This window comes from Mustelus asterias, chromosome 6 (assembly GCF_964213995.1).
Source record: "Mustelus asterias chromosome 6, sMusAst1.hap1.1, whole genome shotgun sequence".
Lineage (NCBI taxonomy): Eukaryota > Metazoa > Chordata > Chondrichthyes > Carcharhiniformes > Triakidae > Mustelus > Mustelus asterias.
In genome coordinates this window covers 115,753,197-115,825,285 of record NC_135806.1, presented here as the reverse complement: position 1 = coordinate 115,825,285, position 72,089 = coordinate 115,753,197, and the positions used below count along the sequence as shown (strand labels likewise).

The window sequence follows — 72,089 nt, the reverse complement described above, 5'->3', positions numbered from 1 at the left end:
TTTCTTTACCTTGACTGACTGTTCTTTGATTTTGATTTGGTTTATTATTGTCACATGTATTAGTACACAGTGAAAAGTATTGTTTCGTGCATACTGAACAGACAAAGTATAGCGTTCATAGGGAAGGAAACGAGTGTGTGGAGAATGTAGCATTGATAGAGAGTTTAAAAGAGTTAGAATGAAGTTTTAGAGGCATCGAACGAGAGTAAAGGATAGAATTAGAAGGTAGGCTGGGCACAGCTTGCAAGAAGTCGCCTCACTCCAGCGCCATCTTGAGAAATGTTTTTGTAGTTATTCCCATTACCAGCCACCACACCCAAGACACAGGACACCAGGACCTTCCCTCTTCCATGCCCCCATGATCCCAACCCCAATTCACAAACCCCCCACCTCCACCAACCCCCACACCACTGACTCACCCTCATTGATCCCAAGCCTCCATGCAAGCTGCCATTCAGTGGCTCCTTTCCCTTGCGCCGCAGAGTTCAACAAGGAAAACCACTGACCTCCAACATAACCACACAAAGCTCACTGCCGTATGCCACCTTTAAACAAATGTGAATCAGGTACTACCCGTATCTCATGTGCCACTGACTTTATCTTTAAAGTTTATTTATTAGTCACAAGTAGGCTCACATTCACACTGCAACGAAGTAACTGTGAAAATCCCCTAGTCGCCACACTCTGGCACCTGTTCGGGTACACTGAGGGAGAATTTAGCATGGCCAAAGCACCTAACCAGCACATCTTTCGGACAGTGGGAGAAAACTGGAGCACCCGGAGGAAACCACGCAGCCACAAAGAGAACGTGCAGATTCCACACAGACAGTGACCCAAGCCAGGAATCGAACCCAGGTGACTGGTGCTGTGAGACAGCAGTGCTAAACACTGTGCCACCGTGCTGCCCAATGCCACCGCGCCTCCCAATCAGGAAGGTAAGGGATAATTTTAAAAAGATCTTATGCTAATAGGTATTCTTAGTATGCAAATTCATTACTTGTGGGAACTCCTCACCGGGTGGCATGAGACACGTGTCATATGTGCCACTGACTTAACCTCAGCCTCTCAACCTAATGTTAGGAAATTGAAATTTTGGCTATGGCCTAATTCAGTCACCCTGCGTGCCATGTTTCACGCTCTTGAAGGCTCTATAAAATCCACCAGCCACCCCCTGCACCGAACAAGAGTGTGGTTCCATTTGTCAGGAAGAGCAAAATTTGAGACCGTCAATATAAGATCATCACCAAGAAATCAAACAGGAAATTAAACTTTTCTACCAGAAAATGGTGAGAATGTGGGACTCGCTACCACAAGAAGTAGCAGAGATGAATAGTATTGATGCATTTAAGGGGAAGTTAGATAAGTGTATGAGGGAGAAGAGAATGGGGGTTAGGAAGGGTGGGAGGAAGCTCGAGAGGAGCATAAACATCAGGATGGACTGGTTGGGGCGGATGGCCAGTTGATGTGATGCAAGGTAATTCTGTGCAATGATCAATAGAGGAAATTGATTCCTGGATAGATTTGTGGAGGTAAAAAGCCTTGAATTATTGAAAAACTGATGAGGGCTGCAATAAGCAACTTTAACATCTTTCTGAATGGATGAGCTAAGATGAGCCAATCGTCTTCTTTGTGCATAATTTTCTCGTGACCTTTGTACAGGATAAGGTCCAACAGAGACACATGTCTTTGTGTCAACACAGCGAAAACACCAGGAGCAGGGAGCTTTGATGCATTTGCAGTTTCGTTTAGGTAGACTCAGCAAAAGTTAGAGATTTTATTTCCCCACTTCTTCACCCCCCCCCATGAGAAAACTCCTCATCAACGTGTAGAACATGAGCTAATAGCCCTGGTTAAGAACTGACACAAATCAAGCCACTTCGCTAAGCATGTCAAAATGAAGACAAATCACAGCATTAGCACGAGATGTCTTCTGTGCAGAACTCAGTCAACCACTCACGACATCAGGCCGTTTCCCCATCCCCCGCCCACCCTCCACAACAACAACTTATATTTATATAGCACCTTTACAAAAGGGTGGCACGGTGACACAATGGTTAGCACTGCTGCCTCACAGCGTCAGGGACCCAGGTTCAATTCCAGCCTCGAGTGACTGTCTGTGTGGAGTTTGCACATTCACCCCGTGTCTGCGTGGGTTTCCTTCAGATGCTCCGGTTTCCTCTCTCAGTCCAAAAATGTGCGGGTCAGGTTGATTGGCCATGCTGAACTGCCCCTTAGTGTCAGGGGGATTAGCAGGGTAAATACATGGGGTTATGGGGATAGGGCCTGGGTGGGATTGTTGTTGGTGCCGGCTCGATGGGCCAAACGGCCTCCTTCTGCACTGTAGGATTCTATGAAACATGAAAACAACATATCACACTCAGCCACAAAAGGAAATTCAAAATCCTTAAATTCAATTTGAATTCGGGGCACCCTTTAAAAACAGCGCCCTGATTTCTGTAAACAGGGCTTGCTGGCATCTTTACCCTCTGTCACTCACAATGACAATGCAAAATGCAGCCTCTTCAAAAGAATGGCAAAGAGAGGGACGATCTTGTTGGAAAACCTGCCCGTTTTTCTGGGGAGAAACATGTCGGTTTCTGACTGAACTTGACACTTTCCCATTTATCGTGAAAATTCCATCCATTGTGTCTCTTTTGTAGGGATCAAAATTGCATTTTCGCAGCACTTTGTTAGCGCCAGCGACCCAGGTTCGATTCCCGGCTTGTTAGTATTCTGGGGAAATTTTGCCCCCACGAAGTGCATTCATTCAGTTGTCTCTTTTCGCTTTCACAATGCCTCCAAGAATCCTTTTGTTCTTTTTTCTTGTTCTTTCAAAGGATATGGGCATCACTGGCAGGGTCAGGATTCATTACCCATCCCTAATTGCCCTGGGAGTGGCTTGCCCCAACATTTCAGAGTCAACCACATTGTGGGTATGGAGTCACTTGTAGGCCAGACCAGGTAATGATGGCAGATTTCCTTCCCTAAAAGACATGATTTTCCTGAATGACCTTCCAGAAGGCTTGCCAAGTAATTTTTTTCTCCACCATTCTCCTTCCTATATTTTGAGAAGGGAAAAGGCAGAAGAAAGATAGAATCGGACGAAAAGCCCATGACCGCTTTCTCCCAGTCACACTCACCTGTTTACACACATCCACGTTTCTTTTCCAAAAATTACTACGATGAAGAAAATATAACTCTTAACTTTTCCATGGAAGGTGTTCTTGTTTCTATAGGTAAAAATTTTAGAACACCATGAAAATTAGATAAAGTTATAAAATGTCTGTGGGGATCATGAGGCTCGATTAACCTGCGTCTGTTGCATTGCAGGCAGCATGTGCACTTTGTGCACCTTATGATGATAGTCATGTGCAGCCCAGTACTTTGACTATGGTTGTAGGCCTCAGTGGGGAACCCAAGTCCATGTGAGGCTAGCATTGCTTAAAGCTACCCTGCACGATTTAATACCAACCCATACCTCTTAAAAGGACACTGTGTTCAGCCTGCAGCAGGTGATACAATTGGTTACAGAAGAGTCCTTGAGCGGGAAGAAGGATGGGAATGGTGCACCATGGGGTGACGCGGTGGCACGGTGGTTAGCACTGCTGCCTCACAGTTCCGAGAACCCAGCTTTAATTCTGGCCTTGGATGAGAGTGTGTGGATGGAGTTTGCACGTTCCACCCTTGTCTGTGTGGGGTTTCTTCCTACTGTCCAAAGGTGTGCAGGCTAGGTAGATTGGCCATGCTAAATTGCCCCTTAGTGTCCCAAGATGTATAGGATAGAGGGATTTGCCATGGTAAATGTGTGGGATTATAGGGATAGTTTGGGGGAGAGAGCCTGGGTAAGATATTCTGCCTAATTGGAATTTAATCATGGTGGGGTTGCGACTGGCTGGTGGACTGGCCCACCGTCATAACCATGAAATTCCTGTTCAGCCTGGGGCAGGGGAAAGAATAGTGCAGGTGCCCAACTCCCCAATGAGGGAGGTCACACCCGAGTCCTGCTGTCGAGCACTCAGATAAGGACATTGATGGGCTGTGTCCTGACACTCTTGGGCATGCACAAGGAAATGCTTGGCGCAATGACAACTCTGCCAAAAAGCCTGACATCTTTACTAGGGAGGGGTCTGGCTCTGACATGGCACAGGACATTGCACAGAGCATGGAGTCCATCCTTTCCAGTGTGGGAGTGGTGGGCAATTCTGTGAGAACAATTGTGACAATGCCTTCTTTTCCATTGCACAGTGGAAGCTCAGACTGAACTCATGATCTCAGCTTGTTCCCATTCAAGTCCAGGTCAGTCCCTTGCAGGTTCAGGCTGCTGTCCTCATGGCTGCGGATACCTGTGCTCATAGGGACTTTCAGGGGAACCTTGTACAATGTGATCTTTCACCCTTTAGGGTGGCACAGTGGTGCAGTGGTTACCACTGCTGCCTCATATCGACAGGGACCCGGGTTCGATTCCCAACTCGGGTCACTGTCTGTGTGGCGTTTGCACATTCTCCCCGTGTCTGCGTGGGTTTCCTCCGGGTGCTCCGGTTTCCTCCCACAGTCCAAAGATGATGCAGGTTAGGTGGATTGGCCATGCTAAATTGTCCCATAGTGTCAGGGGGACTAACTAGGATAAATGCATGGGGTTATGGGGATAGGGCGTGGGTGAGATTGTGGTCGGTGCAGACCCGATAAGCTGAATGGTCTCCTTCTGCACTGTAAGGATTCTATGAAATTATTTAAACACCAATTTCAGGCCAGAACAACTGCTTTCAGGTTGGACACTTGATTTACACCCTTCCCAATTTTATAATCAATTGACTTCAGTTCGTAGGTCATAGAATGATACAGCATAAAGGAGGCCATTCAGCCCATCATGCCTGAGCCAGGTCTTTGAAATAACTATCCAATTACTCCGACTCCCCAGTTAAGATGAAGATGAGGACTGGCCAAAAACTGATTCAGATTCCACAGTATGTCTGCCAGCCCCCAATCACTGTAAATACTTCTGATTTCAAATCGTTAGTAAAACTGCATCCTTATGCGTAGAGATTAGCCCCTCGGAAGATGACATTATGATTAATGTATCAATGCTGCACTCAATATATTCCACAAATATTTACAGCTGTGTGTAAAAACTTATGGTTTGGTCTAGAGGCACATGATTCGGAAACCGACGTTAAGGTTGAAGACCTAGTTTGAATTGCTGGCAGACAGGTTCACTGTGACATTTGGCTGGCATCTACATCTGTAAATACTCTTGGGTCTTTATGTTGGAGTGCTAGGATGGAAAAAAGAGCTGTCTAGCCAAATTTCCTCCGCTTACCATCTGAATCTGCAATTCCCTAATATCTTTGATTCCAATAATTGTGATGGGAAAGAGGGTGTCTAATATCTGCTGATTGACAGGCACCCATTTTGCACCACTGGCCAAGACCAATTTTACCCCAGGAGTGGCTGGAATTTCACATAGCACACCAAGTGAGATCGGGCTGGGTCTTCTCACATCTCATTTGTTTTTCTACATTGCCTCCAAGTAATTTAAGTGGCTCAGACACTTTACAAACTCTCCTGCACTATTTCTAAGCCCTACCTTGCTGATGCTTATGGAAGGCAATGGCGTAGTGGTGTTGTCACTGGGCTAGTATTCAAGACCCTGGGTAATGCTCTAGGACACAGGTTCAAATCCCACCATGGCAAATGTTAAAATGTGAATTCAATAAAAAAAAACCTTGAATTAAAAGTCCAATGATAACCATGAAACCAGGTCTTTGAAAGAACTGTCCAATTACTCCCATTTCCCAGTCACTCCCAGTCAAGATAATGAAAATGAAGCCCGTAAAGATTGTCATAAAGATTTAATGCCCTTTAGGGAAGGAAATCTGCCATCCTTGTCTGGTGTGGCCTACATGTGACTCCAGATCCACAGCAATGTGGTTGACTCTTAAATGGCCTAGCAAACCACTCAGTTCAAGGGCAATTAGGGATGGGCAATAAATGCTGGCCAAGCCAGTGATGCCCACATCCCATGAGCATGAATGAATATATTTTAAAAGATTCTTCATTGTAAAATTTTTCATCTGTTACCACCAAAATTAATTTGATATTATCTTGATTGATCTAAAATAGTTAACGACATGTTCTGTCTCCCCTTCGCACCCCCATCCCCGCCATTCACCCAATGTCGGAAGACATTGATCTGCTCAACCACACCCTGTTCCCAGAAGAAAACCTTCACTCTTTCCCATTGCTGCCAATCCTCTTGGTTTGTCCCCACACCCTCAACCTTGGTCCACCAAGGATCACCCAGCAACAGGAGTATATCCTGCGTGCAATCATCTAACACCAAACCTAACTGGATCACATGGGCACTATCTTATTTTTATTCATTCAAGGGATGTGGGCTTTGATGGCTAGGCCAACATTTATTGCCCATCCCTAATTACCCTTGAAAAGGACAAGCCTCGCACTCTTTTTAAAAAACCACCGGCTACTATAATATCACCCTGGAGGTTAAAGAAGGCACTCCTAACATTCTCCTTAAACTCTTTCCCCATGCCCTGTCCGAACTTATCTCTAACTACAACTGCACAAGACCTCATGGCCTTCTTTGTTACAAAAGTTGAGACCATTTGTTCATCCCCCCCATCCCTTTGTTTAATAAGAGTTGCTCACTTACCCAAAGCTCAGAAGGTGAGTTAGTGGATGGGCTTTAAACCATCAAACAGGCAGTTTAAACAAATAGTTGACTTGAAGTTTGGGTTAATGCATAAACTGTTAGAATCAGAAGAACTTTGATCAGCAGGAGTGAGGATTTAGAGGGGAAAGAAGAACAATGGATGGCAGCAGATGGTCACAGATAGATGGTCATAGTGAGGAGCTCCCTATAAAATGAGTGCACAGGAGGCATAGGGACAGCAGTAGACAATATGGCCCATCAAACCTGCTCCACCATTCAGTACAATAGTGCCTGATCTTGCGTTTTATCTTCATTTTCCCATCTAGTCCCAATATCCCTAATTCCCTGACAAACCAAAATCTCATCTTGCTCCCACTCACACTGTTAAGATCAGGTACAATTGTACAATTTGACCCTCCTGTCAATAGGAACAGTTTCCCTTAGCTACTCTAACGACACCCCTCATCCTGATAATTTTAAACACCTTTCTTAAATCTTCCCTTAACTTTCTCTGTTCTTCTCAAACAATGCCCCATGTGCAGAATCACAGGGGATGGACTGGCGATTATTGAGATGGAGCCTAGAAAGGTATTATTTGCAATGATGTAGCAATGGAGAGAGCAGGGCAGTCATTACGGCAGTAACCAGGCCTGGGCAGGAGAGGCTCAGCCTTCAACCTGTCCTGTGTCTTGGCCGATGAAATTTAGGACAAACTCACAATCACCCCTCATCAGCAAACAACACCAGGCAGACACTGAACTCAAAACCACTGTAAGATTCTCCCTTCCAGACATATCAACCCCTCTATTCCTCTGACTGTATCCTGCCTCTCCCGTTTTGCCTCCTATTGATGGCTGTGCCTTCAGCTGCCTAATCCGCAAGCTGTGGAATTTTCTCGCTAACCTCACCCCCCCCCCCCCCGCCTTTTCCACCACCCCCACTTACTTTAAGACCTTCCTCAAAAGCCACCTCATCGCGTCTCCCATCCCCTGATCTCCCATCTGCTTCTTTGACTTGCAATACATTTTTGCCTGGTTTTGAAAGGTGTCCTACATTCTGGGTGCTATACAAGTGTAAGTTGTTGTTAATGATATTCTGTACCATTGGTTTCAACATGCATTTTTTTTCAAATTAAGAAGTCTCTGGCATGAGGAAGAAAAAAACCTTTCAGGAACGTAGGACAAAGCAGGTTAGAAACATAGAAGATAGGAACAGGAGGAGGCCATTTGGCCCTTCGAGTCTGCTCCGCCATTCATTACGATCATGGCTGATCATCCAACTCAATAGCCTAATCCTGCTTTTTCCCCATAACCTTTGATCCCATTCACCCCAAGTGCTATATCCAGCCGCCTCTTGAATACATTCAATGTTTTTGCATCAACTACTTTCTGTGGTAATGAATTCCACACGCTCACCACTCTTTGGGTGAAGAAATATCTCCTCACCTCTGTCCTAAATGATTAGAGTCATAGAGTCATAGAGGTTTACAGCATGGAAACAGGCCCTTTGGCCCAACTTGTCCATGCTGCCCTTTTTTTTAAACCCCTAAGCTAATCCTGTATTCAGTGTTCTGACCGATGAAACTAAGCATGCTGAATGCCTTCTTCATCACTCTGTCCACCTGTGACCCCACTTTCAAGGAACTATGAACATGTACCCCGAGATCTCTTTGTTCTGTAACTCTCCCCAACGCCCTACCATTAACTGAGTAAGTCCTGCCCTGGTTCAATCTACCAAAATGCGTCACCTGTATTGATCTACCCTGTATCCTCAGACTGTGATCCTTGGTTCTGGACTCGCCCACCATCGGGAATATCCTCCCAGTATCTATCCTGTCTAATCCTGTTAAATTCCATGGTGTTGAAATATATCTGTTGGCTGGCCACAAAACAGGAACAGAGCGTTGCAGAGTTGGCATATCTGTTATATAATTATTGTGTTGATGCTTTGCACAGTTCGGTTCTTTCAATCCGTTGAAGCATCACTAATAAACTTGCAAAATGTCCATTTATCTCCAAAGACAATTATCTATAAAATTTATGTCAGTGCCCATGGATATCACAGTTTCACATCAATCCAGTTTTATCCTCATGGGCTTCTGTTGCAGAAATTGTTTTTGACAAGAAATGTAAAAACTGTTGGGCCGTTTCAATTTTGTCTACTCAAAGATTAATCCATTTTATATCTAAAGCATGGACACCACAGGCCTCTGTGGCACTCTTGTCCTCAGGGTGGTAGTAATGTGTTTATTTTTGGTGGTTTCTCTCCAGGTAAATCCAATTCTAGCCAATAACAGCACCCGTAGCTTGTGGGCGGAAAGATAAATATTTCAAGCTACATTTTATATTGAACTGCCCACTGACTGGGCTCATGTGTTGTGAAGGGCACTTTTGTTTTGGGAAGGACCTGAGGGAATAGTGTTTGACACACCATCTTCGCAGTAACTCTGTCTACACGGTAAGCTCATCGATTGTTGAAGATTTTTTTTAAAAATCCATTAATATCTCGCTTCAGTCACAGCTGGAGCCTCAAACCACAAGCTGCTGAATGTCAAATCTATCGCAAGAGCTTCAGAAACTCATAAGTCCAACATTCAGAACGAGTGAGATGTGTACGGTTAGCCTACAAATGAGAAAGAAATCCATGTCCAATGGCTTACCATCAAGTGTTTAGTTGTAAAGCAGTGGTACAAAGCCCTCCTCCTTCAGGTACATAAGAACATTAGAACTAGGAGCAGGAGTGGGCCATCCGGCCCCTCGAACCTGCTCTGCTATTCAATAAGATCATGGCTGATATTTTTGTGGACTCAGCTTCACTTACCCACCTGCTCACCATAACCCTTAATTCCTTTACTGTTCAAAAATCTATCTATCCTTGCCTTAAAAACATTCAATGAGGTAGCTTCAACTTCTTCACTGGGCAGGGAATTCCACAGATTCTCAACCCTTTGCATGAAGAAGTTTCTCCTCAACTCAGTCCTAAATCTGCTTCCCCTTATTGTTTATTACACGCTATACAGACAAAGCATACTGTTCATAGAAAAGGAAACGAGAGAGTGCAGAATGTAGTGTTACAGCCATAGCTACGGTGTAGAGAAAGATCAACTTAATGCAAGGTAAGTACATTCAAACGTCTGACAGCAGCAGGGAAGAAGCTGTTCTTGAGTTGGTTGGTACGTGACCTCAGACCTTTGTATCATTTTCCTGACGGAAGAAGGTGGAAGAGAGAATGTCTGGGATGCGTGGAGTCGTTGGTTATGCTGACTGCTTTTCCGAGACAGTGGGAAGTGTAGACAGAGTCAATGGATGGGAGGTTGGCTTGAATGATAGACTGGGCTACATTCATGACCTTTTGTAGTTCCCTGCAGACTTGGGGAGAGCAGAAGCCATACCAAGCTGTGATACAACCAGAAAGAATGCTTTCTATGGTGCATCTGTAAAAGTTGGTGAGAGTTGTAGCTGACATACCGAATTTCCTTAATAGCACAAAGTGCACTATTAAAACTAACATATGGAGGAGCAACATTAGATCATTTCTCTTTTCAACTTGTGCACATGTCCACTCTTTGGTCCTCATTGTAAAGCATGATGCACGACAATCGAGCACGAGACACAAGGCTTCTGTAATTGAAGGCTTTTATTGTCTAACAATGGAACTATTTAAACACGAGTACACCATTCCAGACTGGAGGGGTCCCGCCCGAGCAGAGGGTCTTATACCTCTCCCAGGGGGCGGGGCCCGACTGGGATGTGCCACAACAGCAACCACCACAGGTATATTAATCCCACAGTGTAAACACCCTAGCCCAACAACAACATTAGAACAATCCCACAGTGTGAACACCCTAGCCCAACAGCAACATTAGAATAACCCCACAGTGGTAACCAACGATGGTTCACCACATTCACCCCTCCTTTGAGAACAAAGGCCGGCGGGGTGCGAAAACAGACTATATATACAAAAAAATCTACAAGTCCAGACGGTCTGGAGGACCGCACCGTCGTTGTGACCTCCTCAATACCGGCTGTGACACCGGAGCAGGTGCTTGCGGTGGCGTTCTCTCCAAAACAGCGTCCGGCTGTCCCCTCGAGGACTCACGGGCCGGTTGACCCTGATGAAGCGGTAGTGCAGGGGATCCCGGTACCTTCTGCAATGGCGCCGATCTCCGAGTCTCAGGCAAGCTGTACAGTGGAGTATAACTGTTATGCACTGGTCCCGGTGCTGACCGCGCCACGTCCGGGGGAGAAATAAGTGATAGGGGATTCGTGACTGGGGGTATGGGAGCGACAGGAGTTGCTACGTCCCCTGCGGGCACCAGGTCTCGGATCGAGACTGTGTCCTCTCGCCCGTCAGGATATGCCACATAGGCATACTGAGGGTTGGCGTGGAGGAGGTGGACCGGTTCGACCAAGGGGTCGGACTTGCGGGCCCTTACATGTCGCCGCAGAAGGACGGGTCCTGGGTACGTCAACCAGGCTGGTAAAGACATCCCCGAGGACGACTTCCGAGGGAATGAGAACATCCTCTCGTGGGGAGTAGCATTGGTTGCCGTACACAGGAGGGAGTGAATGGAGTGAAGCACATTTGGGAGGACCTCCTGCCAATGGGAGACTGGAAGGCCTTTGGACTTCAGCGCCAATAGGACAGCCTTCCAGACTGTAGCATTCTCTCTCTCCACCTGTCCGTTGCCCCTAGGGTTGTAACTCGTGGTTCTACTAGAGGCAATCCCGTATGAGAGCAGGAATTGCCTCAAGTCGTTACTCATGAACGACGAGCCCCTGTCGCTATGTATATAGCAGGGGTACCCGAACAGGGTAAAAAGATCACGGAATGCCTTGATCACCGTGGCAGTCGACGTGTCCACACAGGGGACAACAAACGGGAACCGGGAGTACTCGTCTATGATGTTAAGAAAGTACACGTTCCGGTCTGTTGAGGGAAGGGGGCCCTTAAAATCCACACTCAGCCTCTCGAAGGGGCGAGTGGCCTTGACCAAATGTGCCCGGTCAGGTCGGTAAAAGTGAGGTTTGCATTCCGCGCAAATCCGACAGCTCCTTGTCACTGACCTGACATCCTCCACCGAGTAGGGCAGGTTGCGGGCTTTGATGAAGTGGTAGAGCCGAGTGACCCCAGGAGGGCACAGGTCATTATGGAGGGCGTTCAAGCGGTCCTCCTGCATAATAGCGCATGTTCCGCGCGAGAGGGCATCCGAGGGCTCATTGAGTTTCCCTGGACGATACATAATATCGTAATTATAGGTGGAGAGCTCAATTCTCCACCGCAAGATCTTGTCATTCTTGATCTTGCCCTTCTGCGTATTATTGAACATAAACGCCACGGACCGCTGGTCCGTGATCAGGGTAAACCGCTTCCCTGCCAGGTAATGGCGCCAGTGTCTGACGGCCTCCACAATAGCCTGGGCCTCCTTTTCCACCGCTGAATGCCGAATTTCGGGACCTTGAAGGGTGCGGGAAAAAAACGCGACGGGCCTGCCTGCCTGGTTTAGTGTGGCGGCCAGGGCGAAATCAGATGCATCACTTTCCACCTGAAAAGGGATGGATTCATCCACCGCGTGCATCGTGGCTTTTGCAATGTCGCTTTTCAATGCCTTGAAGGCCAATTGGGCCTCTGGCGTGAGTGGAAAAGTCGTGGACTTAATAAGCGGACGGGCTTTGTCCGCGTAGTTGGGGACCCACTGCGCATAATAGGAGAAGAAGCCTAGGCATCTCCTCAGTGCTTTTGCGCTAGCGGGCAAGGGAAGTTCAGCAAGGGGGCGCATACGGTCGGGATCGGGGCCAATGACCCCGTTTTCCACTACGTATCCCAGGATGGCTAACCGGCACGTACGGAATACACACTTCTCCCTGTTGTAGGTCAGATTCAGGCGAGATGCAGTGCGTAAAAAGTTCTGGAGATTTGTGTCATGGTCCTGCTGGTCATGGCCGCAGATGGTGACATTATCCAGGTACGGGAAGGTAGCCCGCAGCCCGTTCTGGTCCACCATTCGGTCCATAGCACGCTGGAAGACCGAGACCCCATTGGTGACACCAAATGGAACCCTAAGAAACTGATACAGACGACCATCCGCCTCAAAAGCCGTGTAATGTCGGTCCTCTGGGCGGATGGGGAGTTGGTGGTAGGCGGACTTAAGGTCTATGGTGGAGAACACCCGGTACTGCGCAATCTGATTGACCATATCAGATATGCGCGGGAGAGGATACGCATCCAGCTGCGTATAACGATTAATGGTCTGACTGTAGTCGATGACCATCCGGGGTTTGTTCCCGCTCTTAACCACCACGACCTGTGCTCTCCACGGACTAACGCTGGACTGTATGATCCCTTCTTTGAGGAGTCGCTGAACCTCAGATCTGATGAAGATCCGGTCTTCAGCACTGTAACGCCTACTTTTAGTAGCGATGGGCTTGCAGCCTGGTACCAGATTCTTAAATAAAGAGGGTGTGGTGATCTTTAGTGTGGAAAGATTGCATGCGGGGTGCTTTGGACAATTTGGAGGCTGCGGCTGATCCCCTACTGTCAGCGAAGGGAGTGGCCCACCGTACTGTAGGATCACACTCTTCATGTGGACCATAAAGTTTAGTCCGAGGAGAATTGGCGCGCAAAGATGCGGCAACACAAGGAGCCTGTATCGCTCGTAAATTGTGCCCTGCACTTTCAGAGTTACCACACAACGTCCTTGGATCGGTACAGACCGGGACCGTGATGCCATAGAAATTGTCTGTTTGGCAGGTAGAACCCGGAGTCCACACCTCTTTGCAGTGTCAGGGTGAATAAAACTCTCGGTGCTCCCGCTGTCAAACAGACAATAAACAGTATGACCATTTACCTTAATGTTCATCATTGAACAGTCAAGCCTGTGGTGCTTAGCCTGGTCCAGGGTGATCGACGCCACCGTTGGCCCTTGGACGTCACTGCAGGCAGCCGAGGTTGATGCTGAGGACCCCTGCTGGTCGCTCCTGGTCATCGTCGACCAAGATGGCCGCCCCCATGAATCGCACATGGTTGAGGGCGCCAAGCGTAGCGACTCCTGGTGGTCATCCTCCTCCGACTCCGCCAGCCACAATGGCGTCGTCCTGGGCTCGCACGTGGACGGACCTCGTGGGTACTGCGACGCCGATGGAGATGATCTCCGTTCTGGAGGGTCACAGGCTGCACTGCCGTTCTTGGGCTTCGATCTGCAGACTTTCGCGTAGTGCCCCTTTTTACCGCATTGATTGCAGACCACCGTTTTAGCAGGACACTGTTGCCGTGGATGCTTGGCTCCTCCGCAGAAGTAGCACCGCGGGCCACCTGGGGCTGCCGCCGTCATCGGGTCGATATGGGAGCGCGAGCCCGTGGGGCGAGGAGGGATTTGTGCCTGCTCCTGCCACGTTGTCTCCACGTGGTCCTCCGGATACAGGGCCAAGCTCTTCGACGCCGCCTCCAGCATTTCAGCCATCTCCATAGCTTGGGTCAGGTTGAGATTCCCCTTCTCCAACAGCTTGAGCTGGATGTACGAAGACCCTACCCCTGCCACAAACGCATCTCGGGCGAGGTCGTACATGTACTGCTCAGCCAACACAGCTTTGCAGTCGCAGCCCCTGGCAAGCTGCAAGAGCTCATTGGCGTAATTCTCCATGGTTTCGCCCGACTGCCGACGTCGTGTAGCGAGGAGGTAACGAGCGTGGATCTCGTTGGGAGGTCTCGTGTATCGCTTTTTCAAAAGCTCGAGGGCCCTCGGGTAAGTGGTGGCCGCACGAATCGCGAGGTAGACAGTGTCGCTTACCCTCGCATGGGGGACCTGGAGTCTGTCGTTATCCGTGGTGACTGCTGCAGAGGCTGCCAGGTAGTCCTCAAAACACTTCAGCCAGTGGTCGAAGGTGTTAGAGGCGCCGACCGCACGTGGATCCAGCGTCAGACGCTCTGGCTTTAGCATTTGTTCCATACTCTCCTTTCTGTCGAGAGTTTCGTGTTAGACAATAAAATTGATGCACGACAATCGAGCACGAGACACAAGGCTTCTGTAATTGAAGGCTTTTATTGTCTAACAATGGAACTATTTAAACACGAGTACACCATTCCAGACTGGAGGGGTCCCGCCCGAGCAGAGGGTCTTATACCTCTCCCAGGAGGCGGGGCCCGACCGGGATGTGCCACAACAGCAACCACCACAGGTATATTAATCCCACAGTGTAAACACCCTAGCCCAACAACAACATTATAACAACCCCACAGTGTGAACACCCTAGCCCAACAGCAACATTAGAATAACCCCACAGTGGTAACCAACGACGGTTCACCACAAAGCACTTTGAAAATTTCAGATCAGCCATGATCTTGTTGAATGGCGGGGCAGGCTCGAAGGGCCAGATGGCCTACTCCTGCTCCTATTTCTTATGAAAACAACATCCTGTACCTGAGGAGAATGGTAGAAGTGCCAAATGCTTACTTAAATTAACTTAAATAATATTCACTTTTATACAACTTATCACATTGAAGTTTTATTATGCTTATACTCCAATTACGTTTTCATGAAACAGGTAGATGTGGACTCATCCCTGCAAGTTCTCTCCTTCCCATCTCCATCTTCTGGATGATTGGAGGGATGCTGAGTGGAACTTTTCCCCACAGGGAATGAGAAAAAGCCAGAAGCCTAGGTTACTCCAATCTTGCATAATACATCTTTCAGTAGCAAGAAAAGCGTGAGCAGAAGCTTGAGTGTAGGTCAGAGGTGGATCGTTATAACAGGGTAATAGTGTTCTCTGCAAAGGTGACCAACAATGAGTGGAGAGGGTAAGCTCAGTGATAAATATCTGACAGTGACTATAAAGTAATAGTCCAATCCCAAGACTCTACTGACGTTCATAAGCCTCACTGTTTACAGAACCATCAGAGCCTTAAATTGGACTATTTTATCCTGAGGTGAGATGTGGTAAGAGTGACTGCTCTTGACATTAGGAAAACTTTTGGCTGAGTGTGGCATCAAGGAGCCCTAGCAACATTAAAATCAATGGGAATCAGGGGAAATCTCTCCACTGGTTGGAGTCATACCCGGCATAAAGGAAGGTTGTGGTTGTTGGGGGTCTCATCCCGGTACATCACTGCAGGAATTCTGCAGGGTTGTGTTCTAGGTCCAGACAATTTGGGCTACTTCGTCAATAACTTTCCCTCCATCATTAGGGCAGAAGTGACGATGTTCTCTGATGATTGTGTCGGTTAGCTCAGTTGGCTGGATGGCTGGTTAGTGATGCAGAGTGATGCCAACAGCACAGGTTCAATTCCCATACCGGATTAAGTTATTCATGAAGGCCTGCCTTCTCAACCTTGTCCCTCGTCTGAGGTGTGCAGGCCCTCAGATTAAATCAACACCAGTCAGCTCTTTCGCTCAAAGGGGAGTCTATGGTCATCTGGGACTATGGCAACTTTACCTTACAATGTTCAGTACTAGTTGAGACTCCATGGATACTGAAGCAGTCCATGTCTATATGCGGTAAGGCCTGAACAACATTCAGGCTTGGGCTAATAAGAGACAACTTACATTTGCTCCAGACAAATCCCATGCAATGACTGTCTCCAACAAGACAAACCATCGCCCCTTGACATTCAATGGCTGAATACCTCACTATCAACATCCTAGAGCTACCATTGACCAGAAACTGAATTAGGTTAGCAGGTCAGAACCTGGGAATTCTGTGGCAAGTAACACACCTCTTGACTCCTCAAAGCTTGTCCAGCAACTATAAGGCACAGATCTGGAGTGCGATGGAATACTGTCTCCTTGCTTGAATGAGTGCATCTCCAACAATACCCGCAGTTGACATCCTCCAGGACAAAGGAGCCCACTTGATTGGCCTTCAACATCCACTCCATCCACCATCAATGCACAGTGGCAGCAACATGTACCATCCGGAAGATGCACTGCAACAACTCATCGAGGCCTATTCAACAGTATCTTCTAAACCCACAATTTCTACCATCTAGAAGGACAAAGGCAGCAGATGCATGGAAACACCACCATCTTCAAGTTGCCATCAAAGTCATACACCATCCTGACTTGGAACTATATTGTGGTTGCTACAGTGTCATTGTGTCAAAATCCTGGAACTCACTGCCGAACAGCTGTCCGTACACCACAGGTTCAAAAAGGCAGCTCACCACCACCTTTCAAGGGCAAATAAGAATGGGCAACAAAAGCTGGCCTATACAGCGGCATCCACATCCTATGAGAGAATAATAAAAATTATAATATCTTTATCTTCAAAATGTTCCCTATTCAAAGGGCGCAAGTAATTGAGAGTCGAAGTAAATGCTAAATCAAAATAATGTTATAGAACATAGGACATAGAAAAACTACAGCTCAAACAGGCCCTTCGGCCCACAAGTTGCGCCAGTCATGTCCCTACCTACCTAGGCCTATATATAGGCTTACCTATAACCCTCAATCCTATTAAGTCCCATGTACTCATCCAGAAGTCTCTTAAAAGACCCTATCGAGTTTGCCTCCACCACCATTGACGGCAGCCGATTCCACTCACCCACCACCCTCTGAGTGAAAAACTTATCCCTGACATCTCCTCTGTACCTACTCCCCAGCACCTTTAACCTGTGTCCTCTCGTAGCAGCCATTTCCACCCTGGGAAAAAGCCTCTGAGAATCCACCCGATCTATACCTCTCAACATCTTGTACACCTCTATCAGGTCACCTCTCATCCTTCGTCTCTCCAAGGAGAAAAGACCGAGCTCGCTCAACCTATCCTCATAAGGCATGCCACCCAATCCAGGCAACATCCTTGTAAATCTTCTCTGCACCCTTTCAATAATTTCTACATCCTTCCTGTAATGAGGCGACCAGAACTGAGCACAGTACTCTAAGTGGGGTCTGACAAGGGTCTTATAAAGCTGCATCATTATCTCCCGACTCCTAAACTCAATCCCTCGATTGATGAAGACCAGCACACCATATGCCTTCTTAACCACCTCCTCTACCTGCGAGGCCGATTTAAGAGTCCTATGGACCCGGACCCCAAGGTCCTTCTGATTCTCTACAGTGCTAAGAGTCTTACCCTTGATATTATACTCCTTCATCCTATTTGACCTGCCAAAATGGACCACTACACATTTATCCGGGTTGAAGTCCATCTACCACTTCTCCGCCCAGTCTTGCATCCTATTTATGTCACGCTGCAGCTTCTGACATCCCTCCAAACTATCCACAACACCACCAACCTTTGTGTCGTCGGCAAACTTACCAACCCATCCCTCCACTTCCTCATCCAGGTCATTTATGAAAATGACAAACAGCAAGGGTCCCAGAACAGATCCCTGGGGCACTCCACTGGTGACCGACCTCCATTCAGAAAAAGACCCATCTACAACCACTCTCTGCCTTCTGCAGGCAAGCCAGTTCTGGATCCACAAGGCAACAGCCTCTTGGATCCCATGCCCTCTCACTTTCTCGAGAAGTCTTGCATGGGGGACCTTATCGAACGCCTTGCTGAAGTCCATGTAAACCACATCTACCTTCGTCAACGTGTTTAGTCACATTTTCAAAGAACTCCACCAGGCTCGTAAGGCACAATTTGCCTTTGACAAAGCTGTGCTGACTACTTTTGAGCATCAGTTATGCTGACGGTTAAATCATTGACATTCCGCTATCAGTCATCTACTAAATAAAAGTATATAATTTTAATATTTTTAATCTCTCATGCTTTGTCAAATGTTTGGGGTAGAGAATGAGCAAACATGTGAAAAGACTGACACTGAGTTCATATAGAAAGCATTTCTATTAAAACAGGAACATGTTTTCTGTTCTAGAATGTTGATCCAACACTATCAGTCATTCAGTAATTAAGCAGCTGTACAAAATTGATAGACAACCTCTCGAGCAATCTTTGTAAACCAAAATATTGGATTGCCATGAAAGTGCAAAAGGAATTAAAATGAGAACAAGATTTCTCCTAATGCGTTCGTACAATTTCCTAGACAGGTGATTTGTACCAAAATATCTTCCTTCCTCACATATTTGAGTTGGGAACTTAGGCAAGCATCTTGTCTATAAGAAACACAGGAGAGTTAGTTGCATGCAAGCAAAGTTTAAAGTTTAATTATTAGTGTCACAAGTAGGCCTTACATTAACACTGCAATGAAGTTACTGTGAAAATCCCCGAGTCGCCACATTCCGGCACCTGTTTGGGAGGGAGAATTTAGCATGGCTGATGCACCTAACCAGCACATCTTTGGGACTGTGGGAGGAAACCGGAGCATCCGGAGGAAACCCACGCAGGTGAGAATGTGCAGACTCCACACAGTGACCCAAACTGGGAAGTGAACCCAGGTCCCTGGCGCTGTGAGGCAGCAGTGCTAACCACTGTGCTACCCACAGCAGTCTGAGGATATAATTACTCCAGATGGGAGAAAGTAAAAGCCAAGTTTCCTTACTTTTCTTCCTGTCCGTCTTATTCCCCTTATTCCGACATATTTATATATGCTCTAAATCTCTTCAATCTTTCTAATTCCCTTGATTTCTTTAATTTAAAAAAAACATTATTAGATGCTGGCATGGCCAACATTTATTGCCAAAGCAAATTGCCTTGACTGAGTTGCTTGCTGTAGGTCACATCAGAGGGCTATTAAAAAATACAACTACTCTTTCATCCGTTATGCTTCTTATAGTGTTCTATTAATATAATTTCTGCCATTTAGCCAACTTGCTGTTTTCTGCTTTAATATTTTACAGGTCATCATTGTATTTATTTTCCAATGTGTGTATTTTTCCACATCTTTCCTGTTTCTTTTTAAATGTTACTCATTTACATGCTGCCCACTAGGGGGCGGAATGCGGGGAGGTCCCGGTCACTAGGGGGCGGAATGCGGGGAGGTCCCGGTCACTAGGGGGCGGAATGCGGGGAGGTCCCGGTCACTAGGGGGCGGAATGCGGGGAGGTCCCGGTCACTAGGGGGCGGAATGCGGGGAGGTCCCGGTCACTAGGGGGCGGAATGCGGGGAGGTCCCGGTCCCGGTCACTAGGGGGCGGAATGCGGGGAGGTCCCGGTCAGTAGGGGGCGGAATGCGGGGAGGTCCCGGTCACGAGGGGGCGGAATGCGGGGAGGTCCCGGTCCCGGTCCCGGTCACTAGGGGGCGGAATGCGGGGAGGTCCCGGTCAGTAGGGGGCGGAATGCGGGGAGGTCCCTGTCACGAGGGGGCGGAATGCGGGGAGGTCCCGGTCAGTAGGGGGCGGAATGCGGGGAGGTCCCGGTCCCGGTCAGTAGGGGGCGGAATGCGGGGAGGTCCCGGTCCCGGTCAGTAGGGGGCGGAATGCGGGGAGGTCCCGGTCCCGGTCAGTAGGGGGCGGAATGCGGGGAGGTCCCGGTCCCGGTCAGTAGGGGGCGGAATGCGGGGAGGTCCCGGTCCCGGTCACTAGGGGGCGGAATGCGGGGAGGTCCCGGTCGGCAGTGGGTTGGCGGCGGCTCTGGGTTGCTCGGTGGCATTTTCTGTGGCTGCTCCAAGCCAGCACCGGCTCCCTGGGAGGCTGATGCGCGGCCTCTGGATGCTCTTCCCTTGACAAGGCTCAAACACTCGAGCCGCAGGCTTCGGGCCTGTGACTGATGGCGGATCGGTGAGGCAGCGAGAAGCGGCTCAGCTGGGGCGGCGGCAGAAAGTGTGAAGGATGGAGGAGAAATACAGCAACAACATCATCTCCAGCGCCAGGCTGGGCCCTGTGGATGTGCCCAGCTCCAGGTACAAGTCTCCTGGGACAGTCACTCAGCTCACATTATGAGGGGCCCAGAATGAAGACCAGTTTTTCTTCGCAAAGAGGCTCAATAACCAGGGCCATAGGTTTACACTTTAAAGTAATTGTAGGATTAGAGAGATCTGGGTGTTTGGGTCTCACAGTCAGAAAAGCTGGTACAGGCACAAAGTTTATTCATTAGTGTCACAAGTAGGCTGACATTAACACTGCAATGAAGTTACTGTGAAAATCCCCTAGTCGCCACATTCCAGTGCCTGCTCGGGTACACTGAGGGAGAATTTAACATGGCCAATCTACCTGATCAGCACATCTTTGGGACTGTGGGAGGAACCTGGAGCACCCGGAGGAAACCCATGCAGACTCGGGGAGAATGTGCAGGCTCCGCACAGCCAGTGACCCAAACCGCGAATTGAACCCGGGTCTCTGGTGCTGTGAGGCAGCAGCGCTAACCACTGTGCCACCGTGCCAAACTCCCATTGCATTAAAAATGTGGATCTGCAATCCTAGATCTCTCTGTATGCTAATATTTCTAAGAGCTCTACCTTTACCGTATACTTTCCTTCCGCAGTAGATCTTCCAAATCGCATCACCTCACATTTCTCCAGGTTAAATTGCATCTGCCGTCTTTCGGCCCAGGTCTCCAGCCGATTTATATCCTGGTGTATCCTCTGACAATCCTCCTCACTATCCGCTACTCCCCCAATTTTTGTATCATCTGCAAATTTACTAATCAGACCACCTACATTTTCCTCCAAATCATTTATTTATATTATGAACAGTAGAGGCCCCAGCACTGATTCTTGTAGAATACTGCTTGTCATAGGCCTCTAGTTAGAAGAGTACTCTTCCACTGCTACCCTCTGCTTTCTATGCCCAATAAGAAGTCTCACAACACCAGTTTAAAGTCCAACAGGTTTATTTGGTAGCACAAGCCACTAGCTTTCGGAGCGCTGCCCCTTCATCAGGTGAGTGGGAGTTCTGTTCACAAACAGGGCATATAAAGACACAAACTCAATTTACAAAATAATGGCTGGAATGCGAGTCTTTACAGGTAATCAAGTCTTTAAGGTACAGACAATGTGAGTGGAGAGAGGGTTAAGCACAGGTTAAAGAGATGTGTATTGTCTCCAGCCAGGACAGTTAGTGAGATCTTGCAAGCCCAGGCAAGTCGTGGGGGTTACAGATAGTGTGACATGAACCCAAGATCCCGGTTGAGGCCATCCTCATGTGTGCGGAACTTGGCTATCAGTCTCTGCTCAGCGACTTTGCGCTATCGTGTGTCGTGAAGGCCGCCTTGGAGAACGCTTACCCAAAGATCAGACGCCGAATGCCCGTGACCGCTGAAGTGTTCCCCAACAGGAAGAGAACAGTCTTGCCTGGTGATTGTCGAGCGGTGTTCATTCATGCGTTGTCGTAGCGTCTGCATGGTCTCCCCAATGTACCATGCTTCAGGACATCCTTTCCTGCAGCGTATCAGATAGACAACATTGGCCGAGTTGCAAGTGTATGTACCGTGTACCTGGTGGATGGTGTTCTCACGTGAGATGATGGCATCTGTGTCAATGATCGGCACGTCTTGCAGAGGTTGCTGTGGCAGGGTTGTGTGGTGTCGTGATCACTGTTATCCTGAAGGCTGGGTAGTTTGCTGCGGACAATGGTCTGTTTGAGGTTGTGCGGTTGTTTGAAGGCAAGAAGTGGGGGTGTGGGGATGGCCTTGGCGAGATGTTCGTCTTCATCAGTGACATGTTGAAGGCTCTGGAGAAGATGTAGTAGCTCCGGAGCCTGCTGAGAGACATTCTTGACCCTAGCAGCAGGGAGGCAACAGGCCATCCTGGAGTCTCGATCGCGGTCACAGAAGCACCTGACTGTGCCCCTTGCTATTCTATTGGAACTTGACAGAAAATCTCAGCGATTACAAAACCCAGGGTGCCCCTGAGCTTCAGTATCTCTGGGTTCAGGGGAGGTGGTGCAGGGTAGGAAACTGAGCATGAAAAATGACAGCAAAGGACCTATTGGTGCATTCAGCCTGCCTCACACAAAGGTGGTATCTTCTGCACCAGATGTAGTGTTGATAGATGTATGAACACTACATCAGCCCTGGAAGCCATGTAATTACATGGGACGTGACATGAAACCCAGACTGATTAAGCAGAAAAACTTGGAAAACTCCCTTCTGGCCCCACTTGTGTGACAAAGAACAACTTGCATTTATATAATGTATTGCTGAGGTGTAAGTGTTTCACAGAACTAGTCCAGAAGATCACTCGGTCACTGATTAATGTTATATGCCACCTATCTGTTCTATGAAGTAGGATTCTTCTTCGCTGCCGGATGTGTGTGGACGTGTTGTGCGGTTATTGGATGAGAGCAGGATCAGAAACAACTCTTATTACCCTACAGTTGTCTAACTTGCTAACACTCACTGTCAGGGCCTCACTTGAAGAATGACACTTGAATATGATATTGTAGGGTGTCACAGCTGCAAACCAGTAAGGCCTCTACCTTCAAAGGAGAGAAGAGGGGAAGTGGTGTGCAAAATAAAGTCAGTAGAATAAAATCAAAGTCATAGAGTACTGCAGTTTGATCAGCATCTGAAGAAAATCATAAATTTCAAACGAAGAAAAAATATATGAGAATAAGCAAAATACTGCAGTTGCTGGAATCTGAAACAAGAGCAGAAAATGTTGGGAAAACTCAGCACGTCTTGCAGCATCTGTAGGGAGAGAAAACAGATTGAGTCTATTTAGTTCTTCATCAGAACTAAAGAGAAGGAGAATGTGTTAGATACTAAATTGTAGCTTATGAGGCATATCCCAGGAGGCTAGGGGGGAAATTGTGGGTCCCCTAGCAGAGATATTTGCATCATTGACGGCCACAGGTAAGGTGCCTGAAGATTGGAGAGTGGCAAATGTTGTGCTTGTTTAAGAAGGGCTGCAGGGAAAAGCCTGGGAACTACAGGCCGTGAGCCTAACATCTGTAGTGGGTAAGTTGTTAGAAGGTATTCTGAGAGACAGGATCTACAAGCATTTAGCGAGGCAAGGACTGATTAGGGACAGTCAACATGGCTTTGTGAGTGGAAAATCATGTCTTACGAATTTGATTGAGTTTTTTGAAGGGGTAACAAAGAAGGTAGATGAGGGCAGTGCAGTCGACGTTGTCTACATGGACTTTAGCAAGGTCTTTGACAAGGTACCACGTGGTAGGTTGTTGCATAAGGTTAAATCTCACAGGATCCAGGGTGAGGTAGCCAATTGGATACAAGATTGGCTTGATGACAGAAGAAAGGGTGGTGGTAGAGAGTTGTTTTTCAAACTGGAGGCCTGTAACCAGCGGTGTGCCTCAGGGATCAGTGCTGGGTCCACTGTGCACTGGAGGCCCGGTTAGTAAGTTTGCAGATGACACCAAGATTGGTGGCATAGTGGACAGTGAAGAAGGTTATCTAGGATTGCAACAGGATCTTGATCAATTGGGCCAGTGGGCTGACGAATGGCAGATTGCGTTTAATTTAGACAAATGCAAGGTGATGCATTTTGGAAGATCAAACCAGGGCAGGACTTACTCAGTTAATGACAGAGCGTTGGGGAAAGTTATAGAACAAATAAATCTAGGGCTACAGGTTCATAGCTCCTTGAAGGTGGAGTCACAGGTGAACAGAGTGATGAAGAAGGCATTCGGCATGCTTGGTTTCATTGGTCTGGGCATTGAATACAGAAGTCTTGTTGAAATTGTACAAGACATTAATAAAGCCACACTTGGAATACTGTGTACAGTTCTGGTCACTATTATAGAAAGGATATTATTAAACTAGAAAGAGTGCAGAAAAGATTTACCATGGTGCTGCTGGGACTTGATGGTTTGAGTTATAAGGAGAGGCTGGACAGACTGGGACTTTTTTTCCCTAGAGTGTAGGAAGCTTAGAAGTGATCTTATAGAGGTCTATAAAATAATGAGGGGCACAGATAAGATAGATAGTCAATATCTTTTCCCAAAGGTAGGGGAGTCTAAAACTAGAGGGCATAGGTTTAAGGTGAGAGGGGAGAGATACAAAAGGGTCCAGAGGGGCAATTTTTTCTCTCACAGGGTGGTGAGTGTCTGGAACAAGCTGCCAGAGGTAGTAGTAGAGGCGGGTACAATTTTATCTTTTAAAAAGCATTTAGACAGTTACATGGATAAAGAGGGATATGGGTCAAATGTGGGCAATTGGGACTAGCTCAATGGTAAAAACTGGGCGGCATGGACAAGTTGGGCCGAATGGCCTGCTTCCATGCTGTAAACCTCAGACTCTATGTAACTGTGATAGATTACAACAAGATATCAAGAACAAGACAGGTGGCCTGGTGTGGGGAAGGGAGGGTTTTTGCATTGAGACATTATATGTATGGGATATTTATTTAAAAAAGATGGAGGTGAAAAGTCATAGTCTAAAGTTACTGAACTTAATGTTCAGTCCTGAGGATTAGGGTTAGGCTGTAGCATGCCTAATTGGAAGATGAGATGCTGCTCCTGGAGCATTGCAACAGGCCAAGGACGAACATGAAAGCAAGGTGCTGAGTTAAAATGACAAGCAACAGGAAGGTTGGCGGTCATGCTTGCGCAATGAACAAGGTGTTCCACAAAGCTGTCGCCCAGTCTGTGTTTAGTCTCCCCTGTATAGAGGAGACCACATTGGGAGCAGCAAAAGCAGTACACCAAATTGAAAGAAGTACAAGTGAAACACTGCTTAACCTGATAGGAGTATTTGAGGCCTTGAACAGTGAGGAGGTGAAGGGGCAGGTGTTACACTGTTTGCGATTGCGAGCGAAGGTGTTGTGGGGAGTTGCACATGATGGAGGAGTAGACCAGGGTGTCATGGAGGGTGTGATCCCCGTAGAACGCTGATGGGGGTGATGCGTTTAGTGGTAACATCATGCTGGGGTTGGCAGAACAGGTGGAGGATGATCCTTTGAATGTGGAAGCTGATGGAGTGGAAGTTGAGGACAAGAGTGACCGTATCATGGTTCTGGGAGGGAGGGGAAGGGGTGAGGGTCGAGATGCTGGAAATTGGTTGAATCCAGTTGAGTGCCCTGTCAACCACAGGTGCGGGAACCTCAGTTAAGGAAAAAAGCAAACATGTCAGAAACACCATTTTGGAAGGTGGCACCATCAAAACAGATACGACGAAGGCAGAGAAACTGGAAGAATGGGATGGAGCCCTTACAGGGAGTAAGGTGCGAGAAGCTGTGGGAGTCGATGGGTTCGTGATGAATATTGGTGGTCAATCTATCACCGGAAATGGAGACAGAGAGGTCAAGGAAAGGAAATTCCTGTTCAATTCTAGCAAATTTTATTTTGAAAATGCCTGTTCGTGATTCCAGAGGCTTTGACCTGGAGTTAACCCAGAGACAATCTCTGGTTAAATATATAGAACTGTGTTTAGTTAAACCTCTGGTTAAATATATGGATCTGTGTTTAAAACAATTTAAAATGTCAGACTGGGTGACGTTTTCGAAATAAAAATTAAGATTTGAACTGTAACTTTAGGTGCCCCACATCCCCCACAATTGGTTTGGACATTAGAGGATGCCATTGCACCTGGTATTTCACCACCACTTTCTCGAGGGCTATTGGGAGTGGGCAGCAAATGCTGGCCTTGCCACAACGTGCAAAGAAGAAGAAAAAATTGGAACCAGAGACTTTAGAGCTCAGAATTAATGATTTGTCAGGAGCCAAGAGTTGACAAATCATCTGTTTCAGCACTTAGGATTTTTGTATCACCCCTTTCTAGAAATAACATTTTGCGGGTGCAAAAATTAAAAAACTGCAAACCAAATATTATGTGATGAACTTATTCTGGAGATGCTGCTGATGGGTGGGGAGTTTTTGTTTGACAGAAACTTCAGTTTTCAAATCCAATATATGCATGGAGACTGACTATGAAATGAAGTAAATTTAAATCAAGAAGCAGCACTGATTCAAGTTAAAATGTGATAAATTAGGAACATGTAACACCTGTAGGCCATTCAACCACTTTACTCTTCACCCAATCTGTTTAATCATGACTAACCATAGAATCATACAGTGCAGAAGAGGCCCTTCGCCCCATCGAGTCTGCACTGAACACATTAGAAACACCTGAACTCCCACCTAATCACATCTGCCAACATTTGGCCCATAGCCCTGAATGTGATGATGTGCCAAGTGCTCATCCAGATACTTTTTAAAGGATATGAGGCAACTCACCTCTACCACCCTCCCAGGCAGCGCGATCCAGACCATCACCACCCTCTCGCTGAAAAAGATTTCCTCACATCCCCCCCCCCCCCCCCCCGCCCCCCCAAACCTCCTGCCCCTCACCTTGAGCCTATGTCCCCATGTGACTGACCCTTCAACTGAGGGGAACAGCTGCTCCTTATCCACTCTTTCCACATCTCTCATAATCTTGTACACCTCGATCAGGTTGCCTCTCAGTCTTCTCTACTCCAACAAAAACAATCCAAGCCTATCCAACCTCTCTTCATAACTTAAATGTTCCATCCCAGGCAGTATCCTGGTAAATGTCCTCTGCACCCCCTCCAAAGCAATCACACCCTTCCAATAATGTGGCAACCAGAACTGCACACAGTACTCTAGCTTGAGTCACTGTCTGTGTGGAGTTTGCATGTTCTCCCCGTGTCTGCGTGGGTTTCCTCCCCCACTCTGAAAGATGTGCTGGTTAGGTGCATTGAACCGAACAGGTGCCGGACTGTAGCAACACGGGGAATTTCACAGTAACTTCATTGCAGTGTTAATGTAAGCCTTACTTGTGACTAATGAATGAACTTTAGCTGTGGCCCCACCAAAGTTCTATTCAACTCCAACATGACGTCCCTGCTTTTGTAATCTATGCCTCGATTGATAAAAGCAAGTGTCCCATATGCCATTTTCACCACCCTATTAACATGCCCTTCCATTTTCAGAGATCTGTAGACAAACATGCCAAGGTCCCTTTGTTCCACAGAACTTCCAGTGTCCTAACATTTATTGAGTACTTTCTTATCAAATTACTTCTTCCAAAGTGTATCACCTCTCACTTAAATTCCATCTGCCACTTACCTGCCCATTTGACCATTCCATCTATATCTTCTTGTAGCCCAAGGCACTCCGCCTCACTGTTAACCACCTGTCTAATCTTTGTGTCATCCACAAACTTACTAATCCTACCCCCCATATAGTCATCAATGTCATTTATATAAATGGTGAATAATAGAGGGCCCAACACAACAGATCCCTGTGGTACACCACTGGACACTGGCTTCCAGTCACTAAAGCAGCCTTCTGTCATCACGCTCTATCTCTTACAACTGAGCCAATTTTGAATCCACTTCATCAAATTACCCTGTATCCCATGTGAATTTACTTTCTTTACAAGTCTCCCATGTGGGACTTTGTCAAAGATTTTGCTGAAATCCATATAAACTACATCGACTGCACTACCCTCATCTACACACCTGGTCACCACCTCAAAAAATTCAATCAAATTTGTTGGACATGACCTCCCTCTGACAAAGCCATGCATCTGTACCTCCATTCTATTTACCCAACTTCTTTGCTCCACATTGCATGTCATCCTTGCCTCGCAAATCTGTCTTGAAAATTTCAACGGTCAGAACATCTGCATCTTTTTGGGGGGCAAGTTTCAGATTGCCACTACCGTTTGAAAAAGTACATTCCTGCTTTCACTTTGCTCTGATTTGACTATTATGCTCTCTGGCTTTCGATTCCCCTATCAGAGGTAATGGTTTTGCTTTGTCCACCCTACCATATTCCTTAATCACTTTAAACAAATTGATTACCCCTCAATCTTTTTAACTTCAGTGAATACAAAACCAAGTTGTGCAACCCAACTGATTTACTCCTTTAAATCCCATATCATTCTTACAAATCTGCTTTCTATACCCAAGAACAGTATCACCCTGAGATGGTACTCAAAATTGATCACAGTACCCCAGGTAGGATCTGACCAAAGTCATGTGCACCAGCAACATTGTTTCCCATTTTTACAACCATCTTGAGGTTAAAGACAGCAATCCATTAACTTTTTGTGCCTTTATTCCTTCATTGCTCCCAGTCTCTCATAAGAAAACCTTGTTTATTTTTCTTGGATCCAAAGCCTCTCACTTTTCCACATGAATTGTCTGTCTCACTTCTGCCCACTTGTTTAATGCATATGTTTTTCATTTCCTTCCCCCATATGTGCAGCTTATTGACTTCCCAGCTGTCTGCCACGAATTTGAATGGGCAACTTTATTACTTCACTCAAGACTAGCAGAGATTCGCCAAACATTTGTGATGGAATTATTATCTTTATTCCAACAGTGCTTAATCCCCCAAGCCATATCCAAAGCAAAATAGATTTTCATCTAGTTTAAACAGTGCTATTCAAAAATGATAACTTTACCAATCTGACTTCAGTTGGCTGGTTGATGCTCTGTTTCTTATCAATATGTTTCCTCACGAAGGCAATATGGACCGAATGTTTTTCAGCTCTGGGCTTTTGACAGACATTTAATTATATGTAGGTTATTGGTTTACACCAATGTCCCCTATCTGACCTTCCTAATCCTATGTGGGTTGTCAAGAAAGGTGGAAGCCGTATTAAATTGTAAAGGCTTTTTCACGGTGTTGTAGTGGGAGGGAATTGTCCTGAAAGAAAAATATGTCCTCATACAACATCACGAGCAAAGGATGACAGGTGTCTTAACAGCAACAGAATTAATGGCAAAAAAAACTCGAGGGGTGGTGATAATTTCTCCTATGCAGCATGTTGTTGCAATCTGGAATGCACTGTCAGAGAGGGTGTTGGAAGCAGATTGAATAATAGCTTTTGAAAGGGAATTGATTAAGTATTTGAAAGTTTTGCAGGGAAAAAGGCAAGGGAGTGGGTCTTATTGAATCGTCCTTTGAAAGAATAGCTGCTGTGGGCTGAAGGGCCACCTTCTGTTACATTCGATGATTCTAAATAGAATGTCGTGCATGGGAAATTTTGAAAGGAGAGAAAATAACTTTAGAATAAGGTGGTGCAACATTTTAAAAATATATACATTTGTTAATGCATGTACTGTCTGTAAGATCAGCTGGTAACAGTGCAAAAAATATGAGCATTACTATAATTTGTCATTTGTCTTATTTAATTCAAGGGCACATAATAAATACTGATCAATTTTGACCTCTCTGCTGCAGGTTGACACGATATATCACACTGCTATGCCTGGCTAAGTTCCTTAAGGTTATTGGAATTTTTGAATCGTATGACCTCCTCAAAGTGGTCCATATTGTCCAGTTTGTCTTCATAATCCAATTGGGGTAAGTTTTTAATACAAAATCATTCAAACTCACCCTATCGATACTGCAGATTATTTTTAAGACCTGACAATTGGCTGAACAGGAGCAATTCTATAGCGTTGTGTTTGTTTAAAGATGTATTAATCTCTTGGTCATAACATTACTATACAAGTCCACAAAGACTGATTTCTTCTAGAAAATATATTTTATCTTATATTTTAATTTCATAATGACAGTAAAGAGGTAGGAAGGGAGGAAGTACAACTATCTTAATTTTAACTCCGTGATATCTTTCTGTCTAGATCTCCCGTGCAAGAATGTGGAACTTAGTGGAAAAAATAATGTTGTATTTCTCAATCATCATTGATTTTATAATGTTATAGGAGTCAAAATTCTTTTAAATGCAATTCGGTATCCTGTCTTCCTTCCTGTCGTTCCGTTTAGAATTAAGGCAGCGTTCCACCAACCTACTTAGTTCTACCGTCCTCCTTCCTTTGGTCATGTGGAATCATTTCACCTTTATACCTTGCCCTCTGATTCCACATGCATTAAAATATGCAGATATGATTCCCACACTCAGACAAAAATGGTATTTGTAATATAGAAACTTTACACCAGTGAAGAAATTCAGTGTTAGTCATTCTACTGGTCAAATGTATTTTTGTATTACAGTTTTAAGTTAAGTTTATTTATTGCTGTCACAAGTAGGCTTACGTTAATACTACATTGAAGTTGCTGTGAAAATCCCCAGTCACCACACTTCGAAGCCTGTTCGGGTACACTGAGGGAGAATTTAGCATGGCCAATGCACCTAACCAGTACGTCTTTCAGACTGTGGGAGGAAACCTGAGGAAACCCATACAGACACGGGGAGGACATGCAGACGACGCACTATCTGCCAAAGATTTTCTCATTTTAACCTGCTTGTCCAGAGCGTATGTTTTTGTGCCTGACCCATGAGGTCAGATTAGGAGGATCTGCTTGACCTAACAAGGCTATGAGTCATGTTATTTCTGTTATCTGCTGCAGTGTTTAGCTTTTACTAAAATCTATTGGTGAATAAAAACAAATTAATTGTACCTGGCCTAATTAGAAAACAGTTGCATGGCACATCGGGTGAGATGTCAGCTTTTGACCTCTGCACCAGGCATGCTGGGAGGAAAGTATATTCTGGCTGTAAGAGTCCTGTGTAAGATAAGTTTGTCATTCTCAATCCTGCAAGTGAAATTTCTCATTTTACATTAGTTAGCAATGTCACTCTGATAGGACCAACATTGAATAGTTTGGGTCAAATAATCAAATTGTTGGTGCTCTTCTGAGGTTGGGGTTAAATATTCTGCATTTGTATTTGGGGTTACCAAAGGAACAGATTTGCCTGGAACAGGTTCTCGGAGGGAGAATACACATCTGGAGAACACTTATTCCATTGCGCTGAAGCAGAAACCCTGGGTTTATCAATCAGTATTGTAGATGAGGTAGTGGATATGAGGGAATTAATTTAAGAGGAAAGGATAGTTGTCAATATAACAAAGCCCCCTTAAATGAATGAATTCCCCTTGTATCCACAAACCCATTCAGCTGTAAAGAATGGTACAACCCACATCCTCCTGCTTTATTTATCCAAAATAAGATTATTTTTAAGCACTCATTCTGTTTTCTCTGTTGTCAGATCAGTGATATTCTTGGTTTTATTTCAAAAACCATTTTCGTCGGGGAAACCAATATCAAGACGGCTGGTGAGTTAAATTGTGTTTCTAGAAGATAACTGCAACTGTCTTTAATCACAACTTGACCACGGCGCATCTGGATTTATATCTAACAGTTGGCCGAATAAGTTTCATTTGGTTATCAATCCCGTGAATGTAGGACTTGGTGCTGTGAATTAGGAGTCTGTCCTTGTATTGTGGATGAGGCATTACTTTAAATGTTGTCCACTAATGCAATAAGGTGGTTGAGGAGGATTCTTGCAATGACCTTTCCTGTGGCTGGCAGACAGGGAGATCTCTCTGTAAATTTCACAGTTGGACCTATCCCCTTTCTTGAAGGTGGTCACAATTGCGGCATATCTGAGATCTCCCGGCATGTCTCTTCCTTCCAGGTATGAGAGATGAGATCATGGATTCAAGTCAGGAGTGCCTCTCTACCGTCTTTTAGTACTTCAGCAGGGATTCCATCTGTGTTGGGAATCTTAGTGTTTTTCAGCTGTCAGGTGGCTTTCCGACCTCGCGGTGAACCGGGGTTACATAGAAATATACATAGAAACTAGAAGCAGGAGTAGGCCATTTGACCCTTAGAGCCTGCTCCACCATTCATTATGATCATCGCTGATTATCAGATTCAATATCCTGATCCCCAAGCGTCAAGAGTTATCTCTAATTTCTTCTTGAAATCTCACAACGTTTTGGCCTCATCTACTTTCTGTGGTAGAGAATCCCACAGATTCACCGCTCTCTGGGTGAAGACATTTCTCCTCACCTTAGTCTTAAAAGCTTTACCCCTTATCCTGAAACTATGACCCCCTAGTTCTGGACACATTTATGACACAAATAAATACTTTTCCACATTTAATGCACATCTGTTGTCTCATTCATGGAATGTGGATTTTTTTATCTCTGCATGAGGTCATTCCTTTAGAGATGCTTTCATGCAAGTCTCCAGAGTTTAAAATTCAGGGCAGATGTACATATCTGTCACCGTCAACCTGCGCCTCTACTTGACGATGGGAACGCTCTCACCATCTCTGCCTTCGCAATGGTGAACAAACGCTGGTCCAATAAAATGTAAAATATCCTGTAATAAACTTGTAAGAATACAATAAATAAAGCAGCCTCAGTGTATTTCACTAAGCATCTATGATATTGAATTCTGCTTTGATCTTTTCTCCCAAACAACTGTGTCCAGCTCTGACTATTCCTCTCTACAGCATCAACTGATTATCATGATGGGCTTTAAATCTAGTGCAAAATTATCCTGTTTTAATCTATACCACAGTGAGTGTGTTTGGGCATGGACTATTTCAAAATCTTTTTTAAATTTATTACACGATGACACCGTGGTTAGCACTGCTGCCTAACGGCGTGGGGGACCCGGGTTTAATTCTGGCCTTTGGTGACTGTGTGGAGTTTGAACATTCTTCTTATGTCTGCGTTGGTTTTCTTCTGGTGCTCCGGTTTCCTCCCACACACCAAAGAAGTGCAGGTTAGGTTGATTGGCCATACCAAATTGCCTCTTGGTGTCCCAGGTGAGGGAATTTTTTTTAATTCATTCGTGGGACATGAGCATCGCTGGCTGGCCAGCATTTAATTAGCAGTGTAAATGCATAGTGTTACATGGTTGGGGTCTGGGTGGGATGCTGTGTTGGAGGGTCGGTGCAAAGCTGATGGGCCAAATGGCCTGCTTCTGCACTGTAGGGATTCTATGGATTCTCCCACCATCGGGAACCTTCTTTCTATACCTACTTTATCTAATCCCGTTAGAATTTTATATGTTTCGGTTGGGCCGACATGGATGGTGTCGAGGACTCTTGCATTGAAGGCTGTACCTTGGTTGACAAGGTTCTCGAAGTGCTCTCTCCAGTGGGTGCTGACTGCTTCTCTGTCTTTGAACACCTCTCTGTTTTTGGTTCTCAGTGAGGTGGGCACCTGGATGCTCAGACTGTAGATGGTTTTAATTGCATGCCAGAAGCCCCACATGTCGTGGTTATCAGCAAGTTGCTGAGTCTACTGCGCTCTTACCACCCACCATTTACCTGACCATCAAGATCCACGTCAAGCTCCTGGACAATGTGGATCATTTCCCATACCCTGGGAGCCTCGTCTCGGCGCAAGCAGACATCAATGATTAAATCCAGTATCGACTTCAATGTGCCAATGCAGCCCTCAGACGCCTGAGGAAATCCAACACCAAGCTCATAGTCTACAGAGCAACTGTAGTCCCTGCCCTCCTGTATGCATCAGAAACATGGACTATGTACGCAGACACCTGATTTATTATTGTCATAAGTATTAGTATACAGTGAAAAGTATTGTTTCTCGCATGCTAAACAGACAAAGCATACCGTACATAAAGAAGCAAAGGAGAGAGTGCAGAATGTAGCGTTACAGTCATAGCTAGGGTGTAAAGAAAGATCAACTTAATATGAGGTAGGTCCATTCAAAAGTCTGATGGCAGCAAGGAAGAAGCTGTTCTTGAGTCGGTTGGTTTGTCCTTAGACTTTTGTATCTTTTTCCCAACCGAGGAAGGTGAAAGAGAGAATGTCCAGGACGCGTGGGGTCCTTGATTATGCTGGCTGCTTTGCCGAGGCAGCAGGAAGTGTAGATGGAGTCAATGGATGGGAGGCTGGTTTGCGTGATGGACTGAGCTTCGTTCACGACCCTTTGTAGTTTTTTGCAGCCTTGGACAGAGCAGAAGCCATACCAAGCTGTGATACAACCAGAAAGAATGCTTTCTATGGTGCATCTGTAAAAGTTTGTGAGAGTCGAAGCGGACATGCCATGGAAGGACAAGGACAGGTTGTTGGTGATCTGGACACCTAGAAACTTGAAGCTCTCAACCATTTCCATTTCATCGCTGATGATGTAGATGGGCATGTCCTCCACTATGCTTCCTGAAGTCGATGAGAATCTCCTTTGTTTTGTTGACAATGAGGGAGAGATTATTGTCGCTGCATCAGTTCACCAGATTCTCTATCTCATTCCTGTACTCTGTCTTGTCATTGTTTGAGACCCGACCCACTACAGTGGTGTCATCAGCAACTTGAAAATTGAGTTGGAGGGGAATTTGGCCACACAGTCATTGGTGCATAAGGAGTATAGAAGGGGGCTGAGAACACAGCCTTGTGAGACACCATTGTTGAGGATGATCGTGGAGGGGATGTTGTTGCCTATCCTTACTGATTGCAGTCTCAAACCCCTGGGGAGATATCACCAACATTGCCGCCGAAAAATCCTACAAATCAACTGGCAGGATATGCATACCAATGAGAGCTTTCTCTCCCAGGCCAATATCCCCAGTATTGAGGCACTGGTCACCCTCGATCAACTGTGATGGGTGGGCCACATTGTCCGCACGCCCAACACAAGACTCCAAAAACAAGTGCCCTACTCCGAGCTCTGCAATGGCAAGCGATCACGAGGTGGGCAGAGGAAATACTACAAGGACACTCTGAAAGCTTTCCTAAATAAGTACTCACTGTCAGGTGGGAATCGCTTGCCCTTGAACGGAGAAGAAGCAATCGCGAAGGCACTATCACCTCGAGCATCGCCAAGTGCAAACAGTGGAAAGAGAGCACAGAATCTAGACTCACTGACCCCCCCCCAACACATCAAGTGCCACCTGCTCCATCTATGGCAGAGCCTGCAGCTCCAGGATTGGATTATTCAGCCACTGCAGAACCCCACATTAAAACATGCAATTTGGCATTAATCCCGTTCAGAGAAGATGGAAGAATAGCTGGGAGAAATCACTACTATATAAGATTGCTAGTGATGTTGCTTCAAAAATTCTTAATAAACAGAGATCAACATGTCACATATAGCCAATGTGATGTGTGTACTGTCAAAGTACCCCTCTGTATTGCAGTTTGTTGGCGGATATATTAAACTAAGAATGCTCATTTTCCCATGCATAGTCCAGTCTCTATCACAAGCATGTCGGTAGAAGAATGCAAGTTACTTATTTAAATTTGCTGTGGTTTGGATAATTAACTTGTAAGTTTGTTTTTCCTTTTCCTTCATCCTAGTGTACTGCTTCAATGTATAGAGGGCATTGTTGCAGAAAACTGACTGATGCAGATGTATTAATCAGTGAGCATCCATTGGTTGTCACAGATTGGACTGACTGATTTAACAGGCGAATGAATGCTTTAAATAATTCCACACTTCTGATTCTTCACAGGGAATAATCTCCCAAAAAACTAAAACACTTGCTTCTGATTTATTTGGGTATCATGAACCCTGAAGTCCCTCTGAGACTTTACACCTGTCAGCTAATTCCATTACTGGTAAAAAGGTAAATGATGGGTTTTACCTCGAAAGTAGCTTGACTTTATATTTTGCTATAAAAAGACAGCCAATCCAATGAGTCTCGTTTGCATAATATCTTCTGGCAAATATTTATCATGAAGAAATTAGTTTGATTGTTTTTCTTCTTATTCCAAGAGAGTACCGGCTCTTGTCATTTTAACAGAAGCTCATTTATGTAGTGTGCAGCATGTGATTTGTTAACCTGCCAATCTTGGAAGCTCTACTTGCAGCACACCACATTTGAATCTACAGAAGCGACCTGGCATCTGTACGTTTCAGCACACAGTTTTTAGTTATTTAAGATTAAATTTCTTTTTGCATTGTTGTCTTTGTTTAACCTCTAAAGCAATGTTGTAAATTCTAATCACAAGCAGAAACAGAAAATGCTGGAGAAACTCAGGTTTGACAGCGTCCGTGGAGAGAGAATAGAACCACGGTTTTGGGTCAGGATGACCCTTTGTCAGAGCTCTGCTGAGTTTCTCCCATATTTTCTGATTTTGTTTCAGATTCCAGCATCCGCAGTATTTTGCCTTTATGTTATTGCAAATTCTAAAGCTTGTCAGTCCTGCCTAGAGTATTTAAAACCTGAATATTCCCTTTTTGCAGGTTGAATTTTCAGCAAGGCGGAATAATATTAGTGCTGTTCTTTTGCAGCTGGGCTGCAGAATCAGTCTTTTTGTCCCAACAAAAGTCACTGTTTTTAATGTATCCCTTACAGGGATGTACATTAACAAAAGGGGCATTTTTGAGTTGGTGCCATTCGCCACTTAGGCACTAGAGCAAAGAAGCAGACAAACCTTTTAATATATGTTTCATGCTTGTCCTTAGTGCAGTGAAGTCATCTGGGATTTATATTGTGCAGGGAAACTATTTTTGTCTAAGTCACCAGGACTGGAAGGGCTGCATTTGAAGACACCAAGAGAAAGGTGGAAATTTCAAAGGCACTGGCCAGCCATAAGCTTCTAATCCTCCTTGGATATGGGGTTGGTGCCAATGGAATGGAGAATTGCAACTCATGTTCAGAGGAGCATGCAGGGATAAACCCAGCAACTACAGGCCAGTCAGTTTAATCTCAATTCTGGGAAGGCTCTTAGAAACAATTATCCGGGACAAAATCAACATTCACTTGGACAGGCATGGATAATTAAGCAAAATCAGTCCAATTTTTTAAAGGGCAATTCTGTTTAACTAACTTGATTGAATTTTTTTGATGAAGTTGTTTTTCGGACAGGAGGAAGATATACAGTGGTGTTCTTCAGAGTTCAGTACTAAGACTGCTGATTTTCCTGATGTATGTTAATGATTTAGACCTTAGAGTACACAGGACACCATTTCAAAATTTGCAACGACACAAAACCTTTTTGTTCTAACACCCAACCTGAAAATTGGCTTGAAAGACAGAACATTAAGTGCCAAGCCAGAAGTGCTTGGTAACGTTTATATATGGTTGCAAGCCAAACCTATGGCAGAATCAGTAGATATTTCCCCAGCAATACAGGAATACCAAGGGAGACTGATGGTGGTCGAGCTTATAGCACAATAAGCTATCAAGAGGGACACATAAAACTAATTCATTAACCCTTCTTGACTAATTTATTGAATTTTACTTCGCAATCGTGTTACCATGTAGGAGTCGTGAGTATTAGTTTGACAGTTCATAGAAATCATAGAAACCCTACAGTGCAGAAGGAGGCCATTCGGCCCATCTAGTCTGCACCGACCACAATCCCACCCAGGCCCTACCCCCACATATTTTACCCGCTAATCCCTCTAACCTACGCATCCCAGGACTCTAAGGGGCAATTTTGTTTTAACCTGGCCAATCAACCTAACCCGCACATCTTTGGACTGTGGGAGGAAACCGGAGCACCCGGAGGAAACCCACGCAGACACGAGGAGAATGTGCAAACTCCACACAGACAGTGACCCGAGCCGGGAATCGAACCCGGGACCCTGGAGCTGTGAAGCAGCAGTGCTAACCACTGTGCTACCGTGCCGCCCGTACAGTGTTCTATTGTTCATTGCACTTGCCTCTGAGAAGGAAGTGAAATAAGATGTTGAACAATTTACCTGTTAAAATGTTCTGTCAATGTGAAGATCAGATAGCACTATGCAAAATGGAGCAGGAATTCTCTTTTATTCAGCAATGCAATGTATATCTGTAGAACTGGTCAGGGAGATGCATATTGTTTTCTAGCATTTTAAATTTGCAACAGTTCCTAATTATTTGATAATGAAGCCTGACCTAAAATTACTTGTGTAATCGGGTAGAGTTTGATGGATTTACATATTAAGTTGTTCATTAGCCACATGGTGGCACAGTGGTTAGCACTGCTGCCTCACAGGGCCAGGGACCTGAGTTCGATTCTGGACTTGGGTGACTATGTGGAGTTTGTACGTTCTCCCCATTTATGCATAGTTTCTCTGGTTGCTCCGGTTTCCTCCCACAGTTCAAAGATGTGCAGGTCATGTGGATTGGCCATGTTAAATCGCCCTTTGATGTCCAAAGATGTGTAAGGTGGATTAGCCCTGGTGAATGCGCAGGGTTACAGGGATAGGGCAGAGGGGAGGGCCTGGTGAGATGTTTTTTCAGAGAATCGGTGCAGACTCGATGGGCCAAATGGCCTATTTCTGCACTGTAGGGATTCTATTGTTCTATAAGTTTGATTCACCCTCACATGCCCCAATTGATTTGCCACTTTTTCAAGACCACATATTGAAGTGAAAACTAAGCGTAAAGAGAAGTTTAACTGACTTAATAGAGGAAAACTCTGCAGTGCAATGTCACTTCACACGTAAGATTCTTAACTCTGCATCACATATTCTCATATTTGTTTCTTTTCCTACTCCAGACAAGATACTGAGGCATAGTGTAGCTATGACTATCTCATCATAGCCTAAATACCAGATATTACTTGTCATTTATTATGGTATTATACAACCTAATCACATTTCCTGCAGGATTTGCGTGTTCTCCAAAGTGTAGTCTAGGTCACGACAGTCTTAAGTCCTGGCACAGTCTTAAGGTTAGGTTAGGATAACTCAATCCGATTTAAACTGATATTTCTTGTTTGGCTTGTTACAGCCTTTTGGGTCTGGTGTCTTGTAAAATTGCTGTTTATAAGGACTGTTGTCTCATTAATGCATAAATCTAGTATTGGACATCTGCTCTTTTAATTAGAGCGACTTGAGATATACGCAAGTTAATGGAAGTATGGGAATTAAATGTGGTCTATGATGATCCACCATTTGCATTTATCCAGTCCACAAGGGGAAAAAAGGCTTGAACAGTTGTGGTTTAGCATGTCTCCTATCACTCCATTTTTTTTTCTTAAAATGTAAAGGTGTCAATGCTGGCTCTGAGTATGAATGTCACAGATTGAAGTTCCACCACAGATACTTAGCGCTTCATCCAGGTGACACTTCAGTGCTGCACTTTTGGAGTTGCCAACCTTAATAAAAGACTTAAAAGTCCCCTTCAACATTCAGGTGGATATAGAAGATCACCTAGAAATTGTTAGAACACCTAAAAGAAAGTGACAGTTTAGAAGGTTAGCCATGTTTGTTTAATAGAGTCAGAGTAGAAGGGAGGAAACCATAAAACAACAGGTGGGCTTACTTACTAGAAGAAGTGCAGACATGATATCTACATTGCTTGCAGTTCAGAGTGGTATTGTGTTTTGGGATTTGTTAAATTAATTTAAAAGCACTTGGTGAACCCTAAAAGATTATATTGTCGTGGAGATGGTTGGGGCTGAAGAAAGTTTTCCGTTGTCAATTTACCCATGTTTGCTGGGAGAGTGTGGGGTTTGTTGCAATTGGACCTTGTGTGGTTTGCAGCTCACCAAGAAGCCCTTGGAGCTGTTAGCTTCTGAGTAGTTTGGGACAGAGAAGGCATTGGGGACCATTTAAAGCTCGGCGCCGCAGTGAGACTGGAGTTTTGAGAAACCCAGGGTCAGTACCAGCTTAGTGAAACCAGTGGTCAGTGAAGGAGTTGGAGTGGGCCAATAATCGTAGGCCAGATGCAACTTTGTGAATCCTGTCGAATGTAGTCTCAGGAAGAAAAATTGAACCATTTGGAGTGAGCAACCTGAGTCTGAGGGACTTTTGTGATAATCCAGAGACTAGATCTTTGAACGTGAAGAATTTTAATGACTCGCAGCGGTCACTGATGTCCTGGTGGGTTGCTGAGAAATCTGTGGGATCTGTCTTGGTCGCATCTGTCATTTAACGTGCAGCGTGGTGTGTTCGACCACAGTTAGCCTATTCATTCATATTTACCTCATAATTCCGAATGTTAGAGTATAAGATAGATGTTGTAAATTGTTTTGCTTTTCTGACTTTGTATGATAAAGTTTGTTTTGTTTATTTAAAACCTTGGAGTCTGGTGGTTTTATTTTCCCAGTGGGTAACTAGATTTCAAACTTTGTCTACTTAAAACAAAAAGTTACCAATCCCTAACTAGATCGTAGTGCTCTCTGTTATTTCTGGGGCCTTGTTTTACGCAAATGAACCAACGTATCTCCAAATATTAAAACATTTTAAAAATAATCTGCTGGATCAACCTAAGAATATGATAGGTGCAATATCCGCACAAGTTCATTGTTTTTTCCACAGTTAGATTACGAATACAGTGCTTGCAGATATTATGTTCACACGTTCTAGTCTCCTACAGTTTACTGAAATCTTCCTCATTGTACACAATATCTCACATTTGGTACCTTACAATTTTGATGGACTCTGTGCTCAACTATGTATATTGGAACCCTTCAAAATAATATGGTTAACAGTGAAGATAATTCTATAAGAATATTCAGTCTGGCAAAAAATATTTTTGGCACAGTGGTTAGCACTGCTGCCTCACATTGCCAGAGACCTGGGTTCACTTCCCGGCTTGGGTCACTGTCTGTGCGGAGTCTGCACGTTCTCCCCATATCTGCATGGGTTTCTTCCGGGTGCTCCAGTTTCCTCCCACAGTCCGAAAGATGTGCTGGTGAGGTGCATTGGCCGTGCTAAATTCTCCCTCAGTGTACCTGAACAAGCGCTGGAGTGTGCCGGCTAGGGGATTTTCACAATAGCTTCATTGCAGTGTTAATGTAAGCCTACTTGTGACAAATAAATAAACTTAAAAACTTAAAATATTTCTTAATATTTTTGAAACAGAGTTCCCTGTACAATGTCTTTTTGGCTTCGGAGAGCCTCACTTGTCTAATAAACCCTAAGTTATGATTCAACTTTAGCAGCATCGTTTTCTAAAGTTGTCAAAAATGTTTTCCACATGAGATGACCTGAGATGCACATCAAACTCTGATGTAGCTTTAGCAAAATTGCACTGATCGGTAAGATTCAGATACTTTCCACCTGAGGCAAGGCTCACAGTTTGACCTTTTTTAAAACTGCAGGCCTGCCAAGTTCTGGGTGTTAAATTAACTAGGCATGACTTTCTGTCAAAGAGCTGATGTAGTAGACATGCTGCCTGCTCTCCATTTAAGAAATGCTATTAATTGCATTGATTTATATAGTAATCATTAATCGGTAAAATTTACTTTTATATGGACTGAGCTGAATGAAAATGCATAAGAGCCCACATGTAGGTTTCTGAAATGTATGATTTATTTTTTTTACAGTGGGTCAAGATTGGCAAACATGCAGTTGGTGGTTGTGTTATCTTGCTGTTATGGTTCTTTGGACTCACACTTTGTGGACCATTGAGGTAATTTTTAAAAAACATTATTTACTTAAAATATTTAGGTTTTTTTTGTAATGCAATCATTATGATGTGTGATGGAATATTCTCCACTTGCCTGGATGATTGCAGCTCCAACACTCAAGAAGCTCAACACCATCCAGGGCCCACTTGATTTGCACCAATCCACCAGTGGCAATACTATGGATGCCATGTGTACCCTCCACAAGATGTACTGTAGCAGTTCACAAAGGCTCCTTTACCAGCGGCACGGTAGCACAGTGGTTAGCACTGCTGCTTCACAGCTCCAGGGTCCCGGGTTCGATTCCCGGCTCGGGTCACTGTCTGTGTGGAGTTTGCACATTCTCCTCGTGTCTGCGTGGGTTTCCTCCGGGTGCTCCGGTTTCCTCCCACAGTCCAAAGATGTGCGGGTTAGGTTGATTGGCCAGGTTAAAAATTGCCCCTTAGAGTCCTGGGATGCGTAGGTTAGAGGGATTAGCGGGTAAATATGTGGGGTGGGATTGTGGTCGGTGCAGACTCGATGGGCCGAATGGCCTCCTTCTGCACTGTAGGGTTTCTATGATTTCCAAGACATTGATAGCAAAGGAGGATATAGAGTTGTAGAATAGGAATCTAAAAAGATGATTAAACTTAGTGAGAAAACTGAATTTACCTGCCTGTACATCAATGCACGCAGTGGAGACAATCAGGTAAATACATTACATAGAAGAAACTATCTTCTATGATAGGAGGAGGCCATTTGGCCCTTCAAGCCTGCTTCACCATTCATTAAGATGATGGCTGATCATCCAACCCAATAGCCTAATCCTGCTTTTTCCCCATAACCTTTGATCCCATTTGCCCCAAGTGCTATATCTAGCCACCTCTTGAATGCATTTAATGTTTTGGCATCAACTACTTCCTGTTGTAATGAATTCCACAGGCCCACCACTCTTTGGGTGAAGAAATGTCGTCTCACCTCCACCCTAAATGGTCTACCCTGAATCCTCAGACTGTGACCCCCTAGTTCTAGACACCCCCACCAGCAGGAACATCCTCCCTGCATCTATCCTGTCTAGACCTGTTAGAATTTTACAAGTCTCTATGAGATCCCCCTTCATTGTCTGAACTCCAGCGAAAATAATCCTAACCTGGTTAATCTCTCCTCGCACATCAGTCCCGCCATCCCCGGAATCAGCCTGGTAAACCTTCGCTGCAGTACCTCGAGAGCAAGAATATCCTTCCTCGGAAAAGGAGACCAAAACTGCACATGATACTCGCGGTGTGGCGTCAACAAGGCCCTGTATAGTTGCAACAACAATGTAGATCGACACTGGGAAACATGTAAAACACTGTTCAACATTGAGTAATAATAATGGTGTTTAAAAATAACGTTTTATTCAAGAAATGTGTTTGCAGTCCAAAGATTGAATTGCACTGTGATTTGCATCGAAAAATCCATACATAGACTAGGTAATCAAGTTAAAATTGCGTGACAATTATGTCATAACAAAAATAGACAAATTGAGCAGGTATCGGGAAAGTAGGGGGTGAGATTTTGAAAGAAGTATTGAATTAAATTATACTAAAATTACAAACCAATACACTATTCCTATATTACGGGTAATGAAGCACATATAATTGAATCATTTAAGTACATTGAGGACATGGACCATATAAGGAGTAGGTTTACATTGGTACCTTTCATCCTGTAACTTACTGGGTTGAGTTGTCTTGCTTTGACATGGTGGTAGTAATTAGATTGCATAAGGAATTTTCTGAATTTAGTCCAAATATTAACTCCTCTTGGTTTGTAGAATTCCAAAATTTTGCATCTTGAAGGACATTGTCATGTGGCTGGTACTGAGGGCCGATGATAATTCTCAGCGCGCACTTCTGTTTTCTTGTGATCTGGCAGTTTGTGCATGTGTATGAGGCCCAGGTGCCTCACAGGCACAGTATATTCAACTAAGGGATGGCATAGCCAGTGTAGATCAAGAACAGCTCATGGACAGGGATCATCAGAAAAGGATGAGTGCAGGAAAAAAAATATTCTGTAAAAGGAAAGAAACTAAACTCTGAGACTCCATGGATGACTAAAGATGGAGGTGAACAAAAGAAGTCAGGAAAGAGGCATCTGATCAGTACGTAGGTGGTGGAGCAGTACAACAGCAGGTGAACAAAGGACTTGGGGGCACTAAACACAGCCTAGAAGAGTGGGTGAAAAGAGGATCTAGAGGCAGTAATCATTATCGAGAAAAGTGAGCAAGGAGCAGCAGGCCCGTTGGCAGCGGGGCCGTTCACAGCGAGAGAGAGGATCAGCGGGGCCGTTCACATCGAGAGAGAGGAGTGGGGGGGGGGAGGGGGGTTGTTGGCAGCAAATGAACTCATGAGGTTGCCACTGCACTTATGAATCCCAGGCACTTGAGGTCCTGGGGAAAGGTGAAACGAAAACAGTAGGTGTATGTGTGCATACGCTCCAAGCACTGGCACCTACTTGATTGCATCATGATTTGAGCAAGGGCCCATAAGGTCATGTGTATCACCCATATCATGACAAAAGTCGACGAGCCACTGTCTAATCCACTCTGATCAACATCAATGTAGCCCCAAAGCTGCAACAGAAACAATGCCATGGGGCACTGATAAGAGAGCCCTATTTATCCAGTACCTCACTGCTAACCTGATGACTCCTGGTGACCCAGAGGTGCAGTGTCCACAACTCCTGGTTAGCCCTCAAGGCCTCCATAATCAGCACCTGCAAAGAGACATTTGGTCACTTGACCAGAAAGCTTCTAAGATTCTAAGAAAGCGCTAAGATTCTAAGAAAGCGCCAAGATTCTAAGAAAGCTTCTAAGATTCTAAGAAAGCGCCAAGACTGGTTTAATGATAGGATCCAGGAGCTGATAAGTGCAAGGCCTTTCTGAACCTGAGACAGCAACCCAACTCTATTACAAGAAAGCAGCTCTGCTGAAAGCTGGAGTCCAGCAAAAAACCCACGGCTAGATGCTGGGTGGAGAAAGGGCAGAAGATCTAGCAGTTAGCCGACAACCTGGACACACAAGGTTTCTTTAACACAGTCAAGTGCGCTTATGGTCCAAACACCCAAGGCCCCATCCCACTGCTGACCAAGAACAGAGATGTGCTCAAGATAGAAGCAGTCCACGCTATCTGGAAGGAGTAATTCGAAAACCTCCTTAACAGAGAATATGTCTTCAACACAATTGTTATCATCTCCATCCTGCAGAATGCTATCCGCCAGCATCTCAGTAAACACCAACCCATCACAAGGTAGAAAATGTCATCCAACAATCAAACAACAAAGCCTCTGGAGCAATGCAATCCCTGTTGAAGCACTAAAATATCACGGAGAAGCGCCTGCGCACATTGAGGTCGCACTCCAAGCTATCGTCAACACTTCCACCAAGGCGTACAAGATGATGGGGCTCACACTAAACATCCATATGACAAAGGTCCTCTACCAACCCATCAATTATCAAAATCCACGATGAGGCTTTGGACAAAGTGGACCATTTTTCGTGCCTTGGGAGTCCACAAGGGCAGACATCGATGAAGTTCAGCACCATCTTCCGTGTGCCTGTGCAGCCCTTGCTTGCCTGAGGAAGTGTGTGTTTGAAGACCAGGACCTCAGACCCAGCACCAAGCTCATGGTCTACAGAGCAGTAGTGATATCTGCCCTCCTATATGGCTCAGGGACGTGGACTACATACAGCAGGCACTTCAAAACGCAGGCAAAGTACTGCCAGCGCTGTCTCTGCAAGACCCTGCAAATCCATTGGCAAGATATGTGCACCAACGTCAGTGTTCTCGCTCAGGCCAACATTCCCGGCATCAAAGCATTGACCACAGTTAGATCAGTTCCGCTGGGCAGGCTACAACATCTGCATATCTGACATAAGACTCCCCATACAAGCACTCTACTCTGGAGTTTGAGAGCAAGATCACCTGAAGTGGAGGAAAAGCATTCAGGAAGGAGCTGAACACCTCGAGTTTCATTGCTGAGAGCAAACTGGAGAAAGGAGTATGTGGCAACCCAGGCACCTCACCCACCCACTACTGTCTGCCCCACCTGTGACAGAGACTGCAGGTCACACATTGGACTTTGCAGTCACCCGAGAACAGATTTTTAGTGTGGAAGCAAGTCATCCTTGGCCCTGAGGGACTGCACAAGAAGAAGTATGATGAGAGAATACTAAGCAATTAGGAGAGAAGTGAAAATATAATTTGGAAGGCAAAAAAGAACCATGAAAATATATCAAGACATATAAAACAATCTAATATCTTTCTTTGATTTGATTTATTATTGTTGCATGTATTAGTGCATGTATATGCAGCGAAAAGTATTGTCGCTTGCCCACTATACAAATAAAGCATACTGTACATAGGGAGAGAAAGGAGAGGCTGCAGAATGTAGTGCAGGCTCATCAGTTAAAGAAAGGAAGGCAAGGGTGGGAATGGGACAGCTAAGGAAACAAATAATATACAGATAACAATGAAGAGCTGGGAGAAATATTAATTATTTTTCAAAATTACATCTAACATTAAGTTTGAGAAATTTCTGGTATTTACCAAGTAGATAGAATAAGTGGACAAAGCATTAGATGGTGAAGTAAGTAGATGAGTGCATTGAAAATAAAATGGGACATTAAAAACTTTTTCAGAGTTTGATTAATTTATTAAGGAATTTTGGGAAGAGATAGCAGAGGCACGGCGACCCATATGTAATCATGTTTGAAAAGGGCGAAATGCTAGAGAACTGATGAATAGCAAATCTAACATGGTGACCAAAGTCCCATTCTGCACATGGTTAATATATTGAGAGGCTCGACACACTCTGCTTGCCTCCTGCTCATTCTCTTAAAGTTTGAAGTTTATTTATTAGTCACAAGTAGGCTTACATTCACACTGTAATGAAGTTACTGTGAAAATCCCCTAGTCACCACACTCCGGCGTCTGTTTGGGTACACTTGAGGGAGAATTTAGCGTGGCAAATGCACCTAACCGGCACATCTTTGGACTGTGGGAGGAAGCTGAAGCACCCGGAGGAAACCTACGCAGACACGGGGGGGAATGTGCAAACTCCACACAGACAGTGACCCAAGCCAGGAATAGAACCCGGGTCCCTGGCACTGTGAGGCAGCAGTGCTAACCACTGTGCCACACCTTACCTTGGCATCTGCCAAGAACACGTCATTATAGATTTGGGGTGGGGGAAAGCAAACATCATTCATCCTGCCCCATGATTCTGGACTGCAGAATCATTTGAGATCCTGAGCGCTGCAGTGCAGAATACAAGATTCAAACATGGCAGATTTATACATGTGTTTGTAAGAAATGGGAAAGTCATTTAGGCACTTCTGGCAGTAGGATCATGAGGTGTGTGTGTGTTTTAAAAAGTATCAGGAGGGCGAGTCCGTTGTTTGTCAGTTTGTTTTGTGTTTCAAATATGTTTCACTCATTTGCAGGATCAGAAGCTGTCACGGGCCGTAGGTCTGTTCTAGGTCATCCTGTGCCATGCATCTGTCCCTGCCCTCAGAGGATCACTTGCTTGCAGATTTTTACAAATGCCTCTTGTTTAGCAAGGCACAGGGAAATGTGCAAGTGCTGATTTTAAGTTGACCTCCGATGACTCTTCCTTCCTCTGGAGGAAGTGTCTTTGCATTCATTCACTGCTTTCCAGTAGAATTCATAGACTTTTGGAATATTATGAGTGTGAGTCTGTTCTACTGAACTGTGGTGGAGTGTATTGGTGCACTATTCTGATGTGGAATGCTCTGTTCTGATTATCTTAATTAAAGCCTTTGGAATATTAAAGATGTGCACCCTTATATTTTCTCTTGACAGAACAGTACTTCTGTTTGAACATAGTGACATTGTTGTCGTTTCACTGCTTGGCGTTTTGTTTACCAGCTCTGATGGAGGCCCAGCAAAGGTACTGTGCATCACTAAGGCATCCTCTGCATATTCACTTGTAAAAAGATGGAGAAAAGTATTGTATGTTCAGGGGATAAATTCTGTAACTTTTTTAGATAAATTCAGCGAGATAAATAGACAATGGTACTTAAAACAGTTTTATAACTGCATTTAGTGTTGAACAATCTTTATGAATGACGTTAATACTTGGTGATTTTTTTTCAGTTGGTTAAAATTCTCCTTTATAAACATAGAAGAGTAGTATATACTAGAAAATGGATCTTTGAGTCCTGGTGTTTATTTTAATTGAGCAAATGTATATCTGGAGGTGTGCGTGCTGAATTTAATAAACTGTTAAATTCATTACATTAAATTTAAAACGCAAAAGTGGAGAACTTTTATTCTTAATATATTTGGCTAATTTACTGCTGGGATCTAATGTTTAAGCCTGATAAATTTCATGAAAGCCACAAAAGAAAAAATTCTTAAACTTAATTTTAGCAGTCATTTTGAAAAAAATAACATTCTCATGGTAGATGCCAAAAAAACTTTTGAGTCGCATGTTTATCAATGCATGCAGACAATTGCATCATTTAACTCCTGTAAATGGTCATGTCTTAACCCCAATTTAGGGCTGAGAGAAAAATAAATGCCATATCCGTCGTTGGTATGAATGAATTGTGCACAGTGCACCCAGTATAAATTCCGTGAATGAATTAGTTTCAATTAAAGTACATTTGATCATTTCAATGAATTAATATGCTTTGAGGTATGGCATCACTTATACCTGTTTAGCAACCAGGACTAGCTGCAAAATAATGAATAAGTAAAATGGAATTATGAGTGTCAAATTATTAAATCTATTAAATCTTATTGGCTGATGGGGTGAGCGTTTGGACAAGTTCAATAGTTGTATCTTCATAATTAGACCATTGTCCAACCACTAATGATCATAATGATCCAGTGTACTATGCTATAATATGAATCCTCAAATTGATTGTGATACTATGGTTTATGCTTTAATTAATTTTCTGTCTATTAATTCAGAATGAATAATTATAACCACATATAACGTAATCAGAGGGTTCCCATAGTGTGTGAGCAAAGGCTGAGTAATGCATCATCCAAACTGCTTTAATGTGTTTCATTTTCTTCACTCCATTTGGATATTACAGTATGAAGAGCTCTTTGTTTGATGGAGCCAATTATAAATTGTGTGACTCACCAATTGCAAGTTTAACAGTTGTAGTTATGGGTATTGTTATTTCTGCAGCAAGGTACTTTAGGCTCCTGTTGTGATCTCGGTGGAGACTAGTAATTTTTTTTTAAATAAATCTAAAGTCCCAGTTATTTAGAGAAGGAAGCCACAATATTCCATAGTTTAAAACAGGGATTTTTACTATACAAGAGTCAAACAAAGTAAATACTACCTCAGCTCACCACCTAAACTCTTAACACCCAGATTCAACAAAACAATTAATAGGTAAATTGCAATTGACTATAAATTACTCATTAAATGGCAGTTACTATGGCGAATATTACGAATTGGTTAGCTGTCCTCTTAGCACATAGGTCATAGAAACCGTACAGTACAGAAAGAGGCCGTTCGGCCCATCGAGTCTGTACCGACCACAATCTCACCCAGGCCCTACCCCCACATCCCTACATATTTACCCACTAATCCCTCTAACCTACGCATCTCAGGACACTAAGGGCAATTTTTAGCATGGCCAATCAACCTAACCCGCACATCTTTGGACTGTGGGAGGAAACCGGAGCACCCGGAGGAAACCCACGCAGACATGAGGAGAATGTGCAAACTCCACACAGACAGTGACCCAAGCCAGGAATCGAACCCAGGTCCCTGGAGCTGTGAAGCAGCAGTGCTAACCACTGTGCTACCGTGCCGCCCCATCAAACTCAATCACAGAGCCCTTCAAAATTATGTCTTCCTCAAAGAATTTCAGCTCCTCTCCTAGGAGCTAACCTAGGAGACCCCATCCACAACCAACTTGTGGGCATGACTTTCACCAGAAATGGCACATGTCTGCAAAATCTCCTCAACTCCTAAAAATCATAGAACCCTACAGTGCAGAAAGAGGCCATTCGGCCCATCGAGTCTGCACCGACCACAATCCCACCCAGGCCCTATCCCCATATCCCCACATATTTACCCACGAATCCCTCTCATCTATGCATCCTGGGACACTAAGGGCAATTTAGAATGGCCAATCAACCTAACCCGCACATCTTTGGACTGTGGGAGGAAACCGGAGCGCCCGGAGGAAACCCACGCAGACACAGGGAGAATGTGCAAACTCCACACAGACAGTGAGCTGAGCCGGGATTCAAAGTCATGATGTGGAGCGCACATTTCCACTCCATCTGACGAAGGAGCAGTGCTCCGAAAGCTTATGGTATTTGCTACCAAATAAACCTGTTGGACTTTAACCTGGTGTTGTGAGACTTCTTACCGGGATTCAAACCCAGGTCCCTGGAGCTGTGAAGCAACAGTGCTAACCACTGTGCTACCATGCCGCCCAGTCAGGATGACGTAGATCCACCAATGTGCTATACAAGTAACACAGACAGTTATAGCAGCTGTGTATTTGCATATGCTTGGCTTCTGAATCTAACCTCAACCTGCTTCGGACTGCTTTTACTGCATTGCTAAAATCAGCTGCTACTGAGCTCCAATGGCTCCCTGTCCTTTTTATATAATTTCAACTAGCTCCATTCTTCCCAGGAGATTTGGTTTCTTAAGAAATCAAGAAGATTCGTTTCCTTTCGCTTTCCCCTTTTTTCGCTTTCCCCTTTCATCTCAAAAATTGCAAACTTTGAAACCACGGATTCCATCGCAATTATATCCTTCCTTAAATAAGAAGACCAATACCATACACAGTATTCTAGATGTGATCTCACGAATGCCCTGAAGCATGACCCCTCTGCTTTTGTAATGAATTCCCTTCACAGTAAAGGATAACATTCTATTAGTTTTCCTAATTACCTGCTGTACCTGCATACTAACCTTTTGTAATTCATGCTCTAGGGCACCCAGATCCCTCTGCATCTCGAGTACCTTCAATCTCTCACCATTTAGTTAATGTGCCTCTTTTTTTATTCTTTTTATCAAAATGGACAACTTCACATTTTTCCCACATTATGAAGACTGCTATAATGTTTTTAATAGCCTCAAAAATTTTCCCTGTGACAGATGTTAAGCTAACTTGACAATAGTTTCCTGCTTTCTGTCTCCCTACCCTTCTGACTAAAGGAGTTATATTCATTATTTTCCAATCTAATGGAACCTTCGCTGAATCTAGGGAGTTTTGAAAAATTTAAACCAACACGTCGACAATCTCCAAAGCAAAATACTGAAGATACTAGAAATAGAATCTGAAGCAAAAGCAGAAAATGCTGGAAGAACTCAGCAGGGCGGGCAGCATCTGTGAAGAAGGAAATAGCTAATGTTTTGAGTCCATATGACTCTTCAGAGCTGAAGAGAGGTAGAAATGTGATGGATTTCATACTGTTGAAGAGGGGTTGAAGCAAAACAGGAGATCGGAGAAAGGTGGGAATTCAGAAAAGAATTGACAATGCTAGGAACACAAGACAAAGGCACTGTTAAAGACTAAAGAAGCTGCTAATAATGGCAGAAAGATAAATAGCAGAACGAGGGTCAGCGTTCTGTGAAAGTGAAACATAAGAACAAGTTACAGATGACCCTGTAGGGAGAGGGGGTTGGGAAAAAACATCAAAATGGAGGAGCGAGTTCATGGTCTGAAGTTGTTGAACTCAATATTAAGTCCAGATGGCTGTAAAGTTCCAAATTGGAAAATGAGATGCTGTTCCTGTAGTTTGCGTTGACTTTGCTGGAATATTACATGCCAAGGACACAAGAATAAGATGGTTTATTTGAAATGGCAAGCAACAGGAAGGTTGGGGTCACGATGGCAGTAAAACCTTCAATTTGCCCCGGAACTTGGTTCATCCAGCAAAGCCAGGAACCAAATTTTACGATGATTTGACAAAGATCCTGGAAGACATTACTCTCCAAAGCCATTGATCATTGTAGAATGGTTCAGGCTCCACCGAAAGAATCAAGTGGAAGGCAAAAGCATCGCTCAGTTTGTGGCAATTTAGGTTGGCACAACTTTGTGAGTTTGGTGAGTCATTAGAAGATGCTCCTTGATCATCTAGTTTGTGGGTCTCCAAAATGAAGCCACGCAAAGAAGATTGCTTACTGAACATACTTTGACTTTAAAGACAGCAGTAGAAATCCGTGTCGATGGAACACTTCACAAAGACACTTCACAATTTAGCGCAGGAATGAAGATCTACAAGTTAGGAACTGCCCATAAGTAGTCAATACAGCAACAACAAGCAGGTGACAGATGAGGCCAAAATGAGCCATTCAGTGAGTCAATGCTGGGGAAAGGATGGTCAATTCAAAGATTGTGGCAAAATGGATCACATTGCAAAAGCTTGTTGGGCTAGACCAGCTTACCTTAGAAGAATATTCAGAAGAAGAATCTGGGTACCTTCAAGAAGAACAAGTTGCAGTCTACAAAAATAATTTACAACATGGAAGAAAAGAATTGAGACTGTGAAAAAAAGAATGTCCAGAGATATGATGAAGAGCTACAGGTAAATGTATTACACATACAGGGTGGAATACATCACTTCAGAACCTAGTGGGCAGCCTATTAGGATGGAGGTTGATACAGGTGCTGCTGTAACTTTAATCCCTGAGACACACCAACAAAAGCTAAAACATCTTCCTTTAAAACCAACTGATCTGATTTTCAGGACACGCACGAAGATATTCAGTATTGTTAATCCTATGTATAGCATCGTAGTAATTTGTTGTCGTGACCACAGCAGTAAAGGGGGAGGGGGCTGTTATATATTCAAAACGGTTGCAGTTCGGTTTAAGAGATGATCACATGGTTTAATGGTGATACTTTCAGTTTGTATCATGTGTAGCCATGATGTGGAGATGCCAGTGCTCGTGATTCCAAATAAATCTGTTGGACTTTAACCTGGTGTTATGCGTCGTCTTACTGTATCATGTGCAGTGCAGAGAACATCTAGAATAAACCTGTTGTATGTTAGTTTGAATCTGTGTGCAAATCACGTCTTTTCTGTTTGTGTAAAACCCACAACCCCTAACACAATTAGGACATTACAACATTCATCGCAGTAATGGCTGCTCTTCAGCCTCAATTCTACTTTCCCACCAGCTCACACATCCCTTGATTTCTCAAGAGCTCAAAAATCTGTTTTTTAGCCATGAATACAATTGAATATGCTATGGCAGTTTGCTGTCCTGTAAAATTCAAAATTTCTCAAGTTATATGACACTGCATCATCTTATTTTCTTGAAAGACATATTTAGCTGTTAGTTGGCATCAATCATCAAATTTCAAAAAAGTCTCCAATTGAAGAGTTCACAGAACCTAAAGCATTCATGCTTTGAGCACATAGTTTATGATGTCAGTGTGTTTTCTGTTGGATGATTGTCTTGTAATTTAATGAGACATTTCCAGCTCCCTCAATCTGTTGATGGAAATGTAATAGCTCCATCACAATTCGCAAATTTTCTGAGCCATGCAAAGGGTTTACAGTGTTTTTCCTTTGAGTTGAATATTTTTCTTCCATATTGTTTTGCTGAGGATGAAGATGTCCTCAAACACTTCATATTGCTACTTTTCATATATAAACTGCTGCAGTTTGATTTCTTAAACCGCCCGTATGACAATACAACGCCATCAATCCTGATCCTTTCCTCACTTGAAGTCCACACACATACCATTCTAAGCAGCTGCATACTAGTTGAGCACAAAACTCTCGTTGATGGTTTTGCCCCATTACCACTGTCTGAGAGCAAATGATTTTGCACAGAACTGGGATTGAAATTCGACAGTGCCAGATCTTTATGACTCAGCAACTCACTGAGTAAATGTACTTGGCCATTCGGGAGCAAAAACAGTAATTCAGTTGCACTTTGTTCATTTTAGAGTTCCCGAACCCTCGGTGTGTGAGGAGATTCCAAAGATGTGCGGGTTAGGTGGATTGGCCATGCTAAATTGACCCTTAGTGTCAGGGGGACTAGCTAGGGTAAATGTATGGGGTTATGGGGATAGGGCCTGGATGGGATTGTGGTCGGTGCAAACTCGATTGGCCGAACGGCCTCTTTCTGCACGGTAGGATTCTATGATTCTGTAAGTCCTGAGATTGCGTTACCTGATGCATTTTCTGCATCTTTTGTGTTGTCAATTTGCTAACAAATCTTTTAAGAATTTTTGTATTAGTATTTTCTTCATTATAGCACTATCTTCAGTTTTTTGGAAATGTTTTTACTGTGTTTTGGAAATCTTTAGGACAAAGACTAGGGTGTTAGCAGTTGTAGGGGGGTGGCGGAGTTCCTTCAGTTAGAAAAGTTTGAAAGCTGTTGATTTAAACTATTGCTTGTGGTAAAGTTAAACTGGGGAATTTGCATTTGATTAATTCAAATGTGTAAACTTTCTTTTCCCAATCCAATAGACAAGAGGAGCTGCATTCTTCATTATTGCTGTCATATGTTTGTTATTGTTTGACAATGATGACCTGATGGCCAAAATGGCTGAACACCGTATCCTTTCTGCTGATGGATAAATATGAAATACGACTGCTTTATTTGGACAGTATTTTAACCGTGTTGTGTTTAGTTCCTTAATTCTATCTTGTAGCTGAGGGACATCATGACAGTGCTTTAACCCACGCACTTTACACAGTCATCTCTCTTCTTGGAGTAGCAGACCACAAGGTAATTTTCTTGTAATGACAAAGATGACATTAGCTGACAATTCAATCAGATTAATGGGCTGTCATCCTAATTTAGTCAATTCTGAAACATTCCAAACGGTTAGCATTTACATGCTTCTAAATTGTGTTCAAAATTGTCAAATGAAGTCTGACACTGGACATTTCAAAATAAATGACTTTTTCTCAGGACCTAAAACTTGGTGTTTAAAGAGTGCATAATAGTTTACCATTTCACTATTGTGTGTGGAATATTCAGTGTTATCTACGGGTAGAGTCTGGTGGGAATTATCAACAGCCTGTTTTTTTTTACCCTCCCTATTTAAGAAGAAATGTTTCCCCATGTTTTCTGCCAGTATCATTACAAATTGAGAGTCGTTTCTATATTAATGGAGCAGAAAATACGAAGTGTCTGGATATCTCTGAATTCCTATCGCTTGGGGAGGTTCTCCAACGCAGGCAAGAATTGGAACAGCTGCCAGTATATGGAGACTGGCAGTAAATTATGCAATTAGGACACCAATAGGGTCAATTTCCAACCTCAGCAGTAGCGTGATCCGCTGCCACTCGTGTGGAGGCTGCTAGCTGAATGAAGACAGCCTCCCTGCAGTCTTGGAGGACATTGGAGCTGGAGGTTCATAGAATCATAGGACCTGGGTGGGATTGTGGTCGGTGCAGACTTGATCGGCCGAATGGCCTCCTTCTGCACTGTAGGGATTCTATGATTCAGTATGATTCTTCCTCTTCCAACGGCATTTTTAAAGGTAGATAGGGAGGACACTTGTTTCTGAAACAAAAACATAGAAATTGAATCTGTGGGATTTTAATTTGCACCATGTGTTTCCTTTTGAAAGAAACAGTGTTGATGGACATTCACCATCTCATTAACTTTCGTATTGTCTCTTTTAGGGTGGGGTTTTATTACTGGTGATATCGTTGTGTTTCAAAGTTGGTTTTCATACAGCCTCCAGAAAGCTGTCAGTGGATGTCGGTGGAGCTAAACGCCTGCACACATTATCTACTCTAACTTCAACTGTGTTATTGTTTCCATGGGTAGTCATCTTGACTGCAACTACAGAGGTAACGCGTTTAGTACTTTTGCAACTATGGATGCATTTACCAGTTTGGGTAAAATGGTTTGTTCACTATTAAATTATGCACAGCAACCTGCCATGGCTTAATTTGTATATCATTTTTATTCTGCACCATAACCTCTCCTCCTTTGTTATTGGCTTCATCCCTTAATTCCAAACAGGCTTGACGGATGTCCATTACCATGGTGTCCTGTTCAACTTGGGCCTGAGCTTTGAAACTATTATTCTATAAAATTGTGATACCACTTATTTCATTCTTTTGCCCCAAACTTCCCGCTGCTGCCAAAACTCTTGTACACACACATACTACATGTTGTTATGGAGAGTAGACTGTCCAAGAGACAGTGTAGACAGTTTAAGAAAAGATGGAAATAGATATTTATAGGAGTGAACAATTGTCAGGTGCTAATGTTTAAGACTGGCCAAGTGAACTGCAAGATCATTTTATGTCCTGTATTTTCCTATGCTTTGCAACAACCACAAGTTAAAACCACCTCAAATTTAAATTGCATCTATTATTTTTATACCCATCAATCCTATTGAGAAATGCCATTATTATGTGTAGTTTGGTTGTTGATAAATGTCCTGGTACTAAAGTTCTTGAGACTGCTTTCCTCAGAATACAAATACGTTAATTTCTGTTAGTTAAACTGACTTGCGTTCTTTGTAGCATGCATTTGAAATTTACAGTGAATAATAACTAGAACATTGACCTATTACAATAACATAAATAATGAAACGTCTCTTTATTAGATATTTTATTTTTTGTATTGTAGAGTAAAATAGAATCCTGGTCTTCCCTTGTCATGCCATTTGGGACTGTCATCTTCTGTGTGTTAATATTGGACTTCTATGTGGAATCGATATGCTCAGCCAAAATGGAAGCTCCAAAGTGTGCACAATATGGTTCAGTTCTGGTCTTATTTGGAGCCTTACTTCTAGCTAATTTCTGGACGCATCCAATAACTGACCAGCTACGTGTTATCAACAAGCAAACCCTGCAGCACAGCACTGAACACGTATTGTCAGGTGGAGTGGTGGTTAGTGCCATTTTCTTCATATTAGGTGAGTGTTCTTGTTTTAAGATATCATTAGTTCATGAGGCTATTCAGCTTCTTGTGCTTGTGCCATTGCTATGGTTTTAGATATTCTAATTTCATTTTTTTCTTTTTTTGACAATTCCCTTTTAAATGCTGGTATGTTCCCTGCCTTGCTAACCATGTTGTATTTAATGTGCTGTGAGCTCCTGTGTGAAAGCATTTCTTCTAACTTACCCCCTTTATCTTCTAGTAAGCATCCTTGACCTGTGTCCTCACTATCTAAAGATTGCATTGATGGAAACAGTCATTTATCGTTTATCCTTTCAAATATCTTCCTAATTCTGAATAAGAATTCCAATGAATAAGATCAGCAGTTTATAAATGTTTTCCACATTAGGTGATTGAATCAGTTAATGTTTCAAATATATTTTTGAGAGATATTTGCACAAAAGCCATTAGTTTCATAAGTTAACTAATATGATCTGTTAATTTTTCCTTTGAGTGCAACCATTTGTATAACTGGACAAAAAGATTTTTCTTTGCGGGGAAAATTCTAGTGAAATTCAGCCATGTCATTTCTGTAAAATGGTTCCTGTTATGCATTAACGCCCAAAATAAAAATATAGCTATAGTTAGATGTTGAATTTCTAACCGATATTCCTCTCTCCAACAGCACTCTCACCAAAAAATAGATCTGCTTGTCATCTCATTGTTTATGGGATAATACTAGTCACCCAAGTAATTGTATTTGAAGAGCTCTTGAGACTTCTCTTGTTGAATACCTTTATCAATGTTGCTTACAGAAATAGGAATATTCAAGTGTTAAGAGAAATTGAAAAAGGGACAAATATGCAAACATTCAAAAAGTTTCAATGCAAACTCACTTGTGTTTATATCTCTCCAGCTGCTACCATTTTATCCTCACCTTCCAAGAAAGGCCAAAAGGGTACTCTAGTTGGTTACTCACCTGAAGGTACCCCACTGTATAACTTCATGGGTGATGCCTTACAACATACTTCCCAGTCAGTGCCCAAGTTTATCAAAGAATCTTTGAAACAAATTTTGGAAGAGTATGACTCGAGACAGATCTTCTACTTTCTCTGCCTTAACCTAGTGAGTATCTCATGTTTACGTAGTTCAAAGTAACAAAACATTTAAAAATTTATGAATAATGAGATTCACGGAGTTTTGACTAAGATACAAATGCATGAGCCATGATCTTGGTTGGGTTACAGAACCCTGGTCTAAGCTGACTTTGTTCTTTTAAATTTTGTTGCTTTGAAATAATATTGGCATTCATTGCACCAATGCCATTCAGCTCCTGGCCTCATTTCAGCCTTGGTCCAAACATGGACAAAAGAGCTGAACTCAAGGGGAGGTGAAAATGACTGCTCTTGACATGAAGGCAGCATCTGATCAAATGTGGCATCAAGAAGTCCTGGCAAAAGGAAGGTGGCTGTGGTTGTTAGAGGCCACAACTCAATCCCAGGACATTGCTGCAGGAGTTCCTCAGGACCCAACTACCTTTAAATTCTTCAATGAATGACCTGCCTTCCATCACATGTTCAGAAGTGGAAATGTTCACTGATGATTGTAAAATGTTCAGTCCCTGCTCATCTCCTTGGATGCTGTAGTAGTCTATGTCCACCTGCAGCAAGATCTGGACAACATTCAAGCTTGGGCTGATAAGTGGCAAGTAACATTATGCTGCACAAGTGCTGAGGCAATCACCATCTCCAACAACAGAAATTCTAATCATCTCCCGTTGACATTCAGTGACACTACCTTTGCTGAATCCCTCACTTTCAACATCCTAGGCAGGTTGCCATTGACCAGAAACTGAACTGGTCCAATCTAATAAATACAGTGGTTATGAGCAAATCAGAGGCTAGGAATTCTGAGATGAGTAACTCACCTGACAGTCAAAGCCTGCCATCATCCACAAGACACAAATCAGGAGTGTGATCGAATAATCTCCATTTGCCTCAATGATTATGGGTCTAACAAGATTCAGGAAGGTGGTAGAGTGGAGGCCACAATTTAATCAGCCATGACCTTATCGAATGGCCTACTCCTAATTTGTTTTTCATGACGAACTAAGGCTCCTTCCACAGTGCTTTCAAATCCATGACCTCTACCGGTTAGAAGGATAAGGGCATCAGATGCATGGGAGAACTACTACTGCAGGTTCTCCTCCAAACCACATACCATCTGACTTGGAACATTACCCCTGTTCCTTCACTGTCAGAAGTTTAAAATCATGAAATTTCCTCCCCAGCAGCACTGAGTGTACCCTGCACCAGATGGATAGCAGTGGTTCCGAAAGGCTGTTCGCCACCACCTTCCCAAAGGTAATTATGGCTGGGCAACAAATGTTGGTCTTCATTTTTTTAGCATTATATATAGTTCCACTACCAGATAATTCTGGATGGGGAAACTCATTTGGCACATCTTAGGTTATCCATGAAAAGACCCTAAAGTTTTTTCAATGGACTGTCTCTAACTGGTTCATAAATAATTCCAGATTTTCAACAGTTGTTTTCCTTGTGATTGATCACTCTTTGTGTGAAGAAGAGCTTGCTTTCTTAAACTTTTCTTCTCCTTTTGCAAACCAGGCTTGATGTCACTACCTACTATGGATGTAGTACTAGGCTAATAACTAATGAGAGTTAAAATTCTATTGTGTCAAGTGAAATTATGTTCAGCATATTTGTTAATTTGAAGTTGACTGTTAATGTCACAGCAACTAGAATTTCCAAAATGTGGGACTAATGTTGCCGCAGGAAAAACCATTGGTAGTGGAACAAAGAGATGAAGGGAACCAGAATAGGAGAACTAGAGAATTTTGGCGGGGTGGGAAAGTATATTTCAAGGAGATTGCAGAGGTGAGAAGGGATTATTAAGTAAATTAAACACAAGGATGAGCATTTTAAATATGAGATGTTTGGAGGCCAAATGCCATTGATGTTCAGCAAGGCATGGGATGATGAACTACTGGGACTTGGTGTGGTTAAGAAAGCAGGTATAGTAGACATTGAATGTGGATGTAAGAGCATCCAGGAGATACTGGAGTAATAGAATATTGAGGTGACAAAGACAAATGTGAACCTTTCAGAGGACTAAAGCCGGGGTACAGGAATTGTGTGTTATGGAACATAAAGTCGGCCATCTTTGTGATGGTGTTCAGAAGGACACCTTCTGGGAGATGTACCTTGATACATCTAGGAGTATTTTTGTGGTATTTTTCCCATTTACTTCATGTATCATTGTTATTCCACATATTTAAGGTAATAACTCATTTATCTGTGTGAAAATAATGATTATGCATAAAATGAGCAATTGTGTTCAGTATAAAGCTGGATCTGAACAATCAATGCATTGAGTCGCCATTTTCTTTGTGTTTTAGGCCTTTACATTTGTGGAATTATTCTATGGCGTGTGGACCAACAGTCTTGGCCTCATCTCTGATGGGTTCCACATGCTGTTTGACTGTTCAGCTCTAGTCTTGGGCCTCTTTGCAGCCCTAATGACCAGGTGGAAGGCAACTCGAATTTACTCTTATGGGTTAGTTTTCCTAAAGTTCTCCTTTTTCTCAATTTACAAATGTGCTCGAGTGTAGAAAAGAGTAGCACTGATTTCAAAGTTAAAAGAAAGCAGGCATTGAATAAATGGACATCTCTTCGATCTGAAAACATTCCATGTACAGTGAGCACGCAGAGGTGCAGTTTACCTATTTAAATGTTAGATAAATGCGGTAGTTATTTCACGAGAGGCAGGTTCCCACAAATAGCAGAGATGAGTAGCTAGCTGTCAATTTAGCAAAATCAGGTTTTGGCAAAGCATACTGCACATTTTCTAAAAATCTGTTTCAAATTGCTATTTCAAAACAGAGGGTTGTGAGTTATGTGTCATGATGCAGCTACTGTGCAGAATAATGTATTGATTCTGGCATTGTAATTAGAGTACTTGTTGATCTTGATGATGATTTCTCAAATTAAATTTTAATTTTTCCCCTTTTCTTTCTCTGCAGATATGGACGTCTTGAAATCCTGTCTGGGTTTATCAATGGACTTTTCCTGATGGTTATAGCATTTTTTGTTTTCATTGAGTCTGTGGCCAGAGTCTTTGATCCTCCTGATATAGACACAGAAATGTTAACCGTAAGTTTTTCCTTCTTAGTTGTGTATTTTTTGGTATTTTAGTGAATAAATTAACTTGAACATGAATCATTTTCTAATTTTACTTTAATAATTGAAGTTGTATTTAATTTGTAACCAGTTTCAGTGTAAAGTACAATTGTTCCGGAAGTTGATTATAGATTAAAGCAGGTATTAATTCTAATATTGCAGTGAACATTGTCTCTTTCTTAATCTTATACAGCCAGTCTCCATTGGGGGTCTGATAGTGAACCTGATTGGTATCTGTGCCTTTAGCCACGCACATTCCCATGGCAGTTCCCGAAGCAACTGTCCCTCACAGGAGCATGGCCACAGTCATGGACATGGGCATTCGCATAGCGACCATGGACATGGAGGACACGGCCATGGTCATAGTCACAGCCACAACCATGGTCATTCTCATGGATCTTCAGGAGGTGGAATGAATGCTAATATGAGAGGTAAAGCATTAGTACAATTGAAATTTCTGCAAATATAACCATACAGATAGAAATAATTTAAGCATAAACAGCACGTTTGCTGGTATTTTTCTTTTTCTTTGAGCCACCTCGCCATGATCCCACTTCCATGCCTGCTCCCCATACCATTTTCTTTCACTAAATATTTCAGCTTAAACAAAGACATAAGGTTAGGCTCATTTTTGTATGATTTAAAGGCAATTTCAAGTCTTTACAACTGATTGCGCTGTGCATATAAGACAGTGTATTTCTACCACTGCCTTTATGTCCAGCAGAGCAAGCTGTCAGTTTTTCGGTAATGGAGATCCAGCTATTTGTATACGTAGTTAGTCTGACTCTAAGCCCCCTACGGGGGAGAGCTGATTAGATGCAGTGAGGGCGGCAGCTGCCATGACACTCCTATTGGAAAAGTGTCAAATATAAAATTCTAAATCTCCTTGAGGGCGTTTAACCCTTCAAAGAGAAATCTACTAGTTACCAGAGTATAAAAGTATGTTTTTTTTTATCGCCTTGCTGAGGAGTTCACCACCAGCCCCCGCCCACCCCCACCCTCCCTGCTTTATCTCCTTTTCTCTTCAAGCTATTGACTGTTTCCTTAGTGTCATAAAACTCAGTTGCTTATTGGCTAATCCAATGAGAGGTTTTTTTTTACAAGTTGGATGCCACCATTTCAGGACTGCTTGAGGATGTCACTGCTGATGAATCTTAAGGTGTTAGCTGTGGATCTGTCAGAAGGTTGCGGGTTTAAGTCGGACTGCAGAGGCTTCAGCACAAAATCGAGGCTGACAATCCAGTGCAGGACTTGGAAAGTATTGCACTGTTGGAGACACCATCCTTTCAGATGAAAGATTAATCCGAGGCCTCGATTGCCCTGTCAGGTGGACGTTGAAGATTCATTGGCACTATTCAAAGTAGTGCATGGGAGTTCTCCCCGTGTTCTGGCCAATATTTATTCTTCAACCAGCTCCACTAAAACTGCCCATTATCACACTGCTGTTTATGGAAAATCTTGCTATGTGTAAATTGATCACATTTCAAAGTGCTTCATTGGCTATAAAGATACTTTGGGACATCCTGAAGTCGCAAAAGATGCAAGTCTTTTGGTTTAACCTGTATCCTCTAAACATCACAAAGTGCTTAACAGTCAGCTATTCTACAACAAAAGAACATGATCATAGCCTTAGATGGGGAAGGGTGAAAAAGGTGGATTTGAATTGCGCAGTCAGTGATGAGCATATGGAATGGTCTGCCAAAACAGCAATGGGCCTCTTTGTATTAGCGGATTGAAGGCAGTTAAATAACAAAACAAACTGCTGATAGAGAGGTGTCTTGTGATCTGTTTCCCAGACATTCGACCATCAAAATAGTCTTTGGTGGTCTTTTCCTTTCCTGTGCATTCCTTTCTGAAAGTACATTTTCTGTTGCAGGGGTATTTCTGCATGTGCTGGCAGATACACTGGGCAGTATTGGAGTGATCATCTCATCTCTTCTCATTCGTCAATTTGGATGGCTGATTGCTGATCCTATTTGCTCTCTCTTCATCGCCGTGTTAATATTTCTAAGTGTCATCCCACTTATGAAAGATGCTTGTCAATTACTACTGCTACGGACGCCACCAGAGCATGAGAAGCAACTTAGTAATGCCCTAAATAAGGTCAGAATCTATTTACACCTGAGCATCCAATTACAGAAAATGTTTGATTTATTTTACATAAAATGTCATATGTGCTAATGTGACATTGAAAGTGATTAAAAGGTACTGCGGTATGACTTCATGTAATAATGAGGTAGTGTTGCCAAATTACACATCTGTTCTACTGCATGTAGAGATTTTTGTAAAGGAAGCTGTAGGCAGTCTTGTAATTGGACTGTTATTAATTGTTTCACATTTTCATAAATGGATGTACAAAGCCAGGAGTGAGAAACATACTCAGCCGCTGTAGGTTGTTCAATCATCCAAATGTTGATTCAGAACTTTTAAGCTGACCATTTATTTTTAATCCGATTCCGACTTTAAACCCAAATTCCTGTGCACTTCTGAATCAAGAATTAGCCTAATTTCATTTTGAATGCTTTTACTGAGTCAGTATTTATTGCACCAGGCAAGACCTCTAACTTGGTGCCGAAGAAATGTTCTTCTGTTTATTTTTAGACTTTTGCTTGTAATTATTCTAATTTCTTAAAGTGCTTCTAAATACGTTGTAATGGGTTCCTCTTTTAAACTATGGATCCATAATTTCTCTTTGAGAATGTAGGTATTAATATATGATTATTTACGGTGAAGTGGTTGCATAGTAGTAACAGTGGTTGCATAGTAGTAACATCACTGGACCAGAGACCCAGGCGAAAGCTCTGGGGAAACGGGTCCATGGCAGCTTGTGGAATTTAAATTCAGTTAATTAAAAATCTTGAATTCAAAACCTAGTCTCGACATCGATTTGTTGTAAAAACTCAGCTGGTTCACTAATATCCCTTAGGGAAGGAAATCTGCTATCACGGCCTTTTATATGACTTCAGACCCACAGAAATGTGGTTGACTCCCTTTGATATGGCCCAGTAAGCCACTCAATTCAAGGGCATTTAGGGATGGGGAACAGATGCTTGCCCCGCCAGCCACACCTGCATTCCATGAAAGAATTTTTAAAAAGATAGCTTCCTCAAGGTGATTGCATGGCCAAAACCTTGTCTGACTTCAAGAAGAAATTAGATATTGCTCTTGGGGCTAAATAGATCAAGGGACATGGGAGAAAGGAGGGATCAGGATATTGAATTTGATGATCAGCCATGATCAAAATGAATGACAGAGCAGGCTTAAAAGGCTGAATGGCCTACTCCTGCTTCTAGTTTCTATGTTTTTATACTAAATGACCTGAAATCCTGATCATTTTTACACTTGGAATAACGTACACCATTGAACATTTTTTAAAAAGTAAAATTTTGATAACATTACCATCAGGAAACATTCTAAAGTTTTGTTTTAGACCAGTATCTGTTTAGAAACTTTAGTTGTAATAATTTATACTGCAACTTCCCAGGTAGCCAGCCCGTGACTAGAAGATGGCAAATTGCTGCTAACCATGGTGGTAGTTTAGATTGGTTTGAATGATCGTCAACTTCAATACTTCCGCAGTCTCAGAAACAGCAGCTTGCATTTATATCACCCCTTCAACTTAGTACAACATCAGAAGGGTTTCACAGAAGTCAAACAAAGTTTGTCACTAAGACACAAAAGGAGAATTATACCCTATAAATCACCATGATCTATACTTTGTTGTTATGACCTCGTGAGAGTCCAGCAAGTGTTTATATATTTTTTTAAGAATACAAAAATCTAGGTATTGACTAAATGAATGAAACCACAAGGTCCACAGTTTTTAAATTAAAAGGATTTTACTACACAAACTTCAAAGAACACAAATATTCATCACTGCACTCTATTCAAAACGGTCAGTTATGCTAAAGTACTTAAAATAACTGCGTTCCTTGTACTTTTCTAAACCAAACTTCTTGACTCAAATTTCTATGCACATTTAACTTAAATCCCCAAAAGTCAATTCAGATACTTGGCAAAACCTGGAAGACTAACCACTTGATCTGAGTACTGCTTTGAAGGTCCCTGCTAGGATTGCGATTCCTTCTACAATCATCCCATTGTTATAGACTCCCAATTGAATGCATGCATAGTTAGCATCTTGAGCATAACCACTTCAGGTCAGAACTCTCCTAGTTTTTATTCTTTAATTCTGGAGTCTTGTTTCTAGAAATCGTCTCCCTTCCCTTGGCTGTCCCTAGAAATCCAACTCTCTGTTAAGAGTTGTTCAGTTAACAAGAGGTTTAAACTCTTTAGCCAGCACACACAATTGCACTGGAATTCTACTGGAAAGAAATAATCCATGCTCTGCAGTCAGATTGTTCTTAAAAACCCTACTTGAAACTAGAGCCACATCCACAATCTACTCACCCATAATTAATTTCCTGTTGACCCTATGCTATTCTGTTGTTAATCACAGAATCCCTACAGTGCAGAAGGAGGCAATCAGCCCATCATATCCACACTGACCCTCTGACAGAGCATCTTACTTAGGCCCACTCTCCGCTCTATCCCCATAACCGCATGTATTTACCCTGCTAATCCCCCTAATTTACTCATTTTGGGACACTAAGGGGCAATTTAGCATGGCCAATCCACCTAACCTGCACATCTTTGGACTGTGGGAGGAAACCGGAACAGCCGGAGGAAACCCATGGGGAGAACGTGCAAACTTCACACAGTCACCCAAGACTGGGATTGAACCTGGGTCCCTGACACTGTGAGGCAGCAGTGCTAACCACTGTGCCATCGTGTCTCCCCAAATCTCCTGAGCAACTTGGTCACATGATCATTTGCTGGCAACCAGATGTTTTACCAGAAATGAATTCCTGGAGAAACCTAGTTCTTAAAGTTATCATCACTTCAACGTATAATGTAGATTTTCTTCGTCCAGAGGCACGAGCCATCACATTATACATTAGACCACATTCCAGACTGTAGCCCAAACATTTTTCTAAAGGAAACAGCATGAAGACCTCAATTCCTGCTAAGAGCACTGGAACATAACAGTTTGCATTCATGTAGATCCTTTAACATAGAAAAACATCCCAAGGCACTTCAAAGGTAATCTGGCACCAAGTCACACAGGAGCTATTGGGGAAGATGGCCAAAAGCTTAGTCAAAGCGTTAAGTTTTAAGCTGCATCTTCAAAGTGGAGAGAAAGGTGAAAGGAGGCAATTCCAGAGCTTTAGGCCTTAGGCTGCCAAAGTTGGAATGATTAAAATCAGAGATGCGCAAGAGTCCAGAACTGGAGGAGCACCAAAATCTCAGGATTGTAAAGTTAGGGGAGGATTGAAGGGTAAGGTCATTGAAGGATTTGAATGCACAGATGAGAATATTAAAATGAAGATTTGGTTCAGCATCCAGGACTGTTAATATTGCTGATCTCAGCAATATTATAAGCAGATCACTTATAAAACAACAGGGTTGGTCCCTGCTGAGGCAACCTGTAAGAGAATATTTTTTTAAAGATTAGTAACCCTTTCATCCAATGTTAACGTTTTTTGCACACACATCCTCCTCAATATATTGTTCCCCTCTTTCCCTGTGGTCACCCGAGGCAGCACTAAACCATTCAGGACATAGGGTTGTAGAAGGAGAGGGCAAATGATCATCAATGGAACTGATGTTAAGTTCCCAAGTTAATCAAAGTTGTCCAGTAGGCATGTATATTAGACCACTATGGACTGGACAGTAACTCAGAAAGAGCATATTCCTGCGGAACTCTGGAAAGCAGAGTGGGAGAATAAATAGCCTTTTCTTTGGTAATTGTAAACCAAGCAGTATGTTGTCTTCCTGGTGCCAACAACGACTTGATTTATATAGCATCTTCAACATAGAAAAATGTCCCAAGGCACTTCACAGAACCAAACAAAGAACCAAGCCTCAAAAGGTGACACTAAGGCAGATGTCTAAATAGTGTCATAAAGGAGGAAAGAAAAAGAGGTGTAAGGAGGGAATTCAAAGGCATAGGGCTAGATGGGGATGTTGGAGGGTGTTACATAAATACAGAGGGAGCATGGCCATGGAGAAGTTTAAAAACAATTAAGACAATTTCAAAATTGAGGTGTTATTCAACCTGGATGCCAGTATAGGTGAAGGATATTACAGAGTAGGTGGAAAATATTTGGGGCAGGAAGAAATAGTACCTGTGGTTCACATTAAAATTAGTTACATGGAAGTATGTTTGAAGTTTTTCAGAGATGGTTCATGGAATTAGTTATTGCATATCAACAAAATTCAACAGTTGTAATCTCCAGATATCTGGAGAGGGTAAGAAGCAACTATTGGAAAGGTCAACTATATATGGTTAAGTCCTCTTCCACCTCCATACTTACCTTCTCCAAAAGGACTTGCTGTATTACAGTTCAAGTGAAGCCCATATCTTTTGGTATAGTCCTCCTTGTGTGAGTATGGTCTGTGCGCGGGTGCTGACATTGGTTCCCAGCACCTCCAATTTAAAATTGTCAAAATAGCATGTAAATCCCTCTCTGGCCTCAGTTCTAATGACTGCGTTCTCTTCATCACTTTGTCCCAGAACTGACAGTCATACTTTCAGCCACCTTGGTTATGCATTGGAATTTCCTGCCTAAACCTCCGCATCTCTCTCCTTTAAAGGCCCTCCTTAAAACCCACTTCTTTTCACAAGCTTTACCTCTCGTAACATGGCCTTTGGTTCAACATTCATTTTTTTTTGAGTACACTACCATACACTGCTTTGACTTTTTCTGCAATAAAGGAACTACGTCAATGCAAGTAGCTGTTATGAAAATTTCCTGATGGTATGAAGGTAGTGTTTAATGAAGCATGCAATAAAAGATGAGGACTAGACAAGTCAGCATAAAATGTAGAGGTTGTTGGAGCATGAGTTTATTTTGCCAGAGTGTAATTGAGGCAAAAAGCAGGGCAGCATTTAAGGAAAATGTTGATAAATATTTGAAATAAATACAAGGCCGTGGAGATAGAGCAGGGAAATGTAATCATTTGAAATTGTTGTAGTGAAGAATTTGCAGATGAGATGGGTCAAATGGTTACCTTCTGTGTCAATTTCTATTAGTATATTCAAAGGTTTTTAACATTTCAGAAGTCTCTGAATCTATTTAAAAGAAAAAAGTAAAATTGTTTTTTGAATGTTATAAATGATTTCAGATCCAAAAGATTGAGGGTGTTTTATCTTATCGAGATCCTCATTTCTGGCGCCACTCGGCCAGTGTAGTAGCAGGAACGCTGCATGTTCAGGTCATGCCAGATGTTGTGGAACAGCGAATTATACAGCAGGTATAGTGCTGATTTGTCCAATGCATTTCTACTTTCATGCTATTAATACGTAGCTTAATATTAACTATTCAAATTTGCTACTTTCACAGACCTACTGTTATGTAAATGCAAACTTGTTAATCTAATGACATATCTAATAGAAATCATAGAATCCCTACAGTGCAGAAAGAGGCCATTCAGCCCATCAGGTCTGCACCGGCCCTCCGAAAGAGCATCCCAGCCAGTCCCTCCCCTCCGCCTTATCCCTGGAACCCCATGCATTTACTGTGGGCAATCCACCTAACCTGCACATCTTTGGATTGTGGGAGGAAACCAGAGCACCCGGAGGAAACCCACGCAGTCAGAGGGAGAAAGTGCAAACTCCACACAGTCACGCAAGACCGGAATCAAACCTAGGTCCCAGGCACTGAGGCAGTAATGCTAACCACCGTTCAGCCCCATGTGTCATATTGTGCTAATATCTAATGAATGCATGAGTAAGTAGAGGACTCTTTTTTTCAAAAGAAAGTTAAACTGCAGTCCATTCGATTAGTCCCAACACTGTCGGAAACACACTAACTGCCTCAGTACCCTCTCGGGTATTTTATTCCACTTGTTTAGTGCTATGGCCATAAAGCATTCTTTTGAAAATCATTCATTTTTTACAAAGCATCCTGTAAAGTTTTGTGACATGGTAGTGACAGAATGCAATGACGCAATGAAGCTGTTACAGTTCCAAGTAAGCCTTCAGAGGCAAAGAGCTCTTCTCCACAGCTCCCCACCCCTCGTCATCTTGTCTTCAGATGGTTAGGTCCAACACCACTTCAATAAACCCAACCCTGGCAGCATCACCCATATCTTGAGAATAAATATGTAGCTTCTCTTCAATTTTCCAATAAAAGTGGTTTAAACTATAAACATGGTGTGGAGATGTCGATGTTAGATTGGGGTGGGCACAGTAAGAAGTCTCACAACATCAGGTTAAAATCCAACAGGTTTTGTTTGGAATCACGAGCTTTCGGAGCGCTGCCCCTTCATCAGGAGTGTGGCCAGGTGACCACTCACCTGATGAAGGAGCAACGCTCCAAAAACTCGTGATTCCAAATAAACCTGTTGGACTTCAACCTGGTGTTGTGAGACTTCTTACTAAACGATAAACATTAGTTTTGAGATATTTTTTGAGGTAAATGCAAACTGTATGGCTGATGCCTTGAAAGAATTATTACAATCTGCATTTATGAATCGTATCACTACTTTGTTTGTGTTCCAATTAGGTGACAGCTGCTTTAAAAGATGTTGGTGTAAACAACTTGTCTGTTCAGGTGGAGAAGGAGTCTTACTTCCAACATATGTCGGGACTGAGTACAGGTTTCCGGGACATCCTCACTATGACACAGCAGATGGAAACTGTGAAATTTATAAAAGATGGTACTTATATCATGTGACCAAATCAAGAAATACTTCTGTCTAGAAGCTACAGAAAAGGAGCGACAACACTTCAGTGTACCAAGAGTTTTATATATAGTATATTTATTTCGAGAAAAGCTGCAGAATTTCACATATATATTTGATTTGGAACAGTTTTCTTATTTTTTTTTCCTGCTATGGATTAGTCAACAGATATTTGACCAGGAAATCTGAACTGTCAATAGCGTTAAATTCAATATATTGTGTAAAAAGTATATTCTGAATTTCTATTAAATGGATCTACAAGATGTTGACATGTTTATATTTGAGCTATAACTATTAGGTTTATAATTTTCTTTATGTACAGTTTGGTATGTGATGAAAAGTTTGCATGGATATTCCAAATGGCTTTAGGAATAGAGTTTTCAAAATGGAAGCCATCTGATTGAGATGTGTGCTCATTTTTAAATTGTGCCCAATTTGTTTTGTGTGGAATTGGGTTGTTAATGATGGACCAACAATTAACTGGTGCTGCCGGCTTTGTTTATCTTTTGCTTATATTTTGCAGACACGACGGGCCGAATGGCCGCCTTCTGCCCTGTAGCAATTCTCTGATATTTGGCTTTTGTAGACCATGTCGAAATCCTGTGGAGTTTTTTTTCTATCTATTATTTAATGTGAATTTCACAGTAACATCATTGCAGTGTTAATGTAAGCCTTATTTGTGACTAATAAATAAACTTTAACTTAAAAATGCTACAAAGGTGTAAAAAAAAGTAATCAAAAGTAAAAAAAAGGCACCTAACCACTCTCCAGAATTCAGTAACTAATCTAAGCCAGCATTGAATGAGTGAGATAATCATACTGTCATTTCTTGGTGAACCTGCTAAAATGTGCTTTGCAAAATGAGCAAATGATGGCTCTTGGGATAAGTTTCCCATTTTACTCCCCTTTTTTCTGGATGATCGAGCCATAGTTGGCAGAATTAATTCATTGCATCAACCGGAATTTAGCTTGGGTCTCCGATTTAAGAGCTCACTCTTTCAGTGTTTGAGTTGAAAAGATAACCATGGAGGAAGATTTTCTTTAAACCAATGGTTTTTGGAGACACTATATCAGAGTTTAAAATCAGAATGGTCTGTAAATTATTTGTAAACACTTGATAGGACATTACAATAATGTTGCTGCTACTGAAAATGGCTGTCTTTCTTTTAAATGTGTTTCAGAAATCTAAAAGAATCTTTTATGTTCACAACTCCCTTTCAACTATTCAGTTTTCTCCAGTGTTTAGTTCTGGAATGGGACAGCAATGCAGAAAACTGTGTAATATTGGGTTCCAGCAAGTCTTTGGATTACTTGATATTATTTAGTCCAAAGATGTGCGGGCTAGGTTGATTGGCCATTCTAAATTTCCCCTTTGCGTCCCGGGATGCATAGGTTAGAGGGATTAGTGGGTAAATATGTAGGGATATGGGGATAGGGCCTGGGTGGGATTGTGGTTGGTGCGGACTCGATGGGCCAAATGGCCTCTTTCTGCACTGTAGAATTCTATGATTCTATAATTTCCTCACTGCTTGGCCAGTTACATAGAAGATACAGCAGAGAACCAGGCCTTGTGGCTCAACCACTTCATGCCAGCATCAATGCTCCACTCCAAGCATTCTCTCATCCTTCCTTATCTAGCTATCAACACAACCCTCTGTTCCCTTCTTTCCTCACCTGTTTATCTTGCTTCCTCTTAAATACATCTGCACTATTCACCTCAACCATTCGTTTTGGTAGCAAGTTCCACATTCTCATCACTCTGGGTAGAGATGTTTCTTTTGAATTGCCTATTTGATTTCTTGGTGACTGTTGATTGCCACTTGCTCACAAGTGGTAAGTACACTTTCCCACTTAATCCCAATAAGCTCTGCCATTTGTATGCCATGTTCATGCAAAAGGAAGGGTAGAATATGTACCTGGATTGCAATAAAACCAGAAAAGGAATTGAACCATAGCATCAGAATTTATTATTTCTTTTGATACAGAATAACGTTGTACAGACTCTGGAATGACAGCTGTGATTTTGCACCTCTGCAGTATGCCTCTGACAATTCTCGACAGTCTAAAACATGAAAATTACCCCTTAAGGCTTGATCAGTATCTATTGAGGATTAATTATCCATAATAGCACTGCTTAGCATTTTTACCTTTGCGTCAGGAAACTAGTAGGTGGTGCAAAAAGAAAACTCTATGAAGGAATAACCACACATGAGCTCTGAATTGAGCTGATTTGAAGGCCCCAGTTGCTGTTTTCTTGCTCAAGTAGATTTGGCCCACATTTATGATCGGGTAATATTTGGAGCGGCGCAGGCTTGGAGGGCCGAAGGGCCTGTTCCTGTGTTGTATTGTTCTTTGTCCTTTTGCTCTAAAGTAATTGGTGTTTATTTTGAATGCTCCAAATTTTCCATCTAATTGTATCACCAGTGAGCAATATAATTCTTAAGTAGTCAATTGTGAAGAATAATGACGACATCTCTTTTGACAGCAATCTTTTGCTGTCATGTAAGGAATCAGAAATGTACTTACATAATGTAAAGATTGAACTGAATAATTAATTTTCAAGCCTATTAAAGTTTTAAAATTATTTAGGGCATGCTTTTTAAAGAGAAGAATTAACATAAATTGTATTTTTTTCTTTACTCTTTCATGGGATGTGGGTGTCACTGACAAGGCCACTGTTTGATGCCCATCCCTAATTGCCTGTGAACTGAGTAGCTTGTTAGACCATTGCAGAAGGCAGTTAACGCGTTCACCACATTGCTGTGGGTCTGGAGTCACACATCAGCCAGACCAGGTAAGGATGGCAGATTTCCTTCCTCAAAGGGCATTAGTGAAATGAACGGGTTTTTACGTC

At 43.1% G+C, this 72,089-nt stretch overlaps 1 protein-coding gene across 1 annotated transcript; it reads left to right on the top strand.

Moving 5' to 3' along the window:
• The first annotated feature begins 19,658 nt into the window (after positions 1 to 19,658).
• slc30a5 (solute carrier family 30 member 5) lies at positions 19,659 to 71,812 on the top strand. The gene is made up of 16 exons (XM_078214997.1): positions 19,659 to 20,406; positions 29,618 to 29,740; positions 31,389 to 31,455; positions 41,370 to 41,455; positions 47,294 to 47,381; positions 53,909 to 53,996; positions 54,094 to 54,170; positions 55,076 to 55,246; positions 56,037 to 56,325; positions 57,205 to 57,413; positions 59,707 to 59,864; positions 60,331 to 60,460; positions 60,681 to 60,918; positions 62,364 to 62,590; positions 67,676 to 67,804; positions 69,058 to 71,812. The coding sequence occupies exons 1-16, from the start codon at positions 20,336 to 20,338 to the stop codon at positions 69,226 to 69,228; spliced, it is 2,322 nt and encodes a 773-aa protein (XP_078071123.1). The 5' UTR covers positions 19,659 to 20,335; the 3' UTR covers positions 69,229 to 71,812.
• Positions 71,813 to 72,089: the final 277 nt, after the last annotated feature.

What these genes read in the sequence shown, in the direction of transcription:
- slc30a5 (XM_078214997.1), top strand. Translation starts at nt 20,336, where the DNA reads ATGGAGGAGAAATACAGCAACAACATCATCTCCAGCGCCAGGCTGGGC. An exon ending in GTGGATGTGCCCAGCTCCAG is followed by an intron (nt 20,407 to 29,617) that starts GTACAAGTCTCC and finishes TCTCTGCTGCAG; the next exon opens with GTTGACACGATATATCACAC. An exon ending in GTCTTCATAATCCAATTGGG is followed by an intron (nt 29,741 to 31,388) that starts GTAAGTTTTTAA and finishes CTCTGTTGTCAG; the next exon opens with ATCAGTGATATTCTTGGTTT.